The sequence below is a fragment of the Olea europaea genome, chromosome 7 (assembly GCF_002742605.1).
Source record: "Olea europaea var. sylvestris chromosome 7, O_europaea_v1, whole genome shotgun sequence".
Lineage (NCBI taxonomy): Eukaryota > Viridiplantae > Streptophyta > Magnoliopsida > Lamiales > Oleaceae > Olea > Olea europaea.
The window spans coordinates 7627630-7699718 of record NC_036243.1 but is presented as its reverse complement, the minus strand read 5'-3'; the positions used below and the strand labels follow the sequence as shown (position 1 = coordinate 7699718).

The 72089-nt window shown below is 35.2% G+C and overlaps 4 protein-coding genes across 6 annotated transcripts in view; 3 read left to right on the top strand and 1 right to left on the bottom strand.

The window, feature by feature from the left end:
- The window catches only part of LOC111397845 (zinc finger MYM-type protein 1-like), a 2696-nt gene extending 1166 nt beyond the window's left edge, over window positions 1-1530 (bottom strand). Inside the window, exons 1-2 of the mRNA XM_023024817.1 lie at window positions 1177-1530; window positions 1-1020 (exon numbers count right to left, since the gene is read on the bottom strand). The exon at window positions 1-1020 is cut by the window's left edge and continues 765 nt beyond it. Coding sequence (XP_022880585.1) covers window positions 1-1020; window positions 1177-1530 — 1374 coding nt within the window. The remainder of the gene's footprint in view (window positions 1021-1176) is intronic.
- Window positions 1531-19168: 17638 nt separating this feature from the next.
- On the top strand, window positions 19169-30225 carry LOC111396866 (ultraviolet-B receptor UVR8-like). 3 transcript variants are annotated; one of them, XM_023023445.1, is made up of 11 exons: window positions 19180-19594; window positions 20391-20464; window positions 20553-20637; window positions 20791-20919; window positions 21011-21244; window positions 21347-21583; window positions 21839-21882; window positions 27754-27936; window positions 28228-28318; window positions 29545-29585; window positions 29778-30225. In XM_023023445.1, the coding sequence occupies exons 1-11, from the start codon at window positions 19393-19395 to the stop codon at window positions 29898-29900; spliced, it is 1443 nt and encodes a 480-aa protein (XP_022879213.1). In that variant the 5' UTR covers window positions 19180-19392; the 3' UTR covers window positions 29901-30225. The 3 variants fall into 3 exon arrangements, 2 of the variants coding, with proteins under 2 accessions (XP_022879212.1, XP_022879213.1); XR_002703084.1 differs by having other exon boundaries at window positions 19169-19594; window positions 21011-21583; window positions 27754-27998; window positions 29778-29899; XM_023023444.1 differs by having other exon boundaries at window positions 19177-19594; window positions 21011-21583.
- Window positions 30226-33937: 3712 nt separating this feature from the next.
- On the top strand, window positions 33938-60967 carry LOC111396864 (wall-associated receptor kinase-like 20). The gene is given in 3 exon segments (XM_023023443.1): window positions 33938-34697; window positions 34975-35025; window positions 59807-60967. Coding segments are annotated over 3 exon segments (1392 nt in total). The 5' UTR covers window positions 33938-34408; the 3' UTR covers window positions 60859-60967.
- Window positions 60968-68103: 7136 nt separating this feature from the next.
- Window positions 68104-71414, top strand: LOC111396863 (wall-associated receptor kinase-like 20). The gene is made up of 3 exons (XM_023023442.1): window positions 68104-69040; window positions 69506-69556; window positions 70158-71414. The coding sequence occupies exons 1-3, from the start codon at window positions 68266-68268 to the stop codon at window positions 71204-71206; spliced, it is 1875 nt and encodes a 624-aa protein (XP_022879210.1). The 5' UTR covers window positions 68104-68265; the 3' UTR covers window positions 71207-71414.
- Window positions 71415-72089: the final 675 nt, after the last annotated feature.

Here is a 72089-nt window from a genome sequence, read left to right as displayed (position 1 = left end):
TCTTATTGCTCTAATACTTTCAACGTGACTTTTCCGACGTGTTTGAGACAAAGGCTTAAGAGTAAGGCCATTTACATTATCTTTAAAAATTTTCCATCTTTTAGTAGATGATGAAAATAGAGTGTATATACGTTGTACCACTCCAAAGAAAGATTTAGCTCTTGTACAACAAGTAGCCATATCACAAAGTGCAAGATTGAGACTATGACACCCACAAGGAGTGTAAAATGCTCTAGGATTTACTTGTAGTAGTCTATTCTGTACCCCTTTATATTTTCCTCTCATGTTAGCACTATTATCATATACTTGACCCCTTATGTCATCGATATCAAGCTCTAGATTATTCAACGCATTCACTAATTCATTAAAAAGTCCCTTTCCAGATGTATCATCCACCAATAAAAATCCTAAAAAAAATTCTTCTACCTTCACTGGACTTGCTGAAATATCAACACACCTCAATACTATAGACATTTGTTCTTCATGACTCAAATCTAGAGTGCAATCAAGTGTCACAGAAAAGTACTTGGATTCTTTGAGTTTCTCGATGATTATTTTCTTGATCTCATCCACTAGCATAAGTATCAACTCATTCTGAATTTTGTGTCCAAGATAATGATAATGAATTTCTTTATTTTGAATTCGACGAATATGCTCTTGCATTACAGGATCAAACTCAGCAATCATTTGAATTAAGTTTAAGAAGATACCATTATTTTCTCGGTATATCTTCTCATTATCTCCACGAAACGCCAAATTATTTTCTGCAAGAGTTCTAACCATAGATATTATTCTCAACAATACTTGTCTCCAATGTTCTCTATCCTTATTGATTTGTTCCTGCACACTTTTATCAATTGTTTGTTCCTTTTGAAATCTTATTTCCATTTCGATCCATCTACTCAAGTTAGTGATATGGTCATAACTCACTTCATGTGTTCTTAGTTTTTCACCAATATTTTTCCAATCATTTGCACCATCATGTGCCAATTGAGTTTGAACCCCATCATTCCTGAATAGCTTACAACAAAAACAAAATATTTTATCCAGACTTTTTGATTATAACAACCATTTTCTATCATGATTCTCTCCATTGGGTAACCGTCGAGTGTAATGAACAGAGGAAAAGTGTCGATTAGCTACATCTTTTGAAAAAATTACATCATTATCTCTTACCGGACCTTTCATTACGATTAAATCTCTTAAATTCTGATTCATATTTTCCCAATTCACTAGATCACTAATATTAAAGGAGAATGGTTCACTAATCTTTTCATTGATGTTTCTTTCATCCATAACATCATCCTCGATAGATATCTCTTCATTTACCAGACAATGATGTTTTTCAATTGTATTATTGTCGATATCATTCTTATTAAACACTTCTTCAAGAACTACATCGTCATTATGTTTTTGTTTACTACCACTAGAAAATTTATCAAGGGCTCCCTCTTGAGGTTTAATCAATCGTTCAACCTTCTTATGCCGTTTTCTTTTAGAATATCCAGATTCAAATTTTCTAGTGGACATAATTAAAGTACATAACGGTAGAACCTGATTCTGAGTTCTACTTAAAAGTATCCCAGATTCTCAAATATTCCAAGTGTAGAAATTCAACAATCAACCTGCAAGAAATAATAAATAAACGAAGTTATATGAGAATAACAGGTTGAAGTAAATTAACATCACAAAAACTGAACTATGCCAGCTACTGAATTCCTATTCTGAAACACACATAAAACAGAGTGATCAATTTATGATCATCAGCCAAAATTTCGCAAACCATTTCTTATGGACTCATAACATTTCACGGACTTATATAATCAACTAGCAAAGACATCAATAGACAATAGTTTAAATCCTAATCAGAAATTCAACTTTTTTATGTACAAATTCGAAAGAAAAAATAAATAACCCTAAAAATCGAAACTAATGAATATAGGATACCAGAACCCATTATCTTTAATGCCTCAAACATATATGATTAAATTTTTTTTCATATTAAAATTAAAAAATCAAATTGAATTGCAATTCATACAATCAAAATTGAGCCAAAATAAATTCCTAGTCAGACAAAAATAAAAAAATTAAAAATTAAATCTACAGGATAAACGGGAAATTTCCAATCATAAATCATTGATCCATAAATAAAAATTTCGAAATTTTACTTTCTTGGCACGATCTATAATTCTTTATCCACCAAAAATATCACAAAACATCTGAGAAAACAAAGCGAGCCCAGATAATAAATCATGAAGAATTTCAAGGAGAACCAACCAATTAAATCCCACAAAAAAAATAATTCAAACATATAGATACTTACATATAAGAACAACAAAAAGAAATAAACAAATTCTGTCAACAAAAATACTGGGTTTTACCTCAACGAAAGGATAGAGAATTCGAGATTTGAATGGAGAAATAGAGAAACAAATTATTGAAGATGGGGCATTTTGGACAACAACAAAGGATTCTGGATTCACTAGGATTGAGATTTCAGATTTGAGAGGAACCAGAGACTAGAGGAAGTCGAATTGAAAACATAACGGGCTGGGCGGTTTGTGGTGTATGTATGTATTGTATACGGACTCGGGACTCCAAGTGGACCAAGTCTGCAAAATAATTTAATTCATGTGGTCCAAGCCCAAAGGCCCCAAAGCATTTTTCTTATTTTGGGAATTGAAAATACTATGGATTTTGAGGCCCTGGGCCCAAGCCAAAATTTGAAGGCCCTAGGCGGTGGCCTAGGTGGCTGGGCCCAAGGGCCGGCCCTGGTTGGAAGCAAAGCACATCTACTTGATCTATAAATGGATTCATGCCATTTAATGTTGTGATACCTACTTCAATTTATTGATAGATGACCTTAATGAAAATCAAAATTTTCCTTGTATTTATGCTCATATAATATGACAGTCATTAGACATGAACCTGGTAAGAAATATGTCTTGCTTTAAAATTCAGTTATAAAATGTGTGTTGGAGTAATTATATGAAAATAGTATTTTTAATATTATTTTATATAATATCTAGCATATTAGGTATGTATAACAATTTGTAATATTTTAAAAAAATAATATTTTCTTACAGGGTATATACATTTTTTTCCCTATTAATTTCCCACATATTTCAGCAAATATTACGAGTAAAATTTTGTGGAGACTGGCAAAAGAAGACTGCTTAGCAAGTTTAACATGGGCCGATTTATGAGTGAACCCAAAAGAGACGATGGCCCACCAAAACAATGGTACTCCAAATCAGATAGCAACAATTAGAAAAGTACGACGAAATCCAGTACTGGAGGGTCCAAAGTCTAATAGTGTTCCCCACTTCCAGGGCATTATAAACCACTCGATCTTCCAATCAATCATACATAATAATTGTAGTTTTAATTATCATTCGATAAATTCTGACCCCATCAAATGATGAGAGATGATTGGTGTACAGGAACCTCTATCGACACCTTACATTGGGGCCAGGGGCGAGTAAATTTTTTGGCATTATTTATTCATATCGAACCACACTTTTGTGAGATTTATGTGAACATTCTGTAAATTAATTTTTGCACACCAACCATTTTTCTCAAATGATAGTGAAGGAAGCCAGACACTATTTGAGGAAGTTCTGACTAATTCATATTGTATGGGTCCTACAAAACTATTATCTATTGTTTCGTATTATAATATTATTCGCGTGGAGAATTTTATTTATTTACTTACTTATTTTCAAATGAAAAAAAGCTGAATTTTAGTTTAGTGGTCTTGTAATTTATTTCAATGTAAATGTCAATGTAACCACTAATTTTATTATTACAAATATATTTTCTGCCTATCAAAAAATTGCATATTAACAATTGTCTCTACAATTGTCATAATAAGTATCGGTGTGTATGATATTTTCTCTCAATAATTCATATTAATTCAAAAAAATAAATAATTTCATCTTAATTTTTGGGCGCTTGAGAGAAAAATAGTTGCCAAAACCCCCAAGAGAAAATTACATCATTTCAGGTCTTTAAAGATCACTATTCAAAAATCAGGGTTGATGTTTCATTATTCACAAATCAGGTCCCCATCTATCAAAACTCTAATTTATCTCCACAACTCTCTCTTTCCCCCACCATCTCTCTCCAGTGAAACGCCCCTCACTTATCTCCTGTATGAATTCGGTGCAATCACGTACTCCTCATCTTCCAATCATCGTCACCCAGCCCATCACCTATCTTCAATCCATATCACCCTAGAATGAGCGCGAATCGTCAGTCAAAAGGAGTTGCTGCATTATTTTACCCATATCGTGTGATTGCAGATCCATCCATGGCCGTCGTCGCTCCTTGTGAGCAGCGCTTACTGCAGCACAAATCGATGGTGGTGTTCCTTTTTTTGTTATCGTTTTGATGTTAGCAGTAGGTGGTTTTACTTGTTTTCGGTTTTGCAAGTAGTTGTTTTAGTGGTGGTTGTGGTGTTGGTGGTTGTTAAGTAGTGGTGCTGCGGCTTGTGCAGTGTCGCCATGGGGACTGTCTTGGTTGCTGAGAGCATGGCGAGTTCGTGTTGGCATGGTGGTGATTGTGCCTACTGTGGTGGTGGCGTGGGTTCAAATCTGGGTGGTGTTGTCATGATAGTGGTGAGATAGAGACGTTGGTGGCAGCAGTGTTGTGTTATTGTTATTGTAGCTGGTTGTTGTGACGATGGTGGTGGAGGTGGCAACGTAGCGAAGTGATTGGACGAAGAGTGTCTGTGACCAACTATTTGGTCGATGTGTAACCAAGTATTGGTGGTGGATCGGGATTGGGATCGGGTGTTTGAGTGTATGCGACCAATTATTTGGTTCATTTTGATTAACTATTAAAATCTGACCTTAAAATTTGATCATTTCTTATTAAAAATATAATCTTTGACCAACAAATTTGAAAATATGGGACCAATAGATAAACTATGACCTATAATTTTTTTTAACTGTGACTAATTAGATAAACTGTGACCAATTAGATAAACTGTGACCCATAAAATTATTGATTTGTGACTTCTAAATAATCCGTGACCAATAATTTGACAATATGTGACTAATAAATAAGCCGTGACTTGTAATTATGTACCGGTGACCAATAATTATATAACTATGATCTTATTACATTTAAGTAATAAATATTTTTAATTAATTATCTTATCCTGAGTTTTTCATTTTCAAACCATACACCTGATTTATGATTAGGTGTAAACTAAATCACTGAGTTATGATTTTTCCCTACTACCAGTCTACCAAGCTACCACCCGTTCGTAGTGGACCACTGGCCCATCTAATCGTTGATGGCCCAAATGATTCCGTGGACCCAATTTGTCCATGCAATATGAGAAGAGGCAAGTCAATCAATCGTCATTATTAATGTTGTTTAATAACCATTCGATTATCTAACCATATGATATTTTTCTTCATCAAATGGTCGTGAATTCGTTATCAGATAACCATTTGATCTTTATATTCATCGAATGGTCGTAAATTTGATCACTGCAAACATCATTGAACATATAAATTAGTCGTCAGATAACTTCTTTCTTATATATCTTGTTAATTGAACTTTTTTCACTATTTCAGGATTTTTATTTTGTCTAATTTTCTAATACTTATCTAGCCCTGTTGATGATTATTAAGAAAAAATGATGATTTTTTGAAGAATGCACGGTTAAAAAATAAGGAAAATTTTTAGATCTACGTGAAAAATATTTTGTTATTTGAATATATGTGGTTGAAAATTAAAGAGTTTTATTTTAAAAGGAGACAAACATAGCTACTAAGGTTAATTCTTTTGTAGATATATAATTTCATCATAGGCCTATTTACACAAGGCAGTATTTAGATTTTATCTTGATAGGTTTTGATAAATTGACAATTCAACAAAGAATACGTTTCTCAAATTGTGCAAGACAAAAAACAATTAAAGAGCTCGGCCTTTGGAAAAAAGGGGGTTGGGAGGGGGGATAATGCAGCTCGTTCAAGGCCACATGGGCCCTGGATAAAACAGGGTGGGGGGCTTGTGAATGTGGCTCTGGATGAATAGCAAGGTCCAAAAAGAAGTTGGTGTAACAATTTGACGCCTAACAATACTGTATTGTAACAATAACAAATCTCACTTAACTAAAGCAAACGATTTGAATATGCTATCACAAGAATCATGTACACCATGTCACATTTGACTCGAGGCAAGTCTTTATCTCACGAATATTTTAATTATTTGTAGGTTACACAATAATTTAATTTTATGAGAATTACATGTATTTTGTTTATTATTGGAATTTTGCTATTGGTACATTGAAAACGTACATCTTTGTTGACATTCAATGAGGTGTAACAATCTATGTTATTGATCATTTTAAACGTTGTTAAAATCAATGACAAAAATGTTAGCCATCTCAGACACTGAAAAAATTTGCCAACCAAATTATACCTAGCAAAACTGTTATTACTAGGCTGGCCGTTGTTTTGAATGCAAACAATGTTCACATCAGTTTCACCTTTTCGGTTAAATCACTTCTCTGAAAATTCTTTTTTCTTTTTTAATTAATCATAACACCTTTTTTTTTTTCTCTCTTATTTCACATGGTTAGGAGGAACGTCCAATTCAGTGTGAAATGACGGGCATGGTCCAAATGCTACGGTATATGCAAAACGCAAACGAAATGCGTAGTTTTACATATTTTTATATGGAAAGTCACTTGAAAATAAGTTGTTTGGAGATGGTTTTATTATGTATATGGGAAAAGAGTAATGCTACTTATATATAAGCATTTACAGATTGATGTACAGAAAAAATCAATTAAATTTAAATATAATCTCATGTCATCAATATGTAAAAGATTATGTATATGTAGGGCATTACTTGAAAAGTAAAGTTAAGTGAATAAATCAATTGTTTCAACCTCATCCCTTAAGATTAAGCTTGCCGACGCTCTTTTCCGGGTAGGCGCAATCAAGAGACGAGTGTCCACAACACTACACTGGTACAAAATTAGTGCTTTACCTAAAGGGCCGAGCTGCACTTACATGGATGATTCTTACAGATCAGTCACAATGGGTGGTGTCGGTGTTATTTTTGGCCATTTTTTAATGGATCAGGTCCCATGTGGGCTCGACCTCCATGAGAGTGACATGTACAAGGTCTATAACTTCATCATATGTACATCCAGTTTAATCCTTACCTAAATGATGTTTCCTCATTTGTATATGGATAGTGGATGTTTACTATATGGCCCTTGTCTGATATCTGATAAATCCAAACTCTTTTTTATATGTAAAACATAAAAAAAAATTCCGATCTTTAAATTACATTTTCTCAAAAAAAAAATTACTATTTTAAAACTCATTTTTCCCCCAAAAAAAACTCTTTTTAATATATGTCAAACAGGGACATAATATTATATTGTGTTGAATAAGACCGTACAGTTGGCACGTTTAATATTTTTGAATTAATTACGTCAATGATTATTGAAATTTCGAGTAATTCCGCCTATGGTCACTGTATTTATTTTCTTATGGTATTAGGTACTCAAGTTATTAGGTCAGAATTTTTTCAACCAAATTAAAAAAAAAAAAAACGTTTTCATTCTCTTTTGACACTTCATCTATATGTAAATCATTACATAATTTCATTATGTACAAGTAGCATTTTTTCTAAATTTTACATGATGTCATTGAGGGCAAATGTGTCATTAAATGACGCTACTTATTATGGCAAGCACAAAAAAAGTAGTTGTTAAAAATAAAAGCATAGATTTACTACATGATTTAAGTCCAAAAATTATACCAAAACTAAAGAAACATTACATTTTCTTATCTGAATATTTTTTTAACCCCAATTCCTATCTCCCACGTTTTATTACTTAGCGCAATAAATAATGTTCTTTGATCACGTTTGCACTTTACGGTGACACTAGTAATTACTGTTAATTTTTTACCAAGCGAACATTAATGTAACAATTAAGAAACTCAAGTGGCTTTTCCATTAAATAACTTCAGTGAACATTGGCCGATTAACCCAATATTTTTCATTGATATTATTCAATACTGACTTCTAAATTACTTATTTGTCAAACAAGGTTACATCAATCGTCATTGAAGTTTTGAGTAATTTTAATACTCCTCAAGTTATTCTCTTACGATAATAAATTTCTCAAATTTTTAACTATTAGACTAATGGTCATTCTATTAAAAATTAATATTAATCTTATATGACACCACTAAGTATCAATGTGTCACCAAATGACTTTATTTATTTCATTAAGTCAACAACACTGGCAAGTCAGGAATTGAGGATTAATCATATTCAGATGAGAAAATAGAATGTGACTTTAATTTTGGATAGTTTTTTCCTTAAATCATATAGTAAACTCCATTTTTTTAAACAATTTTACATAACAGATTAAATAATGTTATTTGATGACACGGTGACTTAATGAGAAACCTGATACTTAATAGTGTCACGTAGTTATAAATTTTCTAATCGAATGACAATTAATGTAACTGTTAGAAATTTGACTGACTACTACCATAAAAAGATAGTTTCAATGACAATTTACATACCTACTCGAAACTTCATGATATCTAACGTGTTAACCTTGTCAAAAACAATCTCAAAACTCATCTCTTATATTAACAAGACCGTTGGAATTTGGTTTAAAGATTGAAAAAATGGTTTAGTATAAAATATAGAAAGTAACTGTGTCAACTTCGGCCAAATATTCGAACTTGATCCAATAGTCATATTACATAGATAAATAGACCAACTTATTTTACTCATCGAGTAAATCATCGCGATATATTTGGAATCACAAAATTAATTCTAAATGAATGAGAAATTATAGTTCAAAATTGAAAAGAAAAGAGGAAAAACTGGCCGAAAAATTTGCCTAATTCCATCGATCGCCTAGCGCTCAAGCAATAAGATTGTCTCTCAAGCAACGGGAGGGTGAAAAGTTATTGTTGAAAATATGACACTGTCGCTTGAGCGAGAGGTCAACGACAGCAAAGAATGCTTCCCTTTGTAAGGTTGCAGAATTTATGGCGTGTCACTTCACTCACAACCTCTTCTATTCTATATATATGACCCATTGGACATTCATTATGCATCCCATATCATTCGTATTGAGCATTATATCAAAAACTCTTTCAAAAACTTTTGACAAATCATTCCAAAAACCATTTTCTTGTTGAGGAAAGAATTTCGTTCAAGTTCACTGCAGTTTATGGTTTTAAGTGCTTCTTACAAGTTGTATCCATCGTTTCTTGGAAGACAAGTGCCATAATTCGTTAGCACCATTACGACACAATTTTATCTTAAGGAAAAAGTGTCAATCACTTGCCTCGAATTAATTTTCCTACTTTCTTTGTTCTTCCTCTTTCTTTTTGTTTCAATTTTTTTTAATAGAATTTAATTACGCTCTTGTAAATTAAACTTAACCGTTGTTCTAAATATTGACAAACAACCATTTCCCTACAAATATTACGAACCAAGATTGTACCTCTAGAAAGGAATACTTAACTCTAGAAAAATAACTTTTAAGTATAATCATAGACTTTCCCGTTTTTGCCAAGTAGAAATACAAATTAGTTGATGAAATGAGGGGACCAAAGACTTTTAATTGTTTTTGTTTGTTTCTTTTTTAAATTTCTTTTAGCATTTGTTTGGTTTAAATAAAAATAAGATTTTTAGTAATTTTTGATAAAAGTTGATCGAATGTATGATTGAAAAATTGTGGGTTGTATAAAATATATAGTTAATACTAAATATTGAATTTGACTTAAATTTTAATCAAATATTTTAGTTAAATCAAATAATGTCTCGTTAAGATAATTATCATCGTTAACATTTTTCACTCTTATAAATATTATTAAAACTGCTTCAAAAAAGAACTATTTGTACATTATTGATTGACACACCTCTTCTTCTAGTTGACACAGACATTTTGAGTTAGGAAGACGTAATCAAACTTGCAAAAAAATTGCGAACAATGCTTAAATACTAATCTCGTAAACTTAGTTAATACAAGGGTTAAGCCTTAATCACGTGAGTTTCAGCAAATTGTATTGCCACTCGAAAAGGATACATATTAGCATTAATATTAATACTATAATTGTTTTTATTTAAAATCTTGAATTTGGGGATTTATATTTGTTGGTTATGCTTTAGAGTGACACAAGCTACATGGTATGCAAGGTTTCTATAATTCTATTCTATAATAACAAATACTGGTGATCTAAGTGTTACGTGTTGACACACTTGGTCGACTCAATGGGCCCACTTCTGCAGAACTACGCGGCATCCCATCCAAAGCCCCCATCCCAACAAGAACACACCAGCATATTATAACAGCACCAGGCGTGGTTCAAGTAATGCCACCGAAGCTAATATGCTGAGGAGATCTCGTAGTCGAGACCCTTGTGTATCCGAGGCTCTTCTTACCCGAAGCCATTCTATCCGAAGTCCTGAGGCTGTCGCAGCACTGCTCCTCAGAGATCCGATCTTACATAAGGATCCCCAAGTGATTGATGGGACACCCATCATAGAGCACAAGTGCATTATCTTGTCAACATAGTGGCAGAGCCGCCAATTAATTAATGTGTAGCAGGCTAGGAAGTCAAATGTGACACCTATAATTTAACAAGTAAATTAACAAGATGAGGCCACGTGTTCTCCCAATCAAGGGTCACGATCTAAGTTGTAATACAATAAATACTCTTCATGTATCTCTCACAAGGGTAATGCAAGAATCAATACAAGAAACAACACTTTACTCAATTCTCTCTTATTATCTTGCAATACAATATGAGTTTACACATTTTCACATACACATTTACGAACATCAATTGGTAATTATTGTACAATCGATCTACGAACATCTCACCGGATTCCGAACGTTCTCATCCCGCGCCGTTGAGCTACACACGCCCTTGATCTGTCCGTTTTAGACCGTCCACGTGTCTTTACGTGTTGAACTTTTGCTTACGTATTTGCAAGTAGGTCCGGCATCTGTTGGCAACATTTTTTGGGGTCAACAGATTGACGCCATCTATGGGAAGCCGTACTATAACCACAAGAAACCATGTGGAAGAATACTATAACCACGAGAAACCATGTGGAAGAAGCTTATCGAAAATAATATTTGGGCAACCCCATTGAAAAAGGATTTGTTCTTGCAAAAGAACAAGTAGAAGCCCCACAACTTAACAATGATCTGAGATCGGAACAGAGGAGAATGAGTTCAGACGAGGATGTAACCCCTATGAGGGTAAGAGAAAATGTGGAAATGTCCCCACCGACAGCTGCCCCTACAGCTCGGCATCGGCCTCACTACCACCACAACAAAAGAGGTGGGATGCAGATGGCCGCTCAATTGTCAAGGGAAATGGCCACCATAGCCGCAAACATGAGGGACATTACTAGTCAAAATATGGCCATGAGTTCTGCAGAGTCAGGGAATCTTTCCCATTCCTCCATATGCCTCTCATGGCCCAAATGTAGAGCCAGGGAATCTTTCTCATTCTTCCATATGCCTTCCAAGAACATTACAACCAAGAATGTGAGCCTCGGAGTAGATCACAGCCCCCACCTCCAATGTCTCGCCAGCCGGAGGAAAGGCATGAGAATGCCCACCGTGCTGCTCCGCCTAGAAAGAGGCGCCAAAGGAGGGAAAAGGAGGTTAGAACCCAGGCTGGACCCTCTCATCAAATACCTAGGTATGAAGCCGAGTAAAATAATGACTCAGATGAGCAGCAGAGGTCCTGTGACTTGGACGATGACGATGAAAATCTGCCATTCTCAAGGGAACTAAGAAATGCCCAGGTCCCGGGCCACTATGTGATGCCCAAGATACCGAAGTACGACGGGAGAGGTGACCTGGAGAAACACCTAAGCGCTTATAAAACCTATATGAGCCTTAGAGGCACCACCCCAGCCGTGAAGTTTAGAGCTTTTCATTTAACACTTAGCAGAGCGGCTGAAATCTGGTATAGTCGACTGCCGTCTGAGAGCATGAGGAGTTGGCCGGAATTCAAGACCACTTTCCTAAAAAGGTTTGCAGTGAGAAAGAAAGGAGAGGCTCCCATCCAGTATCTTCAAGACATGAGGTAGGCACATGGGAAATCCTTAAAAAGTTTTTTATCATGCTTTACCGATGAAATGACGTATTGCGTGCAAGTTATCGATTGTGAAGCTTTGTTAGCCTTAAGAGAAGGTCTGAATATGAACACTCTGTTTTAAGGGACGTGTAAAATCAAGATCCCACCACCTACGACGCCCTGTTGGAAATGATGAGACGGAAGATTATTAATGAAGAATTAATTGAGCACCGAAATCGGGCCAGCAGAGACCTCCCACCTCAACAAAGACAGCGCGCCAGAGGATCGACCTCCCACCTGATGGACTACTAGATGAACCCACTTGGTGGTGGAAATTTAGGGTAAGCACTTGCTACTACCACTTTGAACGCAGTACCAACGTTGGCTTATGAAGATGTCAATCCAACAACAACTGACCCGCAAGCAGGGACTTCACAATAGGCCCCCCGTAGAGGAAGAGGCCGGGACGCGTTTCAGGACCTAGGAATAGGCCTAATTAGAACCCCCCCGATTATTGTACGTACCACCGCTCCTATGGTCATGACATGTCTGAGTGTCGGGAGTACGCATACCGCAATCGACGGGAAAATCCCCAAGATAGGAGGAATGATTCGCCGCACGTGAACAGGCCCCGCCTGGAAACGACCAGCGACCTAGGTGTGAGGAGGCTGCCCCCCGTCAGTAAGATGTGTCCCCCCGCCGAAGGAAAAATGTCGTGGATAGGACTAGGGAGGGACATAGGCATCAGGGGAGCCGCCATGTACGAGAGGAGGCCCTACATGGGAGGGGAAACTCAAAATGCAAAATGAAATTACGCTCGAGAGACCAAACCCTCTCACCGACCAGTTATATCGTAGACAGAAGCTCCCGAAGAAACCATCGTCTTTACCCATGAAGACTTTGAAGGAGTTCACTACCCTCATTGTGATGCACTAGTGATAAGGGCCGTTGTGGCCCAAAATGGTCTCAAGCGAATGCTATTAGACAATTGTAGCTCCGTTAACATCTTGTTTGGGTCCACCTTAGACAAGATGATCCTGGACCACGAGTTGACGCCCACCACCACTCATCTATATGGATTTATCGGAGATAGCATCACTCCGAGAGGAAAGATAACACTGACAGTAGAGATGGGAGAGTCCCCCCAAACCATCATGAACTTCATGGAGTTCCTTATCATAGACAGTCGGTCAGCCTACCACGGAGTCTTGAGTAGACCAGCCTTGAAGGAGTTGGGAGTCGTCACTTCCATCCACCACTTGTGCATGAAACTTTCAACTGAGAACGAGGTGATAACAGTGAGAGGCAACCAAAGGGGATCCAAAGAATGCTACTTGAGCTCTATCAGAAAGGTTGAGCCCCCAGACATACATGCCATCCTGACTGATGTGGACATGGCAGATGTCCCAAATGAGGCCCCTCTCGAACGAGAAGATGTTGACATGATTGACGCGCCTCCCAAGTAGGAAGAACTCTCCATGATCGATGAGATCGATTCCCGCGTGATTGAGCACGAACCCGAACCACTCCGATTGAGGAGCTAGAAAGCTTCTCAGTCGACCCTCGCGATCCCGCGAAGGTGTTGAAAGTAGGCATAGGCCTGAGCAATGACATGAAAGAAAGATTGAAAAGCTTTCTTTGCAAGAACCTTGATTCTTTGCCTGGAGACATGAGGACATGGTGAGCATAAACCCCAAGGTCAGCTGCCACCACCTAAAGATAGTTCCTAAGGTTGCCTCGCATCGACAGAAGAGAAGAGCCATCAACCCCGAAAGATATGAAGCTCTGAAGGAAGAAGTGCAGAAGCTAATCAAGAATGGCTTCATCAGAGAGGTCATCTACCCGAAGTGGGTCTCCAACCCGATGCTAGTCAAGAAGCACAACGATAAGTGGAGAGTATGCATTGACTTCATCAATCTCAACAAAGCATACCCTAAAGACAGCTTCCCACTTCTGAAAATTGATTAATTGGTAGACTCCACCACCGGGCATGAGCTCTTGAGTTTCATGGATGCCTACTCTGGCTACAACCAAATACCCATGTACCCGCTCGATGAGGAGAACACCTCCTTTATCACTGACAGAGGTCTTTACTGCTATAAGATAATGCCCTTCGAGTTGAAAAATGCCGGGGCCACCTACTAAAGACTTGTTAATAGAATGTTTGTAGACCTCATCGGTTAGACAATGGAAGTCTACGTTGATGATATGCTTGTGAAAAGCCTGAAGGTAGATGACCATGTGATGTACTTGGATAACACCTTTTGAATCCTCAAGAGGTATAGGATGAAGCTCGACCCCCTGAAGTGTGCCTTTGGTGTTGCCTCTGGCAAGTTCCTGGGGTACATGGTCAACCAAAGAGGAATCGAAGCCAACCCTGAAAAGATCAATGCCTTACTAAAAATGAGATCACTCTAGAAATTGAAAGAAGTCCAAAGCCTAACGGGACAGGTGGTGACCCTCAACCGCTTTGTCTCCATGGCCACCGATAAATGCCTCCCGGTCTTTAAGGTATTAAAAGTCGGGAAGAAGTTCGAATAGAATGAGGAGTATGAAGAGGCCTTCTAGGGCCTGAAAAGGCACCTAGGGCAGGCCCCCACCTCTCCAAGCCTAAGCCCGATGACATTCTCCGACTATATCTAGCCATCTCCAATGAGGCCATCAAAGCGGTCCTAACCTGATAGGAAGAAACCACCCAACTCCCCGTTTATTATACCAGCAAGATACTCCTATCTTCGGAAACTCGCTATCCCAATGTGGAGAAGCTAGCCTTAGCCTTAATCACAGCCTCTAGGAAGCTGAGGCCCTACTTTCAAGCACACACCATTCATGTGCTGACCAACTTCCCTTTGAGGCAAGTACTATAGAAACCAGATGCTTCAGGAAGACTACTAAAATGGGCAGTGGAGCTAAGTGAATTCAACATTATCTTTAAAACAAGGGCAACCATCAAGGATCAAGCTTTAGCTGATTTTGTAGCAGAGTTTGCCAATGTACCCGAGGTGGAAGAGGTTATGGAACATGTTGAGCCCACCACGTGGGACCTGTTCGTGGACGGTTCGGCTGGAGACACAGGTTCGGGAGTTGGAGTAGTCCTTGTCAGCCCGGAAGGTCACAAACTGAACTCAGCTTTGAGGTTCAAATTTAAGGCTACCAACAACGCTGCTAAATATGAGGTGCTTCTCGCCAGCCTCAGATTAGCCAAAGAAATGCAAGTAAGGAGACTACGTATCAACAGTGACTCCCAGCTGGTGGTAAGCCAAGTGAACGATAGTTTTTCAGCTAGGGATAAAACCATAACCTCCTACTTGAAGATGATGATGAACCTCCTCCATTTTTTGAAAAATTCGAAATAATACAGATCCCTCGCCTCGAGAACTTCACAAGCCTCGGCTACTTCAATCAACTTACCGCCTCGGCTTCTTCTTTTGCTTCCTCATAGTGCAGTCACCTTTTTCGACCACAGCAACACCACCACTTTCAACTCCAACCAAGATATAAATATCTATACTTGGATTTGGGGGACTATTAGCTAAGGTACAAAAAATTTCTCAATTTTTACCCCACACCCTTCGCCATAATAAAAGTCCACGCATTACATAAAATGACCATACTTGGACTTGCGGGACTATTGTTACGTGTTAACACACTTGGCCGACCCACTGGGGCCCATGGTCCACTTCTGTTGAACTACGTGACATCCCATCCAAGGCCCCATCCCAACAAGAACACACTAGCTATTATAACAGCACCAGGCGTGGTTCAAGTGCTACCACCAAAGCTAATACACCGAGGAGATCTCCTAGCCGAGGCCCTTCTTACCTGAGGCCATTCTATCCGAAGTCCTGAGGCTGTCAGCAGCACTGCTCCCCAGGGATCCGATCTTACACAAGGATTGCTGAGTGATTGTTGGGACACCCATCATAGAGCACAAGTGCCTTGTCTTGTCAATATAGTGGCAGAGCCGCCAATTAATTAATGTGTAACAGGCTAGGAAGTCAAATGTGACATCTATAATTTGATAGATAAACTTACAAGATGAGACCATGCGTTCTCCCAATCAAATGTCACGATCTAAGTTGTAATACTATAAATACTATCCATGTATCTCTCACAAGGATAATACAAGAATCAATACAAGAAACAACACTTTACTCAATTCTCTCTTATTATCTTGCAACACAATACAAGTTTACACATTTTCACATATACATTTGCAAATATCGATTGGTAATTATTGTACAATCGGTCTACGAACATCTCGCCGGATTCCGAACATTCTCGTCCCGCACCGTTGAGCTGCTCCCACGCTCTTGATCTGTCCGTTTTAAACCGTCCACGTGTCTTTGCGTGTTGAATTTTCGCTTACGTGTGTGCAAGTGGGTCCGGCATCTCTTGACAACATTTTCTGGGGTCAACACTAAGCATCAATACAAACTCTTCCTATTTTCATAATTATTTCAAATGCTATTAGTTAACTATCAATGAAAGCACTACAAAACTATTAACAATCAACTACTCAGAAGCAGTAATGGGAATATATATTTCCAAATCAGTAAAAACAAAGGCCAAAGCAACGAATATATTTCCAAATCAGTAAAGGTGCTACAAATCACAAATATATTTCCAAATTCAATGTAATGAGAATCTGAAATACATTTACAATCAACAGAAGCATAGGCCAAAGCAAAATTAACTGATTAGACAGGAACTAGAAGCATGCAAAACTGTTACTAACCTTTGGAGGCAGTAGCGGTGGTTGACTAGCGAACCTATATGAAGCACTGGGAGAGTCAGCAGCAAAAAGGTCACTCAGTTTTGCTATTTTGCAAGTTCTTCAGTTAGTCAACAGCGATCAGTGGCTGAATCGAAATCGCAGGACTGTTGGAGGTTGAATCCAGAGCGGGTTCTAATTTTCTATAATCAAAATCGCAAGATGTTTAATTCTCAAGGGCAATGGGCGATGAGTTCTTCTACTCAGTACAATGGATTTCGCAAACTTAATATTTGATTTATAAAAAACAAAAAAAATGTTGAAAGTTGGTGGATCAGGTAACCCACAGAATTCCCTATGGGTCCGCCACTGCTTCTACACGTTTTCTAGTGCAAGCAAAGGAGTTTCTATTTTGTTGAGGCACGAAAACTTTAGCATCGCTCAAAATATATGCTTATACAAATTTGTTTTGACCATGCTTATATGTATTTGACCTCTTAAAAATAATGAAGTGATTAATTAATTAATTTTTTATTTTTTCATTTTACAATAGCTTTCTTCCAAGTATTATTATAATAATTTGACTTTTTATCGTAATAATATATTGCTACAAAAAACCTACATAAATAGCACTTTATTTATTATTCTAGATTGAATAAATTGGACATTTTCATTGTATCGGGAAAATTACTTGGTGCATGTTTGATATAATTATATAAGGTGGATGAATCTTAGCCTCTCGTTTGACTCACATTAAAACTCATTAATTCCCATTATTTGCCAAGTTTTCAAACAAAAGCGGGCCCTATGTGTCAAATTGTTCAAAACGTATGTATACCATGAAAGGAAAATGTTTTCATTAATAATGGAGGGTACACTTCACTTTATATGCCTAAATGATGGTCATACTCTACAAACCACTAACCAATGGAAATGTGGATATGGGTGACTAAATAAGGGGTAACTTTATCTTCTGACATTTATGTTCGAGGGTGTGTTTGTCCAACTATTTCAACGGTCCAATTGACTGAAATAAACTATTATCAATGGATGAGAAAAGTGAAAGACATGAGCCCCCACTTGTGTCAAAAAAGGTGGGTTAAAAAGTGGCAATAAAAATAATTTAATGAGTTTTAAAGGGGGACAAACATGTGCCAAACAAGGGATAAGATGCTTAGTTTACTTAACTAGAAAGAATAACAAATCCAATCATTTTTTGCTGTTTTAAAAATAAAAAAAATTTGTTAGAAAAAACTTGCCAACAAAATCTATAGTATTTATCCTCAAATAAAATTGTTCAACAAACATTTTTGTCCAATATTAGATGTCCGTAAAAATTATCTTCGATAACCAACAAAGTGAAGACTACTCAATAACCACTCTATGTAGAGTACCCCATGCTAGGCGTCGACCACTTCGAGGCCCTTTACGTCCATATTAGGCCGTCTAGCATTATGAGGCCGTTTACCACTATGAGGCATTCTACGTTTATACTAGATTGTCGATCACTATGAGGTTCTCTAAGTCTATGTCAGGTTGTCTATCATTATGAGACACTCTACCACTATGAGGCCTTCAACGACACATCAGACCGTCGATCGCTATGAGGCTCTTTATGTTTATATTAGGTTGTCTACCACTATGAGGCCCTCTATGTTCATACTAAGTTGTCTATCATTATGATGCCATCTACTACTATGAGGCTCTCTACGTTTATTGGTCGTCTACGTTTATGAGGCCCACTACCACTACGAACAACACTTAATCATAAAAACATTATGGAGTTGGATAGAAATTGTTCAACGATTATCCTAGACACAACCAACCGTTGGATAAGTGGAGGTCATCCACTCAACACGTGGGGTAATAGGATGTGCTACATGGGACACGTGGCACAATAACAGTCCAATAGTTACATGGCTTCATACACCTATAAAATACTCTCAAGGAAGGATAGGTATGTGCCTTGAAGTTTTGGCTATCTGAATATACATTCTATCTTTTCTTCTTAAGTCCAAATTTCTAAATCTTCTGCTAATTCTCACGTCGGAAGTATAACATCTCATTTTATAGGTAACTTTGTTAATGAAAGTAGCCAAAACAACTGGATATGTCAGAGAGCACGGAGATTTGTTTCATAACTATTTCATCGACCCTTTTTTATAAAAACATAAAAAGCAGTTCACAACAAGCATAGCGACACGTGGAATTGTAATGGTTGGAACGAGGAATAAAGGACACGCTTTCGTTTTAAGCAGTACGCATGGGTGGAGGAGTTGGAAGATGGAAATTCTATAAATTCCAGAAACTTCGGGGGAATTCCTGGCTAAGAATTGCCCTAAGCAGCTACCGGCTTAAAATTTGCCACGTCACGTGAGCATCCGACGTGGCACCGTCATTCCACTGAAATTCATACGCCCTTCTTTTAGGCACTTTCCGCTTAAACTCTCATAAAAACTCGCTCTTGAGCGATCGCAAGTCCTTGAAGAATAGAAATTTTGCAGAAAAACCTGAAAACAAATTTATTGAAGGAATTAATTTTAATAGTTTTTTTTTAGCTTTTTTTAGGGGGAAATGAATGGGGATAGGAAAGGATTTGAAGAAGATGTGAAAATGGAGAAATTGGTGTTCATGTGGGGGTATTTGCCGGGGGCATTGCCTCAGAGGTTGCCACTACTGTCCCCAGTGGTGGTGCGGCTACCGCCGTCGAGTAGCGTCGGAACTTCCTGGAAGGATGTCTGTGGTGGTGGTTGTGGTTTTGCCATGGCCATTTCAGGTAATTTCTTCGTCTTTTTTCTTTTTCTGGTTCCCTTTCCCCCATACCGTATTTTAGTTGGTTTGACTTGGAGTGCTTCTTTTTCCTCTTCCTTGAACCCGAAAGTGTAAATTTTGAGTTAATTTTTTGCATTTTTTACTTGTTGCATTGGAGTGAAGTTTTGCTTCAAACAATTGATGTTTTTGCTTTCTGGTTATTGAAATTCTTTCTTCAAAGTGTCCTGGAACAGTCAATTGCTCCACGGAGCTTGTCAAGATTTTGTTTTGTTTTCAATTTCTGTTACTTAAAATCTTCCCTGTTTCTATACTCTTGCTTGGACTATTTGCCTCCGCTTGCTTATCAGTTGGAACATTATTGGCACTTCCAAATCTTTGCTTTAGAGATTTATCTTTTTCTTCTCCGCTTTTTCATATTCAAGTTGACGTATTGTAGTTTTCTTTAGAGCAATTGAATTTTCTTTAAGTTATGGCAACCTTTGCAATAAAAATTGGAATATAGCTTTCAAGGATTAATTTTTCAGCAAAAGAAGTTCTGTTATCAACATGTACTGTTCTTCAATTTTGAAATGACATTCGTAAAGTATTGCTTTTGCTTCTTGAAATGAAATGTTACCGGACTTGGACCTATGGAATGCTTATTTTTTGGATGAAAAATGAAAAAATAAAAAATAAAATTGAGTGATTTATTTACTATCTAGACTAAAATTCTTATGATGGCTGATTTAGTATGAAATATTTGAATTTCACTGCGTTTGAAGTTATATAGCTCTCGTAATTTTCTAAATTGCTATTGGCAGACTCTGGAAAGCTGATTACTTGGGGCTCAACAGATGATTTAGGTCAAAGCTTTGTGACATCTGGGAAACATGGGGTAGTGCTACTTGACATGATAATCTGATTTATCTAGTTGCATGTTCAATTTCTTTTTTATGACCTACTTTTTCCGCTGATTTTGTAAGGAAAAACCAGAGCCTTTTCCACTTCCTACTGAGACCCCAATAGTGAAAGCTGCTGCCTGTTGGGCGCACTGTGTTGCCATAACGGGTATTGCTGATCTGATTTTCACTGTTTCAATCAAAATTAAATCCACACCTCTTCCTCTGATTTTGTTAACAAAAGATTATTGCTTTACTGCATCTTCTTGTGCATATGTTTCTGGCATTCTTGAACTAAATCAAGTTCAATTGTCAAATGCAGAGAGTGGGGAAGTTTACACTTGGGGATGGAAAGAGTGTGTTCCCTCTGGAAAGGTATTTGGGAGCCCATCAATTGGGTTAAGCATAGAGAAGGATGTATTTGAGAAACAGAGTTTATTGACTGAGCAAGGTATATGCTGTCTGGCCTATGTGTAAGTGATTTACAAAGTCTTGTATGGAAATTTTATGCAGACTAATATGTTGAAGAGTGACTGTTTCAGTGAGTCCTCGTTCCCAGGGATCAAGAACCAGTGGTGGAACCCTCTTTGGTAGTGACAGTAGAGGCGGGGACAAGACTACAAAGCGGAGAAGGGGATCACCAGCTAAGCACTCAGCTGAAAGCTCATCATCAGGTGATGAAACTCTTTCAGCATTGCCATGTTTAGTAACATTTAACCCAGGAGTAAGGATTACCACTGTTGCTGCTGGTGGACGGCATACACTTGCGTTGTCAGGTAAGTCATTTTGTGACCTTGTTCTATTGCAACATACCACTTCAAGCTCTCAAAAGTTCAAAAGCAGGATATATATATCTTATCATTTCTTGGAAGTTTCAGATATAGGACAGGTGTGGGGTTGGGGATACGGAGGTGAAGGGCAGCTGGGATTGGGTTCTCGAATCCGAATGGTGTCCTTTCCACATCCTGTACCCTGCATTGATTCCTCTTTCACCAGGGATCACTCTATGAAACTTTCTCGTGGGAGCAGGGGTTCAGACGGTCAAGGTTTTAGAGTTCCTGGAAATTATATTAAAGGAATTGCATGTGGTGGAAGACACAGTGCGGTAATTACGGGTAGGGGTTTCACCTTTCTGTCAGATGTCTGATGCTCTGAGTTGTACAATAGTTTGATGAGCTAATACAATTAGTGAATACTGATCATCTTTAGGTCGCAGTCAGCAAGACTGATTATGCTTCAAAATCTCTTTCTGCTTTATTTGACTGCTATCTGTTTAATTATGTTGTGTACTTCCGAGAAATCTCTTATTATATTGCTAAATGTTCAATCTATCAACTTGGATCTTTGGATGTAATTTTTGTTGAGAACAGATGCTGGAGCACTTTTAACCTTCGGCTGGGGATCATATGGACAGGTGATTGTCCCCATAATACTCTATGAGTTTCACTTCATCTGGTTTGTATTACACTTTCTATTATCATAGCTTCAATTGATGAGATAACATGTGAAGGTCCCAAGTTCTGATTCACCTGCATGTTAAGGTAGTCCTTGAAGTTAATCTTAATGTGGCGTTGAATGATAAATCGAAAGAGTGATATGAACAAAATCTATTATTTAATTGAGCATAATTTTTGTTAATTTTGTTCAATATTTCATTGCGGCTCTTTTATCCCTTACTATATATATATTGTTGCCCGTTACTTCAGAAATCAAAATTCACTCTGCTTCCAGTCAAATGAGTGCTATACTTATGTTAATTGACATTCGTAGTTAAAATAAAGGAAAAGGAGAACCTTCCCAAGAGTTCACAGAAACTGTCTTAGTCAGGCACTTTACTTGTAGCTCTTGATGTATTAACCTATATAATGCTGTATACTTCTGATGGAGTACCAAAAGGACGATTAATAGAAATAGAAGAAAGATTAAGAAAGAATGGAGAATTAAGGGAGGGGATAGAAGAAGAATTCAATAGAAGAAGGGGAGGGATGCGCCATAAGCCACCAAAATAATTATTCCTTCCTCATCAACTGAAAATTAGAATGCAAAATAGGTTTAAATAGTAAAGCAACCCTAACGAGCTTGAGCCCGAGCCCATACAAGTCCAAATTTAAATAATAGTCCAAGAAAATAAATAAAGCTTAAATAAAATAAGTAAACGTCGTCTGATGTCCTCATCAACTCTCCCGGGGTGGGAGAAAAACTCGACTCTGTCGAGTTGATAGATAGTATAGGCTGCAGTCAATTTGATACTCCAAATGCTTCAAGTCAAGCCACGGGGGACGATCTTTCTGACGAACCAAGTAACGAGATTCCATAATTGATAGTACTGAAAATTATAGCTTATTTCCAAAAATATGATCTGACCAAGGGGACCGATCTTTCCTTCTAATCAAGTACTGATACTGGACGTCAAATAACCAATACTCATGCACCTCATCTTCAACATTTTCACATAATTGTACATAATGAGGAGCATAAGAAGTACTTCGATTTACCCAACAAACAAGGAAATACTGAATTTTGCCATCAGTGGTCAATACAACACGTTCATCTAAAATAACATCAATTTTATTTTTGTGTGCTGTGATAGATGGTATTAAAGTAGAAATATCAATATAGTCAAATTGGGGGTCCACAAAGTTAGGTAGAAATGGATCATCAAAAGAAGTAATACAGTATTTGTAAGTAATGAAGTCCTCAATATTTAAAGTAGAGTGGTGGCTAAAATGTGATGAAATGGCAATGACATGTGCATTTGAACCAACATGCTTTAAAATTTTAAAAGGACCAGCACTACAAGCTTGCAATATGACATAATCCCCAATATTAAATTCAAAATATTGTTTATGCGAATCAGCTTGAAGTTTATATAATGCATTGCTTGCGTCATGTTGTTTATCGATCTCAATATGCAAGTCATGAAGATGATATACAAATGCTTCAGCTGACAACAACACACTAGCATGCGGGGATATGGGAATAAGTTCTAACGGTCGCCTAGACTTATAACTATGAACAACTTCAAATGGATTTAGACCTAGAGACCGATTCATAGAATTGTTATATGCGATGTGAACAGTTGGGGGGATTGAGTCCCAATTCTCAAGATTTTTCTGTACTAGAGACTGTAATAAATTGTCAAGACTTCGGTTAGCAATTTCGATTTGACCATCAGTTTGACATTGGTCGGTAGTGGAGAATTTCGATTTAGTGCTAACAACAAGCGACTGGATTCTCCAAGGGTGACTAGTGAAATCATCAAACTCTTTGAGTTGGGTAAGGATGTGACATATAACATGTGATCGAGAGTTGTCGGAAACAAGGGGTATAGTTTCTAAAGTCTCGGGAAGGGTCGGGATTCCACTTAAGGAAGTGTCCTCATTATAATCATCAAAATCTTCAAGTTTAGGGCCATATGCTAGATCTTCTAAAGACTTTTCTATTGCATTCTTTCGTTCTTCTATGACTAAGGCTCGGTTAGGACATTTGGAAGAGATGTGGCCAAAATCCTTACAGCTGATGCATAGCAAGTGAGAAGTCTTTGGAGTTTCACAAATTATACCCTTATTTTCCAAAATTGGAGCAACATTAGACGGAGAAGGTTTTATGATAGACTTATGATGAGGCGACGCTAATGAGTTGGGTGAACGACGATGACCACGCTTTTCATATGGAATACTAATAATCAACTCATAATCTCGAGCTAAAGAATAAGCGTGATCAAGAGTAGTGACACCTCGAAGGAAAAGTTCGCGCTTAAGATCATCTCTCAGACCTTGGCTAAACCTACTCAAAGTCATGCTTTCATCCTCAATTAAATGACATTTGGTTCGAAATTCCTCAAATTGCGCGATATACTCAGTCACTAATTGATTTCCTTGTTTAAGGGCATTCGATTGAGTAAGAATTTCAAAATTATCTCGTTCTTGTTTACAAATCTGATCCCTATTCCTACGATCGCGTTGAAAATATTTTTGATCACTTTGTCCACGATGATATTGTCTATTATGAGACGCTTCAGAATTAGTGTCAGTTAAACGAGGGGTTCGCTTAAAATTGCTCAACTTAGCAGCTAGGTTCTTTCTCTCATCACAAGTAGCAGTTATATCTGATTGGACAGTCGATAGGCTAGTGACAAGTTGCGCTAATTGTCTAGTGAGTGCATCAAATTGGGATGGATCCATGGTCAATGTATTGGAAATAGAGATTATAAGACGACCACTATGCAACTACATGCAATGTAATACCAGCTAAATGACGTGTTATGATGAGATCAGTGAACAATACGTGCAAACAATGGAAAATAACTTGTACCATTTTTTTTAATTTAATTTTAAATATTGGGATTAATTAAATCCAAAATAAGCTAATACTGCTAGTACATGTAAAATGGCAAAGCAAGGGTCAACACTAGTCAAATTCTCCAATCAATTTAAGTGAGGAACAATGGAACTCAATTCGGTCACTGGTGTCGATTCGATTAATGGTTTTGACCAAGTGAGGTTTAAGACTAAAATTATCACAAAAACAGCAGCACAAAATTTTAATTGATGCAATTTTAAAAATGAAACAGTAGTATAAACCAATACTAAATAGAAATCAAGGACTCCCTGTTGTTTCGGTTTGATTATTTGTATGCCACTTGATCTGAATTGTCGACTTATAAGCCCCAACTATACTTCTGTTCTTCCCTTCGTGTCCAATGGTTTTAACCTCTGTTGACTGTAACTTGTGCTGGCTCTGGTGTGGACGTAAAACTGAGTGTGGTGACTGTGTCTTTTAGATTGTTGAGATGGACGAGGAAATATATGAGTGTGGTAACTGTGGTGGAAGTGTATGATCTTGGGTTGGTGGTGATGGCCTATGGCGATGAAGCGGTAGTGCTCTGGATGCCTGGGTACAATAGATAATGAAGTGGTAGCGTGATGGTGATTAGAGGCAATGGTAGCAAGAGAGTGGTTGTGAGAGAGGAATCGGGTGAAACTGTGAGATATTTGATGTTAATGGATTGGTTATAATCGGGTTTGATCGGATATTTGGGACTGGGTCAGATGCGAAGGGGTTTGGATCCTGTTATAGAGATGGGCCAGCTCGGGTTAGTGTTTGGAGAGTGGGCTTGAGTCGTAAAGAGTAGGCTGGGTTAGTTGGCTAAATGGGCTTGAATGCTAGGGTTTGGGATTTGTGAAACTACACTACAATTTTTTTTTTATGAGCAGCAGAAAAAAAAAACGAGAAATTTTTTTTTTAGGCGTGAACAGTAATTTTTTTTTATAAGAAACTGACCAAAATACTAAACTAAAATTCTGTGTGAACAGTACCCGCGATGAACAGGAACTCTATTTTTTTTTCAACTAAGACTGACTGTGTGAATAGTACCGCGATGAACAGTAAATTTTTTTTTTTTTCAACTAAGACTGAAAATTGAAGAAGAAAAAAACTGCTGCCTTTACCAAAAGTTCTTTTAGTTCGTGCTGTTCCAATAGATTTTGGAAAGGAAATATGAATAAGTTTTGGATTAAAGTAAAGAAATTACCCATGGTTCGGCTCTGATACCAAATTTGATGCAGTACCAAAAGGATGATGAATAGAAATAGAAGAAAGATTAAGAAAGAATGGGGAATTAAGGGAGGGGATAGAAGAAGAATTCAATAGAAGAAGGGGAGGGATGCGCCATAAGCCACCAAAATAATTATTCCTTCCTCATCAACTGAAAATTAGAATGCAAAATAGGTTTAAATAGTAAAGAAACCTTAACGAGCTTGGGCCCGAGCCCATACAAGTCCAAATTTAAATAATAGTCCAATAAAATAAATAAAACTTAAATAAAATAAGTAAACGTCGTTCGATGTCCTCATCAACTTCACTTTGTTGTATGAGTAGTCTTCGATGTTGAACACGTTCCCTTATGTTAAGTCGGTATATTGTAGTCCTCTCCAATAATAAAATTCCAATTAAGTGCCTGTTTGACAACAATTAAATTATTTTATGGTTTGCTAGAAGATTATTTTCAACCACGCATTCACATAATAAAATATTTTACACTTATACCAAAACTTTTCCTTACTTTAACCATGCATTCTCCCAAAAATCACTATTCAAAACTCTTTTTTTCTACAATAATGGTTGTCAAACAGGCTTTAAGTGTTATCTCCAATGCCCCTCAACCATCACTTTGATATAAATTAAATCTGATTTTTGGCTATTTTGTTTTGATTATGCATCTGTCATGTTGATAATTTTTAACTATATATAGTCCAAGGACTGAAAACAAAAGAGTCAGTTAACCGTCATCAGTCATTCAGATTTCTTGTTATGTATTTGAGGTACCTGTCAAAGAAGTAGGAAGCAAAGTTGGAAGAGATACCATAGTGAACAAAGAAAAATTTCTCCCCTTACTTCGAGATGCTCCCTCCCTTCTTGGTTGGATCAAAGTGGTACCATAAATTTGAACCTATCAATCCTAATATTCTGGAAAAAAACTGATATTTCAAGGTGCAGAGAGCAATCTTCAATGATGTATAATTACCTTAGCCTTAATAAAATAATGGCGAGAGAAATAAAGTGTCCACATCTTAATCCTTCCGTATGATATCTCACTGATGCTAGAAGATGGGAAACATTGGTCAAAGACATAGCAAAGAAGAAACAATGCTGTGTATGTCCAATTAAAAATTTGAAAAACCATGGAGGTGTTCCTACATGGCAGTTCTGCATGGTAATTCCTCAGGATGCACATGGAATGAGAGTCTCCGTGAATGATAGAGCCCGTTTTTAAATCACTTCATCACTTTTCTAAATGAAACAAAATTGTCTATTGTCTTCACCTCCATCATAGTAAATTCTTTCCTCCTAAGTTTTTGGAGATGGTAGTTTCCATGCTGTCATTTGAAATATGACAATCATCAGAAATTTATCATCCCCTCTCCCACCACCCATGTTGGCAATTATTAGAATCCACTTTGCATCCCAAACCAAGGAAAAAAGGCCAATGATGGAGCCTCTTCCCGCAAGACAAACAAGGGTGTATGGGATTATGACAAGGGTGCAAAAAAAATGTGATGGATATGCATTTTCTTTATTCACTTAAATTATAGAAGATGAGTGCATATGCCAGCCAATAGTTGTGTACTTCTAGTTCTAGCTATGACATGAAAAATATTGGTAGTTCAAAGATTAATGTCTTCCATCTTTTTATTTTGCAGTTATCCTTCTTATACTGTAGTTTATTTCACTGTTTCATGTAAGCATGAATTGTAAGTATAAATGGTTTGTTTATGTGATGTAGTGTGGACAAGGAAGTATAGATGATGAGCTAAGTCCTACTTGCGTATCTGCCTTGCTTGGAATTAGGATAGAAGGTGTTGCTGCAGGGCTTTGGCATACTGTCTGCATTTCTGCTGATGGCGACGTATATGCATTTGGCGGGAATCAGTTTGGTCAGTTAGGAACTGGTGCTGATCAAGCCGAGGTACATCCCCAACATTCTTCTTTGGACGCAGAAGATTGTGTAGATGTACTTTGTTAATAAAGGTGACTGTAGTACTTGGAGCATCACACACCAATGGAAGCTTTTCTGAGCATTACCTTGAAAAATGATAATCTTCATGCCTGAACTAGAATTGTTTTTATTGAATTTATGAATTAAAAAAAATTATGGTTTCACATGATTTTGAAGCCGTTCGAACCATATTTTAGACGTGAATAGCCTGTAAGTTCGATTCATTTACTTAATTTGATCCTTTCATCGAATCTCCATCAGACATTTCCGCGACTCGTGGATGCTCCGAGTTTGGAGAATGTGAATGCAAAGTTTGTATCGTGTGGAGCCCGTCACAGTGCTGTAGTCACAGGTATGTCAATCACAGTGCTATAGTCGAAGTTACGCCATTCACTGTGATAATCAAATTTGGATCCTGCAACATCTTAAATACAGTACATTACAACCGTTCCGTGATGCATTAAGTATACTGCTCTCTTTATTAGTAGAGAATAAGCACAAATTATAGGGTAAATCAGTGCAGCAGAGTTATAAGGAGTTAGAAGAAGAGAATTTCGATTGTTGAATATAAAATATAAATAGGAAAATTTATTTTTGCTCTAACAGCTTGAGCTTTAAATGAGGTAGTTCAACATTGCACTAACGTAGATAGAAGTCACTATAATCGTTGTTCAAAATCTCCTAGGTAAGTCTCCATGGAGCTAATAAATGAGGCTTATTGTCAAACTTGACCAATTCTATATGTACCTAATACTCACCACTATGGTGCAGTATTTTGAGCTACTGAAGAGTTTTAGCCAATTCATGAATCCCCTCCTACCCCATCATTGAACACATTGCGACGGTTTGTGATTTGTGAGAAAACATACCGCCTTGAGAAATGGCTAGCATTGTAGATGGTTTCAGCCAACTAATGAGCCTTTGTCCCTCCTACCCCATAATTGATAGCATTGAGATTGTTGTGAAAAACTGATATCACATTGAGAAATAATAACTATCTAGCACTTTACATGGTTAGCCAAACTAATGAACCCTTCCTCTCCTACCCTATTATTTTGTCATATGTTGTTGTGAAAAACCAACAACAAAGCCACTCAAATGCCATATTCATTAGAACGAAGAAGGGTCCAAAGAGGCAAAAAGGGCTGCATAATTCATTTTAGCTCATAATTAAGTCACCACTATAGAGGTTTTTATTTATTTGAAAATAGGATGATCCTGTTTGGGCTGCATTTTAATGTGATTTTGGGAGAAAATGTATTTTGGAATAGTTATTTTTTGGAGAATGTGTGGTTAAAAGATAAGAAAAAGTTTTCGGTATATGTGTAATGTTATTTTATGGAAAAATGTGTTGTTGAAAATGAGTTTTGGAAAAATGTATTGTGGAAATAATGAGCCCAAACAGGGGCTGTGTTTCTTAATCCGAAATTGTTTTTCTTTTTTTTTGCACTGGCAGTCCTTCAAAATAACCAAATATATTTTTTTTTCCATTCATAACACCTGCTTTCTTCTAAATTTGGTCCTGCCTTTCTTGATGGTTCCTTTTCCCTAACTGTTTGCTTTCGTTTTTTTATGAAGATGACAAAATATTTTGCTGGGGATGGAACAAGTATGGTCAGGTATGTGTTTAAACTTCAGAACCTGTTTACATGAATTAAACCTCGAAATAGCCACAACATTTTTCTTATTATTTATCTTTCAATTCAGTTCTTTTCATGGACTAGAATAACCTAAACCATGATTATGTATGCCATAGCCTCCTTCTCTACCTGAAAATGTTTTTTAACCACGAGCAATTTTTCATGAACCAGCTTGGTTTGGGAGATGTGATTGATCGCAATATTCCTACTCAAGTTCCAATTGATGGATTCATTCCAAGAAAAGTTGCATGTGGCTGGTGGCACACTCTTCTGCTTGCTGAATCACCCACTTGAAAGTCTTTTTTCCGATGGCTTGGTCACAATTTTGTTAGGTAGAAGTTTCCTATCAATGGTGTTAACAGGGTTCTAAGTTATATGTATATGTACATACAGTAGCTTAGTATCCACATGTAATCATTCTTTAATCTTAGAGGTCTTTGACGGATCATCTCTATAATCATTGTGATAGATAGAAAATGGTGTGCGGTGGTGAAGATGATGAATCTCCATTGTGTATATTGTATATTCTTATTGTTGCATGTTGTTAAGCTTTCTCATGTATGTAACTGATACTCATTATGCAGTTGTTTATATATGTGATTTACTTGATCATGTTCAATGCATGGTACTAGTCCTGTATAATTATCTTATTGGACATGCCAAGTATTTCATCTGCTACTTGCTCTGTGGGATATTAGTCTTACATTTTTCTATATTTGATGCTTATCTTAATTTGAATCACGTTTAGAAAATCTAGTAGGAGAAAGTGATGTCAAGAGATATAGATTAGAAAATTAGAAAGATGGTACAGGCTTATTTGTGCCGTACATTGAGGGTTCTAGTTTTGTGTAGGGAAAAGATCGAGAGCGAGGAAAGTCTTCTTATCTGTGATTTTAGACGGTTTACTAGTAATTTTTTTTTTTTTTCTCCTTCGTAGTCTATTTTAGTGTTTTTATTTCCTCTGCATCCGGTTGGATTTTCCCCCGATAAGAGGTACTAGAGGTCACGGTTCGATTGCAGCAAAGATCATGATAAGTTGCAAGTTTGATGTGTTGAGTGTTTTGATAGAAAGAATATTTTTAATATCTGGCTTGGTACCGTGCAAAATCACGTTCTCGTGTAACAAGGGCTTTACAAGGCATTATCAGAGAGTAAGAGGCTGAATGAATGGAAGATGCATATCGGAAATTGGAAGTGAAGATGGATAATGCCATTAGATTGACTTTAGGAACGTATAGTGTTTTGAATGAGCGATCTCTTTCTAAGTAATGAAAATGCTTATTTCGTAACATGCATTCTCCATCAAAATACTATTCTAAAATGCATTTTGTGCAAAAAATAGGGTTCAAACATGTTCCAAGTATCTAATAAATAGGTTATATCTAAAAAATAATATTATGAATCGAGAGTGGATAAATGAGGTATCTACTACTTTGTTAGAGATGGCCAATATTAAGACATCAAATGATATTGTGAATGGAGATCAAGTTCTTTTAAAGTCTGAAATGTAGCATGGTAGAAGTATATTGCGAGAAAGGAATTATTGTTAGAGAGAGAATGATCGTTCTCAATCTTGTTTCACAATATACATGATGTTACTATTGTGACATGAAGGGGCATATCAAGAGAAACTGTTAGGAACTTAGGAGTTGAAGAAATATTTTAAAGAAAGGAGGAGTCAAGATCAAGAGATTCAAGAAGCCTCAAATGATATGAACATGTTGATGATGATCATTGTTCCGAAGACAATGTTAAGTTTGTTGTTAATTATAAAAGCCCATAATCTCCTGGATTTAAATTCGATATGTTTGTACCATATGTGCTTGTAAAAGGTATGGGGGTCATGTAACACGTGCAATGTTATGATGACTAATCATGAGAAATTCAAATTAAGGGTATTGATACTGTTTTAGCATACATATATATGCTTTAGTTGCTTTGTACTGTTTCATTGCATGACATTTTAACCTACATTTTTTTACATTGGGTCGTTATCTCATATTGAGTCCAATGAACTTATCTAAAGATCTAATGGTATCAATGACCTTCACTGTTTCGATCTTTTGAAATTGGAGAATTGACCAATCTTTATCTTTAGTTCAACTTCGAGATTTTCATTTTGGAAAAATCTCAATTTTGCTACTCACTCAAGTTTTATCGCTAAAATATTAAAAGAAGCATAATTTATAATGTAATTGGAACAAATGCTTAGTAACTAAGTTGAGATTACTAAAGATGAGCGATCAACCATGTTTTTGAACAAAATACAATCTTAAATTTATTTTTTTTATTCATCCCTTCTTCCTTAGGCATGACCATTTTTCCAAGTAAAAATTTGATTATTTAACGACAATGAACAAATATATCAACTAGAGACTAATGACACTACAAAACTGAAAAACAAATTTGATATGATGTGTCTAAGAAAAATAGGTTTGGACTAGGTTGCTCTGAGAATCATAAATGAGGGACCAATGCAACAGATTTCCTTATTGTGTTCAGTTTTTACTAATGTTGTGGGTTAACAAATTCCTCTCTCGTTTCACTAGTTACAAGTGACTATCGATACAAGCACGATGAACAACACGATAGTTTCTTACGAACAATTTATGTATGCTTACATAATCCACGTGTATATATGGTATTTGTATTTAATAAATTTTTCCAATTTAAATTGGTTGAGATGAGATTAGGATATACTTTTCAAGGAACAACTGGGATTTGCCAAGCGGCTTTATTGAAGTCACAAATTTTGAAAAGTCCTTCCATTTCCGTGTTCATTTTAATTTTTCTTCGTGGACCAGATTGATCTTAATAATTTTCTTTGTAACATACTTGTTGATTGAAGTAAGATTAAGCAATAAACAAGAGACTTTCACTTCACCTTGAGAAAAACACACATGTCGGGCCAAAATTAGTTTGACAACTATATACGTTCTTTCTTTTTCCATTAGATATTTTCTATTTCAAGATAGCTAAGTGTTGTTTATAATTTGTCACACACGAATCTTAAGGAATGTGTGAATAGTAAATAGGTAATAAGTTGTAGATATTATGCAGTTTAAAATTTTCGTTAAACGTGCTCTTATAGTAAGGTATTATAATGGGAGTGATTTTCGTGAAACCTTTTTTCATTACAAATATTGCTAACCTCAAAATCGAAATTAACAAATTTCTTTCACCAAGCCAAAAAAAATCTCATCCTAAACTCGATGAAATTTGCTAAAAAAAAAAAAAAAAAAGAATTGAGAGGGAAATTGACCGTTTGAAAAAGAGTGCAACTTCAATTTTTTTCATTTTATCTCCCTTTTTGCTTAAATTCACGACTATTTAGTATATATAGATATCTGATGAAGTCTAGGGTCATTTAGTCACTTTCTTTAGAGAAACATTGTGATCATTAATTAGTGAGTTTCTAATCGAATTTGTTTCATTTTCACATTTTATTCACCATATCACGTGTTCTGCACTTATTGGTCGTAATGCCATTTTCAAAGATTTATCGTGACTTCAATAACGATTTTGCTTTTGTGAAATAGTTTGCTGAAACAAATATTTGTATTTTTTATCATTCAACAATTTGTGTTCGCATGCATCATGCACTCATCGTTCATAGTCTAGATCAAACATGAGATTTCGTATTACAAGTGTTCGCTGACAGTGACATTGGTTCAGGGTGACCCTCGCTCGATATTGAGTTTAACGAATTTTTTTGACATCCTTAGATAATTAATTCAAATTTTGTTTTCATATTGGAGAAAAATTAAATTATGCTCCAATTTGATTTTGCTAAAAATTAGATTTTTAGTAGATTTTGTTAAAATTTGATAAAATATGTGATTGAAAATTTATTAAAAATAATTGTGAATTTCATAAAATATATGATTAAAAAACTTTTAACTTAAATTTTTATCAATAAAGACATTTCCTTTTTATTGGAGAGACCTTTTGATCATTCACTCTTTCCCTTGTTTGACTAAAGATATTTTTTTGGCGAAGACTAGTATATACATGGAGAGAAGATATCTATGTTGTAATTTGTATAGTTGCTGACTTGCCTATGAAAATAAGGGGGCGTTTGTTTTCCATTTTAATGATGACAAAAATCCATCCCATCCCGAATGAGGTCAAAAAAACTTGTCCCGACGGGTTGGCATCCCCGCCCTCTGAAGAGAAAAAAAATTAAAATTAATTTTATTTTTAGATAATTCATCTGTTAAAAATCTATTTTAAATTTGTATTTTATTCTTTCATAATGGCATAACTCGAAATTTTAAAAAAGTAAAAAAAAATAATAATAATAATAAATAAATAAATATATATATACCTCCAAACGCCTCCACTTAGCAGCGGCGGTCATACTAACGTACGCCGTATGTGTACTCTCCCTAAAGGGTTGCCCCAATTGCGGCTCCACCCCAGTTCCCTACCCTCTTAGCACCACTCCAGACTGCGGTGACCAGTCGTACAAAATCCGGTGCAATGCCACCTCCCTTTTCTTTGACTCCCTCAATAACACTTACCCAATCACTTCCATTTCCCCATCCAATCAACGACTCACCATTGAACCCTCACCTTTCCTCGCCAACACCTGCATCACTACCGATCGGCTCACCTCCAATGGCCTCCAACTCAACTCCTCCGCCCCCTTCAACATCACCAGCAGCAACACCGTCTTCTTCCTCAACTGCCCCATTGGCATCTTAAACTCCCCCTTAAACTGCACCTCCAACAGCCTCTGTCACGTGTACATCAACGGCACGACAAGGAGTGGCTGCGTAAATACGCAGGTGTGTTGTGCGATGCAGGTGGGGGCCTCGGTGACTAGGTACAAGATCGGGTTCAATGACGCTGGTTGCTGGGCGTATAGGAGCTTTGTGAATTTGGATTACAGTTTACCAGTGAGCAGATGGCCAGCGCCTGGAGTGGAGTTGCAGTGGCTTTTGCCCAGAGAGCCCACTTGTGGGGAACTAGGCGGTTGCGATTCGGGATCCACTTGTAGACCCGATCCGAACTCGAATAGTGCGATCAATAGGTGCTTTTGCAACTCCGGGTTGCAATGGGACCCGGTTGTTGGACTGTGTACTAAAGGCGAGTTCTCTCAACTTTGCTTTGCTTCTCTAGTTTCTGGATTATACATATTTTACGGTATTAAAATAAATTGAAGTAACCTCCTGTAAAATATACTCAAGACGAAATAGATTTCATGCATGCTTTTCCGGATTTTTCCATTGTTTACAGTAACAAACTAAGCTTCATTTGTACTAAATTTGGAGTTGGCTGCACAAATCGTTTATTTTTCTTGCGATTTTTTTCACTCTAGTTTTGCAAATGTCTTCTGATTAGCTCGGTTAAATCTAATATGCAGTGAATCAAGATTCCGATGGCCGTGATAAAGATCGAACCGCCCTTATAACAGGTACCTCGTCAATCATATTCTTAGGTGGCTATGACTTTTTATTGGCTTGAAGATCGGCCTACGAATGTGGTTTCGATCCTTCCAGTAAACAAAAGCGTCGTTGCCAAAAACTCCCTTCCTCAACCGTTGAGGAAGAAAGGAACAGGCTAAACAGGAGCCATATAAATGATCTTTTAATCTCTCTCTTGTTTGGGGATTTTTCTAAATGGCTTATGACTATTTATTCTTGGCAAAATGTCTATAATACCTTTAATGAAATGACTTGCCATATTTTGCACAAAATGTTCCAATTTATTGGAATAGTTCCACAATTCTTCTATTTCTCTCATTTCGAATTTTAATATATAGTTCCATCATTTGATATAATAAATTAGCATAATCTGTAATATAATTATCATATAATTCTTTAAGATTATCATATTCCTTAGATGATATATCCATAGTCTCTAGTTGAGAAAAAATATTTTTTTTATTTTTTCTAATAATCTTTCTAACAGATTATCTAATCCTTTAACTGTATAGCCTGACATCATTTAGATAATTTTTTACAAGCTTTATGAATAATAATAACATGGTAGATAAATTTTTTGCAAACATGAAAAGTAATAATCCCTACGATTCTTTCAAGATATTAGAAGAATTCTTTCTAAATTTAACAAAGATAATAATTTTACCTTACTTATGATCTTAAATCTATATTCTTGGAATCGAGTGACCTTCAGGCTCTGAATCTGCAAACTCCTCCCTCAAACGGCTTTTGCCTTAATGGGAATTCTGCTACTTCAGCTTCTTGCCCTCACTGTATCTTTTCTTAGAATTAAGAATAAGAATTTTAAGTAAAGAAAATTCTCTCTTTATTAAAGTAAGAAAGAGATTATCTTCTTCAATCTGTCAAGAATTTATGGGATATGAAGTTTAGAAACTCATATTTTTCTGATATCAAAAGATTGAGATTTTATTTCTATAATGATTTATACAAGATTTCTATTGTATACAAGGGGTTTCCAGAAAAACTGATTTTAAAGAAAGTTTAAGAAAAGAGGATGGTTTCTAACTCGAGATGATTCATTCTTTCCCAAAGACCTTTATTTATACATGACTCAAACTTACTATTATTGATCTATTATATCATTGCATACATCAGAATTTGAAAAAGGCTCACATGCTTCTCTATTCTTTTCCTCATGTGGTCTACATTTTCACATGCGTTTTTTATTTTTTCATCAAAGAGAAATCTTTTCCTCTATTATTGCCTCTTCATCTTTGGCTCCATATGCAGCTGGCTAGATACTTTGGTAGTGGTAGGTCCCTTTTTACTTATCTCCATTCATCTTTTATGTTGAAGAATCAATCTTTTTAATCTTGTCTGCATGTGGGGCACTCCCTCAGTCTGCATGATTCTTAGATTGTTGTAGGACTTCCATTAATTTGATGAGTATCAAATTTCTAGATATATTCTTTCAAAATAGTAGATTTTTTTTTCCATTATTCGTAAGGAGTGTTCATCCTTCATATTGACACAAGCATCTGAGTTTTTTATCATATAAGTTCTTTGCAATGTTGTAAAGAACTTTCATCCCCAAAACTCTCCGAAATTTTATCCATGATTTATTGATTTTTGGCAATGGTTTATTATTTCAACCAACTTCAATCTGAAAATTTCGGCCAACATATCCAATTGTAATAATATGTTCAGCAGGATAGTATATGCTTCCATTCATTTTCTTCCAATTCATAAATGATTTTGGTAAATGATCTATATTCTTCTTCTTTTGATGATAAAGGGGTATCATCATCCTCATCAGTTTTGATCCTGATAACTTTTGTATGTTCATCACCATTTTTTATAGTCACCTTTCGGGGACTTGTTATGTCTCATTTGATATTGTTGGGTCCACTATTGCTTCCTAGCTGTGTACCTGTTTGTATTTTTGAAATTGTACCAATTGGTATTTCCTGTTTGGTATTTAATGACTCGAATTGTGAAATAATATCAACAATTCTATCATTCAATTCTTTGGTATATTTGAAATGAGAATTAGAGATTTCCACCAACAATTTGATATTTTGTTGGATAGATTCTGCCATTTGCTCTAATTGCTCAATTCCAATTTTCATATCTTCTGATTCTTCCAAGAAGAATTTCATTCGTCTGTTGACGTCTATTAATGAATTTTTGATATTATCCATTTCCAAATTTGATATTCCTGCTCAAAAAATCTGCAAGATAGTTATTTATTCCTTTAATATGAATAATATTAAAATTGTAGAATGATAAATATGATTGCCATCTGTGTAACCTTCTATATTGAGGTTCCATAGGTAATTTATTTCTAATAAGTCCTGCAACTTAAGAATTATCAGTTTCAACAATAAATTTTTTAGATAAAAGGAATAATGAAATTTTTTTTATTCCTCTAATAATTGCTAACAATTCTTTTTCATGAGTAGTATAATTTATTTCTGCTTGGTTAAAAGTTCCACTTGATTATCTGCATATTTCATTTAAATCTGTTTTTAATATAACTGCCCAATATTTATCCGAGGCATCAGTATTAACAATTAGATTATCTTTTTCATCTGGTAACCTTAATTTTGGTAAATTTTTACATTCTTCTTTTAATGATTTAACAATTTCAGTATGTTCTTTGTTCCAACCTTTAGTATTTATTTTCCTTAGTAGAATTTGTATCTTATGTCTCTTTTTTTAGAGATTTTCAATAAATCCTTCAACATAGTTTAAACATCCTAAAAATTTTTGTATTTGTTCTTTGGATTTTAATTCATTTGGAAAGCTTTCTATCTTTTTAGATATATGAGAGTCTGTAATTTTATTCCCTTTCTATTTATTGATAATCCCAGAAAATCTATTTCTTGTTTCTCGATTATAGATTTCTTTTTAGAAAGTACAATTCCTTCCTTTTTGCATTCATTTATGAATTGTAATAAATGATTCCTATGTTCTTTTTTATTATTAGAGCATATTAGTATATCATCTATATAAACAATAAGAAAATCACTAAACGTTTTGAATATATTATCAATTTTCCTTTGAAATATTTGTGGTGCATTTTGTAAACCAAATGGCATAACTAATGATTCATATTTTCCTTGAGGTATACTAAAAGCTATATATTGTATACTATCTTCTTCCATTTTCATTTGCCAAAATCCAGATTTACAATCAAATTTGGAATAATATTGTTTTCTTTTTGCAAGGTTTATTAGGACTTCTTTATTTGGTAAAAAGTAACCATAAAATTTAGTATATTTATTTAATTTCTTATAGTTTATTACCATTCTAGCTTTTCCTCTAATCTGCTCAAAATATTTCATAACCATAAAAGCTGGACTGCTATGAGGTCCATTGCTGGGTCTAATTAAATTTTGTTCTAATAGTTCTTTTATTTGAATTTTAAATTCTTGCATATCCTGTAAGGTATACATCATTGGTCTAACTTTTATTTTAACATTTTCCGTTAATTCTATTTTAGCTCTAGGGTGATATGGTTTCCAAAATAATAATGGATTTTCTCCATAAATTTTTTCTAATTGTTCTATGATTTTTTCCATACTTATTTCTATTTTTGTTTTTAGGATCTTTTTATATGATAGTTTTTTATTTTTTAGTTCATCTTGTACTATTGGTCGTTTTTCCCATTTATCACCACGTTAGGCTGGCTGAACTCTGTAGGATCTAAATTCTCTTGATATTTTTAATAGATGTGCACAAAGTGTTTGTAATATTATCATGTAATTATTTTGTTTATAGTATTGAAATTGTTGGATAAAGTCATTTCCTAATAATATATCATATTCTAATTTATTATAATTATATACTTTATTTATTATAACTTGTTTACTACGAAATATTATATTAACTTTTTCAGCACTATCAATTACTTGAATGCTTTCTCCAGTCATTCCTGTTATTTTTATTTTACCATTTTTATTCCATGATTTTATTAAGAAATGTTTAAAAATTATTATATCACTTCCTGTATCAATTAAGGCACAAGTTGTTATATTTGTTTCTACTATAGTAACTTGTATATATACTGCTAATGAAAAACTTATTTGATTATTCATCAACTTCCATTTTTACATAACGTAGTTTGTCCTTTATGAGTTATATATAACCCTTCTCTTTTTATACTATAATCTTCTAATCCATTTAAGAAACTCATTCCTAATAATATATGAGGTTCAATATCCATACTTTCATCCAAATAACATGGTACTAAAAAATCAATCCCGCCTATTTTTATTGGTACATTTACCTTTAATTATGTAATATATAGTTGTCCATCAAAATTCCTGTATTCATATGGTTCTGTTTTGTAAGTCATTAATCCTTCATTTTTAGTTGCAGTCATATGACATTCATCAGCACCTGTATCTATCAATATATTTGGTCCTTTTATATACCTCCTACAGTTGAAATATTTTCCTTCTATTTTTATATTTCCAATATTTTCATGAGATTTTATTTCTTTTATACCACTAGTTTCTCCTAAATACTCTTTATTATTAGGTAGTCTAAGACTTTTTGATTTCTTTATCAACCTTCCATTATGAAATGTTATTTTATAATCTTCTTCTTCTCTTAACTCTATTATTTCAGGCTTATTTTTAGTTATATTAAATTCATACTCTTCTGAAATAAAATTTATTTGTTTGTTTGGTTCCACTATTTTACTAATATCCTTACATTCCTTATGAATTTTTATGTATGGTTTATTAGAATAAATATTCTCATAATTAGAATTAGTAAATGTATATAATGCCCTATATTCCATAATCATAATTTGGTTTCCTGGTTCCATTATATCATTTCTATGTAATTTGAAATGTAATCCTAAAACTTCATTAAAGTTTTTATCTTTCAATGAAACACAATATTTTGGGTAACAAGTAAATATTAACTTTTGATATGCTAAATTTCCTTCTATGGTTCCTAAATGACCATCTTCAAGATTTATAATTCTTCCATCATGTAAACTTACAGTTAATGGTGAATCTATTCCTTCCCTAAATAAAGATTTAAACATTATTTGTACTCCTGCTAAATAAACATATTGGATCTTTTCACTATATTTTTTACTTATTTTTTATAATAATTCTGATACTGTACTTTTTGTTAAAAGGTTTATTTTATGTGCTCCTTGAGTTGTCTTCACATCTATAGTTTTTTAAATCTTATGGTATTCATTTATTGTTATTCTTTCTCTTCTCCATATTCTACCTAGAATTTCCCATTTTCCTATTTTCAAATCTAAGGATCACTTTCGTATTTTCTTAAATTTATTATTATCAAAAGTTACTTTTAATCCATAACCTTCTATTCCCTCATATTCTTGGATTTCTATGTTATTATTTTTTATTTCTTCAATTTCTCTATTCAGATTCTGATCCATTATCTTCTGAATCTGCTTCACTTATAAATATTTCCTGATTATTATAATGTTCAATATCAGATATTTCACTTAATTCACTTTCTATTTCAAAATAATCCTTTTTAATATTCTCACTTGTTTCTTTGTGCAATCAGGACTTATATGACATATTTCTCCACAATTCCAACACTTACATTATTTTTTATCTTTCTTATAAGGTTTATTTTTCTATATATTATTTTTTCTTTTATAATATTTCCTTCCAGGTTTTATGTATTTCTCCTTAAAGTTTCTATATTTTTTAAACTTTCTGTTTTTATACTTCCTTTTATTTCTTTTTTAGAATTACATCCCCACCTTGTAGGTTTTTCCATATCTTCACAACATATTCTAGTTAATTCTTCTGATTTTTTCAATAATTGTCTTTATTGACATATATATGCAAGTCTTTCAAACAAGAATTTTATTCTTGATACTAGTGTTCTATGTATTCCTATATTTTCTTTAATATATTTTTCAAATTCTATTTTAAAATATATTCCCCATGATCCTGGTAATTTATTGTAATACATATCTTGATATACTTCTTTATTCTCATTACTATAAAATTGAGTATAATAGTAATCTTTGAATTCACAAGTATATTATTTAATTTTACACATATCACAAATTGTTAAATTAATTAGCTTAACTCTTGCATTATCTTTTTCTCGTATTGCTTCTTCTTCATAATTTCTTAACCAATTTTCTCCTAAGAATTCATCTGCAATATATTTTACTAATCTTTCTATTCCTAGTTTATCTGAATTTATTATTTCTGTTTCTATATTTTTTTATTAATGATTTTATATCACTACTAATTCCTTCTCACCAATTTCTAACATTTTCTTCAAAAGATGCAATTAAAAAATATATTCTTCTTTCAGTATTTTCCCATGTATCATCTTTATTATATAAAAAGAATAATATCATTGAGTCTGCCAATGTTATTAAAGCTTTCTTAGTGTCTATTTTGCAATCTAAGTTTAATTTTGTTCCTCCATGGTTAACAGGTTTATCATAATTATTATTTAATTCAAATCTATTACTATATTTATTTCCTTTAGACGGTTATTTATCTCTTATTTTATCATAAAATTGTCTATATGACTTATTATACATCGGAGCATAACTTTCATCTGCATCTATTGATTCTTGTTTAGAGGTTCCTACGGGATTAGGTCATCCTCCAGTATTCATCAAGATATCCATCATCTATACTTTCTAAGCTTAAATGATCAAAATTATCTATAAGTAGATCTAATTCTTCATTCATTTTCTTTGTCTTGATTTTCCTTAATTTTTTGTTTACTTAACATTTTTTCTCTAGATTCCTATTCTTCTAATATTTTAGATAATATATTTTTCCTAAACTCATCATCCATGCTTTCTGTTTCATTATTATATTTTCTCTTTCAATATGTTTTTCTCTATTCTGGTTATTTCTTTTTCTATAAATCTTTTATCTATTCTATTATTCTTTTCTTCATTTTTTTTTAATTTTCTGACTTCAAGTTTCAATTTATTTATATCATTTCTTACTTCTTTTATTTCATTCTTTATTTCTTGTACATCATTTATTAATGTTCTTATTAAATGTTTTAATTCTTCCATATGTTCACTGATTGACATTTTCTTTTATCGATTTTTTGATTGACAATAATAAAATGTTATATACTCAGCATTTTTACAATCTCTTATCATTTTATCATACTTTTGTTTTATAACTTTAATATTTGTTAGTTCTTTTAATTTTTCATAGTACCTTGCTTTTTCTTTATACCTTTCTTGTTTTAATTTTAATATTTGTTTTTCTTGAGTTTTAGTCATATCTTCAGGTATTAATAATTCATCTAAAATTTTATTATTTATTATTCTTATTCTTCTTAACTTTCTTTCTAAAATATTTTTAGTTTCTTCCATTATATTTTTATGATGATTCAAATATTTCTCTATGGTATAATTCATTTTCAAATACTTTGATAATTATTTCATATGTACGTCTATCTTTGATAAATGTAATATTTGTTCCTTTGTTTCTCTAGGTAAATTCTTAGTTACATATAATGTTATTATTTTTAATTTATTAGGGATAGGGTTGTAAAATATATAACATCATTTTTCTTCAATACATTGATAATAATTATTTATTTTTATGATTTTCATAATAAAATATATTTTTTTAGATTACTATGAAATCTATTTCACTCTGGATTTCTTCTATATTAGAACTATATTTCACCTGATACCTTAATCTATTTTTATAAGTTTCAATAATTTCTAAAATCATAAACTTTTGAATCTTTCTTTATCTTTTCAATAATTTTATTTATTTTCAATATCTTTTAGGTAATTTATTTTTATATTTTTTCTCATGATCTCTCTGCCTCTGATACCAACGGAATAGATGCTACTATGAGCGAACAAAAATCTAATAATCAAAAATCTAATAATCTAATATTCTAAAAATTCTTTTATTTTTGTTTTAGTTAATCTATTTGTTATTAAGCGTATATAAAATCTTAAGGTAAGGTTAAAAACTAATTTTTGGTATGCTCGTGGTAATCTATTTTTTATTGGTCTTCTCAAAAAATTTTAAGTAATTCTTCAAAGTTTAGTAATGTCTGAGAATTTATAATATCAACATCTGTTATCATATCAATGTCTGTTCTAAAAGGTATATCCTATTTTAAGATATTTTTCTTTCTTTTTTCTAATTTATCTATGATACTTTATATATCTTTTATGATTATTGATCTTACAATTCCTTTAACAAAATTTTCTAATAAGTTTTCTTTGAAACACTTTAATATTTCTTGTGATGTATATAATTGTTCTTGATATCCTATCTTATCAATTTCTTTTTCAAACTTAATTTCTTTTTTATTTTTAACAACCTTTTTTATATTATATGGTCCTCTCTTCTATTTAGGTTTTTTCATTTTATAATTATTCATTAATAATTCTTTCAAATTTTTAGAAAAATTACTTGTTAATTTTTTAAGGACTTAGATAGAAGATTTTTATCATAAAATAGGTTGTTTTTAATATTTGTTTAAGGGTATTTTAGGTAGTTCCAAATGTTTGGAAAAGTTAAGGGCCATTTTGGAAAATGACCTCTCTTATTTGGGTCAATTTCATGTATTTCCCCTATAAATGAGATTGATTATAAGACTGAAGTCCTAAATTGTTGATCCTATAATGGTATTCTGAACTTGCCATGACTTTTTTTTCCCCTTTTAAGTAGAGATGGTGACTCCACAATAAAAAAAAAAAAGGTGCCGTGTAATCAATCCAATATTAAAGTAATAACTAAATTGTTCGACGCTCACTTCATCATGTAACTGCAAATCCGGCGATGAAGTGAATTGAGTCAAATATTCAATCTTCTATGATACTACATATTAAACACATCTTAAGTAAAGATCATTCAATCAACCAACGTGAACGATATAATAACTATAAACCATTTTTTATAGGGTCGAAATAAAATTAACATTGACAATTAAGATTAAACCAAATTTAATATTACCAAAATCATTTGACAAATGTAGGGAAAATCCCAAGTTTCACTAGTTCGGTCGTTTATGAAAAATGAGGAATCCGGTATTCTCGATTTTAATACCGTATATGCCTTTTGTTCGGTAAGATGATATATAACAGCAAGTTACAGTCGTACAACTAATTGGATAATAACAGAATGAACAACAAATCAACTATTGAATTTACTACAATAAATAACAGAACGAATAATTGAAATTGCAGGAAATGGAATTTCAAACCGAGGCCTATGTTACACATAGTTTCCTTAAAACAGATTCGCCCCCTCACCGTTCGTGCTTGAGGTTTCAAACGAGAATCCGTCTCCCAGGATACAACTGTAAAACTAGTAGAATCCGAGCACCGCAGAAACCACTCCGACGAATTGAACTAGTGTCTGAACTACACCACCACCAAGACAGAAATGCAGAAAAGACAGAACTTTATGCAAATGAATTTCTTGTGTATTCTAAACTTGAAAGCTTTTGTTTTGGTGTATTGAAATGAGGAAAATGAGCCACTATTTATAGGTAGGCTACCATTAATGGCAATGACTTTTGGAGTTTCTCATCTTTTTCCTATGTGAGACAAATTCATTTTTCCCACATAAACTCTCTTTTGAGTAGCACACTTTGAGCCTCAATTTTTCATTCACCCGAGTCTCATCTTTGGCAAGTAAGTATATGATTTCGATGTACTCACGGAGGAAAACACAAATCAACTTTCATCTTCCAAATTGAACAACAGGGTCCCACTCAAAACTCATGCCAAAGTCGGCCCATAACTCAAATATTTTTTTTCCAACAATCCCCCACATGAATGAAAATTGGGAGCAACTCATGCATGTGACATATGACGACTTGTGAATGTGACACATGACGACTTGGTGATATAGTTCAACAGTTGAAACCTGCATAGGATAAGTAGGTGTTACCCTTTGAAGTTTCCCTTGTGAAAGCATATTTACTTCACTGGCTGACCAGTAGACGCGATGTCCTTGAACTGTTCTGCTGTTTATGTAAACGATGATACACTTCACACATGATTCTTCCTAACACATTTCAGTTTTCATTATTATATTCATTTTGGCCATGAATATACGCCTGGTTCTGTGAGAGTTCACAAGAATTGCGCCCCACACAATTTCCTTAGAAGCGGCCCCACTTCTCTCTCACATAGGTGATTTCTTATTACAAGTAACCCGCATTACTTGGCTCGATTTTCGACGCATAAGAATCATTAAAAGCCTATTTCTTATCCTCCATCTTTACGGGCATCACTGTCGCATCACAGGAATGGACAGGAGGTAATATCCCCCACAGTGATTCTATCAAGTCTTTACAATTAGGTTGTCCCTTTGAACCTAGATCTTGAGATCTCCAGTCAACTAGGTTGGGTTTTCCTTTGTATTAACTCATCCATTCAAGGGCTTAAGTCTCATTCCTTTCGATGATTTCTCAACTAACTCTCTATTTAACCCTTTAGTTAGCGGATCCGCAATGTTATCCTTTGACTTTACATAATCAATAGTGATAACTCCAGTTGATAGTAGTTGCCTGATGGTGTTATGTCTACGACGTATATGTCTAGACTTACCATTATACATGTTGCTCTGTACCCTTCCAATTGCCGATTGACTATCACAATATATGCAAATTGTTGGCACATGCTTTGACCATCTTGAAATATCCTCTAAGAAGTTGCGTAGCCACTCAGACTCTTCACCACTTTTATCCAGAGCTATAAACTCAGATTCCATAGTGGATCTGGCTATCACTGTTTGTTTAGAAGATTTCCATGATATAGCTGCACCTGCCAATGTGAACACAAATTCACTCGTGGACTTTGAGTCTTTTATGTCGGATATCCAATTAGCATCACTATATCCTTCAATGACCGCTGGATATCTGCTATAGTCAGTCCAAAATTACGATTATATCTCAAGTACCTTAGTACTCTTACTATTCCTTTCCAGTGATCAGCTCCTGGATTACTCGTGTATCTACTCAGTTTGCTCACTGTGTAGGCTATGTTTAGTCTTGTACAACTCATCAAGTACTTCAGATTTCCAATAATTTTCGAGTATTCTACTTGAGACACACTTTCACCTTTGTTTTTAGATAGATGTTGACTCGTATCTATCGAAGTTCTAGCCATTTCAGTATCATCCTTACTGAACTTTCCTAGGATTTTGTCCACATAATGTGATTGGCTTAGAACAAGACCATATGATATTCTTGAAATTTTGATTCCAACTATAACATCAGCTAGACCCATGTCTTTCATGTTAAATCTCGAATTTAACATGGTTTTAGTGGATTTGATCACCTTATCGTTGCTGCCAACAATAAGCATGTCATCAACGTAAAGACATAAAATAACATAGCCATTTTCAGTGTCTTTAACGTAAACACATTTATCACACTCGTTGATCTTAAATCCACTCTCCATCATGACATTGTCAAATTTCTCATGCCATTATTTTGGTGCTTGTTTCAAGCCATACAATGACTTCACCAATTTACACACCTTCTTTTCCTGCCCTGGAGACGAAAACCCTTCGAGTTGTTCCATATAAATTTCTTCATATAAGTCTCCGTTCAAGAAGGTAGTCTTAACATCCATTTGATGTGCTTCAAGATTTCGCAAAGCAGCAATCGCAAGTATCATTCTAATGGATATTATTCTCGTTACTGGAGAATATGTATCAAAGTAATCAAGGCCTTCCCGTTGTCGGTAACCTTTTATTACCAACCCGGCCTTATAGTTCCATCTGCTTTCATTTTTGTTTGAAAATCCACTTGTAGCCTAGTGGTTTACTTCCTGGTGGAAGATCCACTTGCTCCTATGTATGATTTTGCAGGATAGAATCTATTTCACTTTTAATGGCCTCTTTCCATTGAGGTCCTTTCGGGAGTTCACAGTGTGACGCCCCGAACTTAAGCTTCGAGGTTCACATACTAAACATAATAGCTTCTGCCTTTGGTACATGTAAATACTCTTAAATAGAAGTATTACATGTTAAAAACTTATTTTTAATTTGGTAAAATATCTCTCATAAAATTTAAAGGCCGGTAGAAGTGCATGTCGACAAGAAATTATACTTTACATATACTGACTCGGCACTGTCACGGTTAGTTGGGTCAGCAAGTTCGACTATTTTTATAAAATTCATCCCAACTCCGTTTTCTATGAAATTTATGACATTAGAAAGATATTTTCAAATAGTTTTCTAGGTTAAAATATGAAAAATTTCCAAGATCATAAGATATGGGCGTTTTACTGAAAACAGTGAGGTATTGCACAGAAATTTCAGATTGACCCTTCAACGTTTGAAGATTCATATCTCAGGCTATAGATATCCAAATTGAGTAATTCTAGTGCCCATATTAAGACAACTCAATGAGGAACACAGCAATATTTTCAGAGTCTCAAATGGACGTTTATGGAGTTAGAAATAATGTTTTGAAGTTGACCCAAAAACTGTCCCGTTTCTGCCTTTTTATCACTTGCAAGGGAAAGTAAAAAACAAAAAACAAAAAGGTCTCTTAACATAACATGATAGATATAATTACATAATTTACTTCCTGTACCATATTACATCATGTCTTATATATGTTTTTATATAATAACAAAAGCAAAACATATGAAAAGCGGTCAAACAAAACATACAAAGCAGAAACTTCGACGTAAAATAATTTTGTCCTTGACCCATCATCGATTTTGCCGACTGACTTCCACCAACTTCACATTTATGAATCTGAAATTTAACATGGAATACTATGAGTATAAAGAATACTCAGTAAGATACCATGCTTGGATTTAACATGTTAATACTACACAAAAGAAAGCATTCAAACACATACTTGCATATTCCGGCTTACCGGTGCCCTTCAGACTCGTCCTAAGGCATATATATCTAACTTTGTGGACTTGTCCACGTCTTTCATATTATGGTTTTCATGCATAACTTAAGCATAAATATTACCATGAAATCCTACCACTTAAGCATAGAAAATATCTTACAATAAAACTTGAAGAAATCTTGGTTGAAAGATGAATTGAGAATGCTAGACTTTATCATTTCTTTCTCACGTCAACTGCCCTTTAAAACAAGTGATATTTTGATTTTTCTTGCAAAGGAAATAAATGGAAGCAACATTACTATTTATAGGTAAGAAAAAAATGATTAATTAAGGTGATTCTTCAACCAATTCTACACGTGGGCAGAATGAAAGAAAATCTTAACTTCAATTAAACACCTATGCATGCCTTTAGCCATACCTTAGCCACTTCATGCTTAAATTTAAACAATTCATGCATTGCCTTAGCCACCCCACTCACGGCCAAGAGGAGGAAAAAAATGTTTACCTTGGTAATTAGGTGTAAAATGGACATTTATCCCAAACCCCTAATTAACAAATTATTTGGAAAACTTTTAATAAATCAACCAATGCAAAATTTGGCAACCATAAATAATTTTGGCCATAATAAATTTTGAAAAGTTAAATCGCTATCCTAAAAATTAAATGAGCACAAAATTCGGAGTATTACATCCTTCCTCCCCCAAAAATTTCGTCCTCGAAATTACCTTGAACTTAGTTGAAAAGTTCTGGATACTTGATCTTGATTTCCTCTTCTCTTTCCCAAGTTGACTCTTCGATATTATGGTTTCTCCATTGAACTCTCACTAACGGAATTTCCTTTGTCCTCAGTTGTTGGATCTGCGATCCAATTTTGCTACTGGTTTTTCCTCATAAGTCATGTTTTGTTTGATATCCAATGGTTGATAATTAACTATATGACTTTGATCTGGCACATATTGTCGAAGCATTGACACGTGGAACACATCATGAATTGCTGACATAACTGGTGGTAGAGCAATTCGATAGGCTGCATTTCCAATTTTCTGTAAAATTTCAAAAGGACCTACGAATCTTGGTCGAAGTTTTCCCTTCATTCCAAAGCGAAAAACTCCCTTCATCGGTGCCACTTTTAAGAAAACCCTATCATCCACATTAAACGCCAAATCTTTTCTCCTTTTATCAGCATAACTTTTTTGTCGGTCCTGGGCTGCCTTGATTCTAGCTCTTATTTTATCAACCGCTCGACTAGTTTCCTCAATTATTTCGGGTCCTAAAACTCTTCATTCACCTACTTCATCCTAATAAAGAGGAGCTCTACATCTCCTGTCATAGAGAGTTTCGTAAGGTGCCATCTTTATTGTAGCTTGATAACTATTATTATAGGCAAACTCTACCAATGGTACATAACTTTTCCAACTGCCTCCTAAATCAAGGACGCAGGCACGCAGCATATCCTCCAGAGTCTGTGTAGTCCTCTCCGATTGTCCATCGGTTTAAGGATGAAAAGCTGTGCTGAAGTTTAACTTGGTTCCCATGGCTCCTTGCAAACTTTTCCAAAATTTTGAGGTAAATCTTGGATCTCTATCTGATACAATTGATGCTGGGATTCTATGCAAACGGATGACCTCTTTGATGTAAAATCGCACATATTGATCCATAGTAAAATTCATTCTTACCGGTAGGAAATGAGCTGACTTTGTTAACCGATCCACTATAACCCATATAGCATCATTTCCCTTAGCTAATTTTGAAAAACCCATAACAAAATTCATAGTTATATGCTCCCATTTCCATTGTGGAATTGTTAATGGTTCCAACAATCCAGATGGCCTTTGATGTTCAGCTTTCACTTGTTGACAAGTCATGCACCTCCTGACAAAAAAAGACCTATGCACCGTTTCATATTTCTCCACCAAAACATACTCCTTAGATCACGATACATTTTTGTACCTCTTGGATGGGCAGTATATGGAGTTAAGTGTGCTTCTTCAAGAATTTCTTTCCTCAATCCCTCATCTTTCGGCACACACAACCTTCCCTTAAAAAGTAAAGCTTTATCACTGCCTAATTCAAAATCCTTTCGCTTGCTAGTACCAACTTCGAATTTGATTTTTTGCAGGAAAGAGTCACCATCTTGTGCTACTCTTATTCGATCTCTAAACATTGGTCGAATCGTTAGAGCCGCTATCCTGGTAATAGTTTGGGTTGGTGGAACAATTACTTCTAGATGTAAGTTTTCGAAATCCTTTAACAACTGGTCCAGCATAGTGATTAGTACTGCTAATTGTCCAACCGCCTTTCTGCTAAGAGCATCTGCTACTACATTAGCTTTACCAGGATGGTAAATGATAATGCAATCATAATCCTTTACTAGCTCTAGCCATCTCCTCTGCCTCATATTTAATTCCTTTTGGTGAAAAAGTACTTCAAACTCTTATGATCAGTATAAATGTCACACTTATTTTCATATAAGTAATGACGCCATATCTTGAGAGCATGAACTACCGCAGCCAATTCTAGATCATGGGTTGGATAGTTTTGTTCATATTGTTTCAATTGTCTGGAAGCGTAGGCTATCACCTTTCCTTTCTGCATCAGAACACATCCTATGCCTTGTTTTGAAGTATCACTGTATATAATGAATCCTTCTGGTCCGTTAGGTATTGTTAACACTGGAGCTGTGACTAATCTTCGTTTCAGCTCTTGGACTCTCTGTTCACATTTCTCTGTCCATTGAAATTTTATCCCTTTTCGAGTCAACTGGGTCAATGGTCCTGCTATTTTAGAAAATCCCTCGATAAATCTTCTATAGTAACCAGCCAATCCCAAGAAGCTGCGTATATCTTTAACATTGATTGGTCTTACCCAATTATTTACTGCTTCCACTTTGGTTGGGTCTACGTCAATTCATTGTGCTGTGATTACGTGCCCCAGAAAACTTATTTTATCCAACCAAAATTCACATTTCTTGAATTTGGCATAAAGCTTCTCTTTTCTTAGAGTTTCCAAGATAATAGTGAGATGTTTCTCGTGTTCCTCATTACTCTTCGAATAGATTAAGATGTCATCAATGAAAACTATAACAAATTGATCTAAGTATTCATGGAATGCTCTGTTCATTAGATCCATAAATACTGCCGCGGCATTAGTTAATCCAAAAGGCATCACCAAAAATTCATAATGACCATAACGCTTCCTAAAAGTCGTCTTAGGGATATCATCTGACTTCATTTTCAATTGGTGATATCCTGATCTTAGATCGATCTTTGAAAATATTGTAGCCCCCCTGAGCTGGTCAAACAAATCTTCTATTCTTGGAAGTGGATATTTGTTTTTAACAGTGAGGCGATTCAATTCTCGATAGTCAATGCACAGCCTCATTGTTCCATCCTTCTTTTTTACAAATAACACAGGTGCACCCTAAGGTGATACACTTGGTCTAATGAAACCCTTATCAAGAAGCTCCTTCAACTGTACCTTCAACTCTTGCAGTTTCAACGGTGCCATACGATATGGAGCCTTTGAAATAGGTGTTGCTCCTGGTACGAAATCGATGGTAAACTCTACTTGCCTGTCTGGTGGTACACCTAGAAGGTCTTCTGGAAAAATATCTTTATAGTGCCGAACTATTTGAACATCCTCAACTGACAACTTATCTTGTTTAATATTGGTCATCGATACTAGAAATCTTTGACCTAATTCCTTTCTCGGCGTCCTTTCAACTTGAGTTGTTGACACTTTACGAGACGAGATATTTACCTTAGTTCTCACAAAACGAAACTCTTCCTCGCCCGGTCTTCGAAAAACCACCATTCTCTCGGTACAATAAATAGTTGTATAGTTTTTAGACAACCAGTGCATACTAAGGATAACATTAAAGTCTTTAATCGTTAATGGAATTAGATCTAGCGCTATACCTCTACCATCAATTTTCATCCTGAGATCTCTAGCTATTTGGTTAGCGACAAGTATCTTTTCAGATGGAAGAGATATTTCTAAGGTATACGGAAGGAATTCACATTCCACTTTATACTTTGCAACAAACGAAGAAGAAATGAACGAATGTGTAGCTCCAACATCTATAAGTACAAATGCGGGCCTATTGGAAACAGAGATGATACCTGCGAGGACATTAGGGTCTCATTCTGCTTCTTGCTTGGATAAGGAGAAAACTCGTGCTTTTCCTTTCTTGTCATCTCCAGCCTTCTGTGTCTGATTCTGGGGACATTCTTTAGCGAAATGTCATGATTTCCCACACTTGAAACAAACATTTTTCCCAATAGACATTCTCCCTTGTGAGGTCTATCGCACTTAGGACAACGCTTATCACCACCAACTCCTACTATCTCCGTCTTTCCTTTCTCTGGTGCATTATTCCCTTTTTACCGTTATTCTGTCTATTAAAGTTCCACTTCCTCTTACCTGAGAAATTTTGAACTTGGTAAGAATTTTCAACGTTTTCAGTTCTTTGATAAGAAATAGTCTGCGCTCGCTTCAGGACTTCTCGATAAGTGTTTAGCTTGAGAACTGACACTATATCACGAATATAAGGTTGAAGCCCACGCTCGAACCTTCTAGCCCGCTTTTCCTCCGTATTCACTAGATGTGGAGCAAACCTTGATAATTTCTCAAATTTGCGTTCATTTTCCATGAGGGTCATGGTTCTCTGTTGGAGTCTGAGGAACTACATCTCTTTTTGATCTTTTACAGCTGCCGGGAAAAATTTTTCTTCTACGAGTTCCTTGAACCTCTCCCAAGTTATAGCCTATTCTTCAGCAGGTGTTAATGACCTGGTAGTCATGTCCCACCAATGGCTAGCCCCCTTCTTTAACATAAACACTGAAAATGTTACATTTTCAGCATCTTCGCATCTTATAAATTTAAAGATACGTTCTAGTTCTCGTAACCAGTCTTCAACTGCCAAGGGATCCATACTCCCCTCGAATGATGGAGGGTTCATTTTACGAAACTGCTCTATCATTGCAGTTCGATCCCTCGGGTTAGGTACTATTTGAGGTTGAATAGCTGGTTGGTTGGGCTCTTGATGATCAATTGGTACTTGTTGATCTAGTGTTCGTTGTCCAGTCAAAGGTGGTGCCTGTTGTTGTCCCAATTCCCGACTTACAGCCGACAGTTCTCGTGCAAAGTTTGCTACATTAATTTCGCCACCACTGGAACTGACATTAGTATTGCCGCCGCCTAAGTTCATATTGGACTTCGGTGCACTGCCGTGGTTGCGCTTTGGAGGCATTTCCTTTGAATGAAAGATATTCCTCCAGTTAGAAGTATTTCAAAACATAATACTAACTTTAGAAAAAAAAATCCAAAGGCCAAGGCAACTTTCCTTCATATATATACATTATTATTTTTTCACAAGCAAAAGTCATATTGAGGTACGGTACATACATTCAAAAGTAGATGTACGTATTACATCCTATTCTATTCCACAAACAAAGATAGCTAGATAAGATGGTGTCTAATCTTCTATTTCTTCTGGATCCTCATCGGGGTTTTCATCTGGGTCTTCCTCTAACATGCTTTGCTTCGAATTATCTGGTAATGGCACAGGAAAACTTTCATCTAGAACTCTCGAAAAGCACTTAGCCAACGGTCCCTTATCTAGCCTAGAATTGGTAGCTCGTAAGCTAGCATTCATGGATAAGGTTATAGTCTTCTTAAAGTTTTGCTGTAAATCGCGGCTAGTTTCATAAATTTCTCGAATTAAATATGTAAGGTCCTCATATGAAAGGTCATCATCAGACCATAGTACGATCTCATTTATGACTGAGGCCCAAGGTTCTAGAACAGTTTCATATGACCTCTGTATCTTCACCTTATCACTTAAGCTATGGTGTATCTCCCATAACATCTCAATAATACAGTTTAGCAGATCAAGATGCTGTTCGAGGATATGGAGCGGATACATACAATAATTATAGTAAAATGCCAATAATATGTCCCGCTTCTTCGCAAAACCACAGGCTTCTGTCCTTGTGGGAGTTCTTACCGTTCGTGCCATAACTAGGACAAAAATTGATTATATTATTCTACAAGGCTCTAATAAATATTTAAATATAAGTGGTTATGACTTCATAATCTCAACCATGACTTGATTCAAATTATTCCTATATCCAGCCATAGATATAGCAATTCATTGTATAAGAAAACTCATAAATTTTAAAAAAAGTTTTTACCTTGATCGTCGGTTGAAAGTCAGTTGCTAGCTTACTCGATGATAAAGGACAATAAACTTTTTTTTTTTTTAAATATAGTCTACAGAAAAGCATAACTGCTCTGATACCACACTATGATGCCCCGAACTTAAGCTTCGAGGGTCACATAATAAACATAATAGCTTCTGCCTTTGGTACATGTAAATACTCTTAAATAGAAGTATTACATGTTAGAAATTTATTTTCAATTTGGTAAAATATCTCTCATAAAATTTAAAGGCCGGTAGAAATGCATGTCGACATGAAATTATATTTTACATATACGGACTCGGCACTGCCACGGTTAGTTGGGGCAACAAGTTCGACTATTTTTATAAAATTCATCCCAACTCTGTTTTCTATGAAATTTATGACATTAGAAAGATATTTTCAAATAGTTTTCTAGGTTAAAATATGAAAAATTTCCAAGATCATAAGATTGGGTGTTTTACTGAAAACGGTGAGGTATTGCACAGAAATTTCAGATTGACCCTTCAACGTTTGAAAATTCATATCTCAGGTTATAGATATCCAAATTGAGTGATTCTAGTGTCCATATTAATAGAACTCAATGAAGAATACAGCAATATTTTCAGAGTCTCAAATGGACGTTTATGGAGTCAAAAATAACATTTTGAAATTGACCCAAAAATTGTCCCGTTTCTGCCTTTTTATCACTTGCAAGGGAAAGTAAAAAACAAAAATAAAAAACGTATCTTAACATAACATGATAGATATAATTACATAATTTACTTCCTATACCATATTACATCATGTCTTATATATGTTTTTATATAATAACAAAAGCAAAACATATGGAAAGCAGTCAAACAAAACATACAAAGCAGAAACTTCGACGTAAAAATAATTTTGTCCTTGACCCATCATCGATTTTGCCGACTGACTTCCACCAACTTTACATTTATGAATCTGAAATTTAACATGGAATACTATGAGTATAAAGAATACTCAGTAAGATACCATGCTTGGATTTAACATGTTAATACTACACAAAAGAAAGCATTCAAACACATACTTGCATATTCCGGCTTGCCGGTGCCCTTCAGACTCGTCCTAAGGCATAGATATCTAACTTTATGGACTTGCCCACGTCTCTCATATTATGGTTTTCATGCATAACTTAAGCATAAATATTACCATGAAATCCTACCACTTAAGCATAGAAAATATCTTACAATAAAACTTGAAGAAATCTTGGTTGAAAGATGAATTGAGAATGCTAGACTTTATCCTTTCTTTCTCACGTCAACTGCCCTTTAAAACAAATGATATTTTGATTTTTCTTGCAAAGGAAATAAATGGAAGCAACATTACTATTTATAGGTAAGAAAAAAATGATTAATTAAGGTGATTCTTCAACCAATTCTACACGTGGGCAGCATGAAAGAATATCTTAACTTCAATTAAACACCTATGCATGCCTTAGCCACTTCATGCTTAAATTTAAACAATTCATGCATTGCCTTAGCCACCCCACTCACGGCCAAGAGGAGGAAAAAATGTTTACCTTGGTAATTAGGTGTAAAATGGACATTTATCCCAAACCCCTAATTAACAAATTATTTGGAAAACTTTTAATAAATCAACCAATGCAAAATTTGGCAACCATAAATAATTTTGGCCATAATAAATTTTGAAAAGTTAAATTGCTATCCTAAAAATTAAATGAGCACAAAATTCGGAGTATTACACATAGCCTCTTGATAGTTTTGAGGTTTACTTTCTAGCATATAGGTCAGAAAATTCGGACCATAAGATTTTTCTGTCCTTTCCCTTTTGCTACGTCTAGGTTCAACCTCAATCTCCTCTTCTGGTTCTTGGTCCTGACTATGTCCAGTCATAGTCTCATACGTCCGTTTAGAAGAACTTGCCTCTTCTTCGGACCTGCATGGAAACACATGTTCAAAGAACGAAGCGTTTCTCGACTCCATTATCGTGTTTCTGTGTATATCTTGAATTTTAGATTCATACATGAGAAACCGATAAGCATTACTGTTATATCCAGTGAATATGCAGTCTACAGTTTTCGGGCCTATCTTCACCTTCTTTGGTGTTGGGACAGTCACTTTAGCAAGACACCCCCACACTCGTAAGTATTTACAGGAAGACGTTCTTCCTTTCCATAACTCATAATGGGTCTTCTCCATTTTCTTTCGGTGCACCTTATTCAAAAGGTAATTTGCTGATAACACAGCATCCTCCCACATGTTCTGAGGTAATCCAGAACTTACTAGCATCGCATTCATCATCTTCTTTAAGGTGCGATTTTTCCTTTCAGCAACACCATTTTGTTGCGGTGAATACGGTGCGGTGGTTTCATGTATGATTCCGTGTTGTGCACAGAATTCAGCAAACGGTGCTTCATACTCACCACGTTGATAACTTCTTAGCACCTTAATTTTCTTGTTAAGTTGATTTTCAACTTCATTCTTATAGAGAACAAATTTCTCTATCGCTTCATCATTGCTTTTACACATAGCAGTATTTCGTGCTATCGTCGACAAAAGTAATGAAATACTTGTTGCCACTTCTTGTTTATACAAATTTTAAATCACATATATCACTGTGAATTAAATCAAGTGATTCTATATTTCGTTCAATTGACTTAAAGGATGACCTAGTCAATTTTTGCTTCAACACAAGTATCACACTTATGTTTGGAATCAACATGGAATGCTGGTATGCATTTCAAGTTAACTAGCCTACATAAAGTATCATAGTTAACGTGTCCTAATCTACCATGCCACACATTGGAAGACTTAAGCAAGTAAACAAAAGCATTCACTTTATTATTCATTTTTTGTTTACCAACCATTACATTGAGTTTAAACATTCCATCGAAAACATAACATTTTTCCGACAAACATTCCACTTTTCGACAAGATGACCTTGTCTGACTCAAACACAATGCGGAAATCATGCTTATTCAAAAGCGACCCGGACACAAGGTTCTTGCGGATTTTCGGCACATACAACACGTTGTTGAGAGTCAGCTCTTTTCCCGAAGTTATCTTCAAAGCCACTTTTCCTTGGTCCTTGATTCAGAAGTTGTTGAATTTCTCATGAACAAATTCTCTCCATTCTCAACTGCTTCAAAAGCAGTAAATAACTCTTTATTAGAGCACACATGTCTCGTAGCTCCGGTGTCAATCCACAATTCTTTTGGGTTAGAACCCATCATGTTCACTTCAGAAATGATTGCTCCGAGACTCATCTCCAACACATCATGTGCCATGTAGTCAACCACATTTGCTTCGTTCTTCTTCTTTAGCAATCTATACTCCGAAGATTTGTGGCCTACTTTGTCACAGTTGAAGCACTTCCCTTAAAATTTCTTCTTAAGAATGCCCCCTTTTGGTCTCAGCTTGATCCCTTTTCCACCGAATGGCCCAGCTTTGGTTTTGTAGTTCTTACTACCTTGACCATGTTCAACAATATTGGCCTTAGCCGCACCAGGATTGAGCCACTTCTTTTCGGAACTCTTGTTGTCTTCTTCAATTCGAAGTCTAACAATCAGATTTTCAACGTTCATTTCCTTTTGCTTGTGTTTCAGATAATTCTTGAAATCTTTCCACGTGGGAGGCAATTTTTCAATGATTGCAACCACTTGGAAAGTTTCACTCAGAATCATCCCTTCGGCATGAATTTCGTGAAGAATTACTTGAAGTTTTTGCACTTGACTGATTACAGTTTTGGAGTCCACCATCTTATAGTCCAAGAATCGACCGACGATAAATTTCTTAGCCCCGGCATCCTCAGTCTTATATTTTCGGTCCAAAGAATTCCACAACTCCTTAGCAGTTTTCATGGTGCTATACACGTATAGCGAATCTGCCAAACTGTTCATGACGTAATTCCGGCATAAGAAGTCCGAGTGGTTCCAAGCATCAACAGCACTGATTGCTTGAACATCCACCTCACCCTCTAGGAGTTTTGGAGCACTTTCAGTCAAGAATCTTGCAAGATTCAAGGTGGTCAGATAGAACGGCATTTTCTGCTGCCACCTATTGAAATTCAAGCCGTTGAATTTCTCCGGCTTTTCCCCATGGTTAACCGGCACATTAACCGGAACATTAGTCACATGTTGGCTCACAACACGACTTGGCACTTCAGCCACAGTCTGAGCCATAACAGAGCTAAGCCCTGCAGCCATAACTGCACCCATAGTAGAACCCACAGCCTGAGTTTGGATATCTACAGCTTGGGACACATCCATGTTGGTGGAACCGGTTGCCATTTCGTCTTTTGAAAGAACCAAACAACAAATTAGTTTCCACAATATAACAAATATAAGAAACTAATCAGTTCAGAAATAATCAATATAGGAAACCAATTTTTCCTTTCTGAGAATCTGTTTTAAGCTTGTAGGGAAAATCCCAAGTTTCACCAGTTCGGTCGTTTATGAAAAATATGGAATCCAGTATTCTCGATTTCAATACCGTATATGCCTTTTGTCTAGTAAGATGATATATAACAGCAAGTTACAGTCGTACAACTAATTGGATAATAACAGAATGAACAACAAATCAACTATTGAATTTACTGCAATAAATAACAGAACGAATAATTGAAATTGCAGGAAATTAAATTTTAAACCGAGGCCTGTATCACACACAGTTTCCTTAAAACAGATTCGCCCCCTCACCGTCCGTGCTTGAGGTTTAAAATGAGCGTCCATTTCCGAGGATACAACTGTAAAATCAGTAGCTTCTGAGCACCGCAGAAACCACTCCGACGAACTGAACTAGTGCCTGAACTACACCACCACCAAGACAGAAATGCAGAAAAGACAGAACTCTATACAAATGAATTTCTCGTGTTTTCTAAACTTGAAAACTTTTGCTTTGGTGAAATAAAAGTGAAAGGAAAAATTAAAGAAACATATATAAACAAAAATCAATAAAGCTCTTATACAAAGTTGAGTTACAAAGTGTATTGGCAAAATTCAGGGCATTGATTTCAAATAATTTAAAAATCTGCTTTTATAATGATCGGTGTGGATATGATTTTGTCATCCAACTTTATCAACCTCCTTTGTAACTGTAGCATAACTCAATAAAAATAAAAGAAACTCATCCTACCAATCAATCTCTCATGCTACTTGAAATTTGTGTCATATAAGCAAAATAAAGGCACTTAAAAACATACATCTCTAATGCAAACTAACACAACTTTAATATCTATTGAGAGGCATTCGAGTTCAAAATTGATTTCCAAATACATTTTATAAATTTCTACCTACGTGACTTTTATATTCTTAAACTAATAACTAAATCACATTTAAATTTGTATATGAAATTATTAATTTTTTCAAGTTAGCATATACAACTGAGGTTTAAGAATTTAGATGGAGTCCCTTTCAACTTACATTCAAGAGAATTTTTTTAAAACTACATTCTATTTTGCATATATGGCATGATTTTTTTATGCAATCAATGATTATTCTTATGTGGGATTGGTCGGTAAAATAAGTTGATTTTTCTTTTGTTTCTCATACTTCTTAATTTTCAATTTTTATTGTTTTATTTTATTTTTTTTAACTAAAATAGTCATTTTAGTCGAAGCTTTTTAATAAGTTAAACATGTTTGCTTCAAGATTTGAAGGTTAGGGACCATTTGCGCTTCCCCCATAACCGTAGGAGGACAACAATTTAACAAGATTGCTAGTCAACTTTCAATCACTAATTGATTGCTGTCACTGATGCAGGTTTAACTACAGGCCTCGGTGTAGCAGTCTTAGCAGTACTGACTGTATTTTTTTACTACAAGCGGCACCAGCGCATCAAGAAAGAGCAAGAACGACTTACCCGAGAACGGGAAGAAATCCTTAATGCTAGTGGTGGCAAATCAGCGAAACTTTTCACTGGCAAAGAAATTAAGAAGGCAACAAATCAATTCTCCAAAGATCATCTTCTTGGCGTTGGTGGTTTTGGTGAAGTCTACAAAGGAATTCTTGAAGATGGAACAGTTGTGGCAGTCAAATGTGCAAAACTGGGTAACGCGAAAGGTACTGAACAAGTTCTAAACGAGGTCCGAATACTTTGTCAAGTTAACCACAAGTGCCTTGTCGGCCTCCTTGGCTGCTGCGTTGAGCTTGAACAACCATTGCTGGTTTATGAGTATTTTCAGAATGGAGCTCTGTTAGATCATTTAATAGGTGAAAAGAAGGGATTTCTCTCTTGGATTCGCCGACTTAGCATTGCCCATGAAACTGCTGAGGGACTAGCTTATCTTCACTTCGATGCAGTTCCCCGAATCTATCATCGGGACGTGAAATCCAGCAACATTTTGCTCGACTCAAAGCTGAATGCTAAGGTTTCGGATTTTGGATAATCTCGATTGGTCCACACGGACCTGAGTCACATATCAACTTGTGCTCAGGGTACAATCGGGTACCTTGATCCCGAGTACTTCAGAAAGTTCGAGTTGACAGATAAGAGCGATGTCTATAGCTTCGGGATAGTTCTATTGGAGCTATTGACATCTCAAAAAGTTATTGATTTCAACAGAGAGGAGGATGACGTGAGCTTGGCCGCTTACGTGCAGAGATTGGTGGAGGAGGAGAGGATAATGGACGTGGTTGATCCAATGTTGACTGGGGAAAGAGTACGCAAGATGGAGTTTCAGAGCATGAAGGCTATGGTGTTTCTGGCTGTACGGTGCTTGAACGAACACAGACAAAACAGGCCTTCTATGAAGGAGGCTGCTGAGGAGATTGAATACATTATCAATATTGCAACAGCTGAGATCACTGAGTAATTATCTATTATGGATCTCAACCTATAGTTTAGTTCGGATTGTAAATTTTATTGAAATAACAATTAACATTCAACGGCAGTACTTAAATTATTCACAATCTTTTGATATATATCGTTAATCTATTTTTTTAATTATAGCATATGTAGATATTCAATTATTACTTTCGGTAGATATCGAATCAACCATTTTAATCACCTTAACTTTTCTTTGACAATGATACTTAAAATCTTAAGACACAAATTACGTAATATGTCAGTTGATAAGGGTGATGAATTCACCGATTCCTCTCTTCAAGATAGGCCTAACGGCATCTCCAATGATTGCATCATTTTTTGGTGCAAAGTTGCTTCAATGCAAAATCAAACTTTGCACCATTTTGGTGCAAAGCGTAAAATGTCTCTTTTGCCCTTATTTAACATTTTTCAAATAAATTTGTTAAGGGTATTTATGTCATTTGTGCTATATATTTTTCAATACAATAAATTATTATTATTTTATTAATAATAATAATAATAATATTATTATTATTATTATTATTATTTGCATTTAAAATAAATTTTAAATGAAAGACATAATAATTAATAAATTAATTAAAAGATGAAAACAATTTAAAATACAATAAACACGATTATTTATTAAAGTTAACACGAAATATATTAAACATCGACATACATACGATAATCTAATTTGATTTCATATGTTCGTTGTTGTAGTGTTTTTATTAATTGTTCCGTGTTTTTTTATATTTATTAATGAATTTAATCTTTTCCGTAATTTAACGTAATTATTTATTTAGTAATTTATGTATTTATAAAATAATTAAATAAATAATATTTCAAATAAATAAATTATAAAGAGTAAAAAAAGGGAAGAAAATGTTTAAACACTGCTTATTTGGTGTAATTGTTGGAGATGAATTTTAGTTTGATACAAGATTTAATGTAAAATTTGATGCAAAATGATGTAAAATTTGAAGCAAGGTTGCAGATGGCCTAAGAGTTTTGATAGCTAGTAGAATGTGTATTTGGCTGTGCCAAAAATATGTTACACTGATAACATATTAAACAATATTCTCCCAAGTCAGTTAAGACTAAAGCATGCGTTTATGAGCCTCGTCTAGTAATGTCCATCGCACGAGCTACACGTGCAGCTCATTAAATTGTATTGAAAATTGAATTTTTTCACCTCGGGAGCCGATTATGAGAGCCGCACGAGCGGCTTGCAGGTGAAAATGCTAGCTTGGCTTGGTCCATTTTGATATCCCTACTTGTTCGAAATGGTTAATTAATTAGTAAATTGGGTCAACTTTGAACTCGAATTTAATGGTTCGAAAGAGAAACTTATAGTCTAGAAACAACACTACCATCATCTATAAAATAAGTCAAGTATATCTCATTGTCATTGCCTTAGATCCACAACTTTTCACCACTACCACTTCCACTTCGAACGCACAACCACCTCTTGCAATGCTCCACCACCGTCGGCACCACCATAAAACGTCGTCGTCACCTCAAGTTCACAACACACCAGTCAGCAGCACCACCATCACATTCACCTCATAAGCAATTTTTTTACTTATAAGTAATATTTTACATATAAGTTAATATTTAACTTCAAAATTTAAATAAAGTTGAATATTTACTTAAAATTTTAAGTTAATATTTTTTACTTATAAGTAATTTTACAATTATAAGTTAATTTTATACTTTTAAATAACTTTAAGTGAATTTTTAAACTTATAAGTAAGTTTTTATATTTTATAAGTAAATTTTTGTCTTATTAATAGTATTTTTATTTTACAATTTTTTTTACTTATAGGCGATTTTTAATTATAATGTTATTTTTTTATATTATAAGTAATCTTTTACTTAGTATTTTTTTTAATTATAATGTTATTTTTTTTAATTATAATGTTATTTTTTTTGTTGCAATTAATTTTTTAGTTAATAAGTTTTCATTTTGCAAGTTAGTTTTAAAAAATATATATGTTTTTGGAAAACAATTATTTTATAGAAGATAGAATTAGAAGAGAATATAAGAATCTACCAAAATTCATTGATTTGGTGAGTTAAGAGAACCCATCAAAATTATAATACATCGATTTTGGGTGATTTTTAAATCATCCAAAATCGGTACCCAAAAAACTAGCAAGCACCAATTTTTCAATCTAAAATCGGTCAAAATCAATGAAAAAACTCTCAAACAAGCTCTAAATCAACAAATTTTCAGACAACTAAATATTATTAAATAATCAGAATAAATTATTACTCCGAGCCAACAGGGACCACCTTCAGCATAGTCAAGCTTTAAATCACTCCAATTAGAGTTATTCATTTTGGACATGGCTGTTAAGATTTTGGATCCATCTTAACAAGGTCAACCTTTTTAAATGAAGAAATTCAAGATATTTATAAATTGGTATTTATTTCGGTATTAAACCGATGTGGGATAACACATCCCTTAACAGGGGTCAGCAAGATGATGGCCTTTTTTTAGCAGACCAATCTTGAAATTCGTGTGCTCAATTTTTCGACTTAAACGGATCGAATAGCTCGTTGGAGCTTACTAGGCTCTAATACCATGTTAAGATTTGAGGTCCATCTTAAAAAGGTCAACCTTTTTAAGAGGAGTGACCCAAGATCTATTTAAATTAGTCAATATTTCGGTATTTAACCGATATGGGATCTATTCCCTTAACAAGGGCCACATGGACCCTATCCATCAGGTGACGATGCGGTACCTCCTTATTGGTCGAGGAATAAAGCTACATGTACATATTGGGTTTCACAGGGATTTTACAGGATTTTGAATTTGGTGACGTGGCAATTCATTAAATCAACCAAAAAAAAGATCAAAAAATTATTAGGAAAGTGAGGGAAAAGAGGGAGGGAAAAAGAACCATTTGTTCAACCCGTGTATGACTCCCCCAAATTGGAGAACCCATTTTGCACGAGAACAACTCCGGCGTCTTCCGATGGAAATCGCAATAACAATGTGTTTTGTCTCATTTATCACACGTTGGTCGACCATATACCTTCAACTTCCAGTGTTGGAGAGGTATGAAAATTCTCGTCCCTCGAGTTCTTGAGCCCTGAAAACTCCATCCCAACAATTTATTCCAGGCCATAACTTACACCTTCGGTGTTTCCTCATCTGAGACACATTGTGCATTTTTGCTAGCGAAGATCATATGGATTCCCGGCCATATTCTCCACCTCGGTGTTTGCTCACGTGAGCCACACTCCTCATTTTTTTAGTGTTGTGCAATTTTAAATTCCAACACCTGCTTCTTCGAAAGATTTGTGTTTTTAAGGATTAGTTTTGTGCATTTTTTATTTCCAGTATCTGCTGCTTTGGAAGATCTGTATTTGCAAGGATTAGTGTTGTGCATTTTTCAACTATGCAATTCAACTGTGGCCATTAGTTAATCCACTAATGTGTAAGATTTTTTTTTTCCAGAATAAACCTTAGAAAATTCTCATACTGTCTCATATTATATGTACTTTTTTGTTTTGCAGCATCAAGCAAGAATATTGCTATAGAAGAGATATCACTTGGTTTTTATGAATGCTGATTTTGGAAGATTTTCGAAGCTGCACATTGTTCTGTCACTTGGTTTTGCTGGAATATGATTTGGAATCAGTTTTCCATTTGTTTATAACCTGTGAAAGTGCTGAATTTTGGAAATTTGTTTATATTTGTTTTTGATTGTGTAAGGTGCAAATAATGTGATATTACAAGGAGTTATAAACGTTTTGTAATTCTGTGTAATGGTTTCAATGAAATTGCTTTACTATAGGTCTCTTTCAATTTTATCTTGTAACGTCTAAGACATCAACTTGGACAGATTATGTGGACGGTTAACGGGAAATGTTAAACATCACGGCAACTTAAATTATATTAACTTCATTTCATTAAACTCCTTTACTATTATTCAATATTTCAAGCATTCACCCTCAACATAAAATGCAGAGCTCAACTCCATGGCAAGAATGAGATATACTGATGCCAAACATAATAAAAGGAACAAAGTTTACACACACTTCCCAATATCAAATACAAATTACAATAATATTAGAATCCCCCTCCTCACTACTAATCAAGCCAGCCCCTTTCCTTTCGAATTCCCTTCGTCAATCCCTTTTTCCTTGTGGAATGTCACATTTAATAAAATCTCAACGTCTCCTTTCTCACTTATTCGAGCTAGCGTTTCAAACACGCTTGATAAATCTTCGACGTCCTCCTTGGCAGCAGGATTCACCACTTGATTCTCCTGGTACAACCACCTACAGCATTCCTTCCTCCCATTTCTAAGATGCAAAACAACCACATAAAACAAATGCCAATACTACGCGAACTAAGAAGATCCAGAATAATTCATGTTCAATGCTAAAGTTTTCAAAACTTAAAATCACAACACCTACAACAGGTATTAGGCATATCCTCCTAAAGAACCAAAACCATCCCCACAGCTCCTCCTAAACACTTTGCCGCAGTAGAGAACAGAGCAATAAGATGCATATCTCTTTCTATTAATCTCACCAACTCATCCCCCCCTTTTCAGGCTCATTGCTTGAATTCCCAAACAAGCAAATTCTTGACTAAAAGCTTGTTATTCATCGACTCCACCTCCTAAATAAATGACCATTCACACAAATTTCAATTGCAAATCAATAATTATGTTATATCATCTAGGTCTGAATTTTTATAACATAATTAATTCCCCCATTAACTTTATAAACTTGACGGAGATGTGTTCTTCAGTGGTGGTTTGGCGTTGGACGAAGAAGGAGAACTGTGGTGGTGTTTTCGCGACGGGGGGAGGTGAACAACAGGGCTCACTTCCTTTAAATCTCAACAGGTATGTTTGGGTAATGCTTATGCAGTACATTCTTCACTTGTTTCGAGCCGATTAGAGGTGGAGATGAGTCCGACGATTTTGTCTCACCATTATGAATGGAGGCGATGGCTTTGGAGAAGGTGTCCAAGGTTTTTAGGGCTCAAGAACTCAGGGAACGAGAATTTTCACGCCTCTCCAACACTGGAAGTTGAAGGTATATGGTCGGGCAACGTGTGATAAATGAGACAAAACACATTGTTTTTATGATTTCCACCGGAAGACGCCGGAGTTGTTCTCGTGCAAAATGGGTTCTCCAATTTGGGGGAGTTATACACGGGTTGAACAAATGGTTCTTTTCCCCTCCCTCTTTTCCCTCACTCTTCTATTTCATTTTTGATCTTTTTTTTGGTTGATTTAATGAACTGCCACGTCACCAAAGTCAAAATCCTGTAAAGTCCATTTGAAACCTAATCTATACATATAGCTTTATTTTTATTTTTTTTGATATCCAGATATCCCAACTTACACCAAACTAAATCCTGGACCTTCAAGACCCTTGCTCCTAGAACCTTGGAGGGGGTAAATCGCGGGTTATGCCTCAACTGGATCACAGGTTCCCCCCATTGCCTGTACACTTCTGCGCACAAGAGATCCTCCTCCACAGTGATTGCTCCATACCAAATTTTTGGGCGCAGGTTCCCACCAGGAATCGAACTCTCCACCGCTGGAAGCAAGACAATGTTAATTGATCCACCAGTTGAGCTATGTCCCGAGGGGCATACATGTAGCTTTATTCATTGGTCGAGTGTTTGCATTAGCATATAGCATAGCTCTTGCAATTATCCCTATTAATTAGGAAAAAAGCTTCTTTGACCAAAAAATGAATGACAAAGGCTTTGACAATCTCTCACAAGCCAAGGGCCCCACATGAATAAACAATCAACCATGCTACATGAACATCGGGTTTGACAATGAGATGACCGTATACACACACATGGGTGGTCGAACATTATTTTATTCACATAGGACCCACGCACCTATGTGAGTGGATGGTCATCGATGCGGTCATCCTCGCAGATCATTTGACTTTACTCATAAACAATTTCAAAAAAATGTGGTCCCACCCCTATTGTGAATGTTAGTTAGAGTTTCTGTCAATTTTTTTGGGTCATTGTAGGGCGGTTGAATAATTATTTACTTTAAATAAGACTTTTTAGAGGTCTTCAGTGTTCTAGATGGCCCTGCAAGTCAATAATAATTTGGTCATTTCTCATATTTCTTTATAAGAGAATATCTAGGATTTGGTGAGCCGTCTTTGTTTACTAGGATTTTAGAAAATAACATTTTTATTTTGAACGATTAAAATATTGATAAGTTTTCGTGGAATATAATGCAGAGTTTGGTCTATAATTGAGCATAGAATTAATCTATTTGTTCAATATTTTTGTACAATATTGATTGTGACAAAAAAGTGTTGAAAAAAAAATTGTCCAATAACAACATTTCACATGACATGTTATCAATAATATTGTCAAAATTATTGTATATAAAGCATTGCTCATTGAGCATAAACTAATGCTCTTCGAAACATAACATCTTGTCACTTTTTTATACAGCGCCAGTTTGAGCTCCATTTTTGGTAAAGAATGCATTTTAGAACAATAGATTGATACAGAGCGTGTGGTTAAAAGATAAAAAAAATTTTAGATTTACGTGTAATATTATTTTATAAAAAAATATGTAATTAAAATAAAAAAGAGAAAAAAATGTATTTTAAAAATAATGAAAAGCGTACTTAATGCCTAAATGTCAAGAGTATTTTTGAAGATGGTGAAAGAGAAAGCAAGCTCAAGACAAAAGACAACTGAAAAATTTTGCTCAAACATATTTGACTTTAACATTATTTTGGCGGAAAATTTTAGTAGAGGTCATCCAACTTGTATGTTTATTTCATATTAATTACTCAACTTCAATTATTTTTAATTTAATCACCTTAACTTATATTTTATTTCAATTTCATCATTCAACATATACATCATATCAATTTGATTGTTCCATTTTTAAATTTTACCCAAATTGATGGAACTCATGTCCCGTTAGATAAAAATCATGATCTTATTAGTATAATGTACGACCTATTTTAATAATTTAATAAAATTGAACAAGTATTTACGTGTACCCTGTTGTTGAAAATTCGTTCTTTCGAAACAAAAAACATAAAATTTGTACTTTCTAGTGCTTAAAATAATTATGATGTCAAAAATATAACTTGGGTTATGTGGTTGAGTTATATATTTCATCAGCTTTTCATTACATTGCAAATAATATATCAAATTGAAACAGCTTGAAGTTTGGTGGCCAATATGAGAGAAACCTCTAGCATTACTGAATAATCGATTATTTTCCACAATATCCTCAGAATTCTCGAATGTCATACCTTTGACCCAAATATCATTTTAGAAATAAAATTTTATGAGCTCCAACTTCCCACCAACATATATAACACGCAACCATCCGCTGTCAACCTTCATCCCGCCAACGCTACCGCCGCCGCCACTTCCCCTATTATGACGCTCACGGCCCCTAAACCACTTCTCTTAACAGCGGCGGTTGTACTAGCCTACGCCGTATGTGCACTGTCCCTCAAGGTCTGCCCCAACTGTGGCTCCACCCCAGTCCCCTACCCTCTCAGCACCGCTCCAGACTGCGGCGACCAGTTGTATAAAATCCGATGCAACGCCGGCTCCCTTTTCTTCGACTCCGTCAACAACACTTACCCAATCACCTCCATCTCCCCATCCATCCAACGACTCACCATTTCGCCCGCGCCTTTCCTTGGCAACACCTGCATCGCATCCGATCTCCCTTCCAACGGCCTCCAGCTCAACTCCTCTGCCCCCTTCAACATAACCGGCAGTAACACCATCTTCTACCTTAATTGCTCCGCCAACATAATGAACTCCCCTTTAAACTGCACCTCCAACAGCCTCTGCCACGTGTACATCAACGGCACGGCCGGGAGTGGCTGTGTCGACGCCCCGCTGTGTTGTGCGTTCAGGGCAGGAGGATCCACAACGGCGTACAGGATAAGAGTCAGGGATTCGGGTTGCAAGGCGTACAGGAGCTTCGTGAATCTGGATTACGGATTGCCGGTGAGCAGGTGGCCGCCGCCTGGAGTGGAATTGCTGTGGGTTTTGCCCATAGAGCCCACCTGTAGGACACAAGGGGATTGCGATTCGAAATCCACTTGTGGACCCGACCCGAACTCGGCTGGTGGGGTCAGCAGATGCTTTTGTAACTCCGGGTTGCAATGGGACCCGGTTGCCGGACTGTGTGCGACAGGTAAGGCTCTCAACGTTGCTTTTTCTATTTTCTAGAAGATGAAACTCTCCATTTCTTCTATTTTAGATTCAAAATATAAAATCTTAAGGGTAAAAAACATTAAGCATTATGTGTTACTGTTGAGTGCCTATTAACAGGTAATGCTATTTGTATATCATGGTTTACAAATTGAAGTACTGATATGGGAGGGAGAGAAAGAAAAAGCTGAAAAAAAAATAAATAAATAAAGAAGAAGAAGAATAAGAAGTCAGTCAGAAGTTGATTATTATAATCCACATCATCGTTCTGTATGTCAATCTATATACCATGATATGCAAATAGCATTATTCGCCTATAAACATAGTTTTTAAAGAAAATTTTTAATTAGCTTTTTCGGTTGGGCTAAAATTGTGCAGTTGGATTCATACAAAACGTGAACCGTATGCTATGCTTTTTAGTTGTCATCTGATTGCTTCTAATGTGCAGAGTGCAAGGATCCAGATGGTTGTGGTAAAGATCGAACTGGGCTTATAGCAGGTACGTATTGTTATATATCACACACTGATCATATTTGTATCCTTAAATGTTACCTTCAATTTTCAGACAACCTTTTGTGACCATGTAAACAATCTTCTAAATTTTGGTTGGTTGGTAGGTTTGACTATGTATGAGATTTATGTTCTTATTGTGGTATTCTCCGCTGGCCACGACCCTTCATTCTAATGGAAATTATCCATGTTTTTGTCTACTATCAGAGCAAAAATAAATTACCACCAATTCGATTATTTTTCATTGAATCAGAATTTTTGACTGCTGGTAATTGTCAAAAGGTGCACCCTAAATATCCCCAGTTCTGCTCTTGCATAATTGACGCAGACACATAGTTGTCAATTTGATATGTCATAGGTTCATTGATGTCATAATTCTGTTTTATTTTTCGCATCCAAGTAGCCAGTGGATGACTTGTCTTTCTTGACCATTTAATGAACCAACGTTTATTACTTTGGGATTACAGTTTTACTGATTAATTCAATTGGCAGAAACCATTCCCATAATAATAGCAGGACAACTAAAAGCGACCTTGTCATCTTTCAGTCACGAATTGGTTGCTCATCAATTATTGTTGCGACGGATGCAGGTCTAATTGTAGGCATTGGTGTAGCATTATTAGCGGTATTAATTGCATTTTTATTCTACAAGCGGCATCAGCTCATCAAGAGAGAGCAAGACCGACTTACTCGAGAACGTGAAGAGATCCTTAATTACGGTGGTGGAAAATCTGCTAAAGTTTTCACTGGCAAACAAATTAAGAAAGCAACAAATTACTTCTCCAAAGACAACCTCCTTGGAGCTGGTGGTTATGGTGAAGTCTATAAAGGCATTCTTGAAGATGGAACTGTTGTTGCAGTCAAATGTGCCAAATTGGGTAACACCAAAGGAACTGACCAAGTCCTAAACGAGGTTCGAATACTTTGTCAAGTTAACCACAAGTGCCTCGTCGGCCTTCTTGGCTGTTGCGTTGAGCTTGAACAGCCCTTACTGGTATACGAATACGTCTCAAATGGAACTCTCTTAGATAATTTACAAGGTGGAACTCGGGGACTTCTCTCTTGGAATCACCGACTCAGCATTGCCCATGCAACCGCTGAGGGGCTTGCTTACCTTCATTTCTCTGCAGTTCCTCCCATCTATCACCGGGATGTGAAGTCGAGCAACATTTTGCTTGACGAGAAGCTGAAAGCAAAGGTTTCAGATTTCGGGTTATCTCGATTAGCTCATACAGACCTCAGTCATGTATCCACTTGTGCTCAAGGTACGCTAGGATACCTCGATCCTGAGTATTACAGAAACTACCAGTTGACAGACAAGAGTGATGTATATAGCTTCGGGGTTGTGTTGTTGGAGCTATTGACATCCCAGAAAGCGATTGATTTCAATAGACCTCAGGATGATGTGAACTTGGCGGTTTATGTGCAGCGATTGGTTGAGGAGGAGAGGATAATGGACGCAGTTGATCCAATGTTGAAGGAGGGATCAAGCACGTTGGAGTTGGAGACTATGAAAGCGTTGGGATTTCTTGCTGTCGGATGCTTGGAGGAACGCAGACAAAATAGGCCTTCGATGAAAGAAGTTGCTGAGGAGATCGAGTATATTATCAGTATAGCTACTGCCAAGACTACAGATTAGTTCAAATGTAGAACAGTGGCTAGAATTAGAGCAGTAGCTTTGTATCTGACTAAATTTTGTGTGTTTGAGGGCTTTTGCGTTGTATGTGCTTTCATTTGTCTTTCCGCTTTATTTTCATTTTTTTCCTTGGACACGATGTATATACAGATCCTTTTGTATATGAACTCAAAAAGATTAAAAGGGAAAAAAAATCTTAATGTTTTCGATACTGTTTTCCTAAACATGTGCCTTTACATATTCATCAACTTTTATAGTCGTGCTGATTCCAGAATCCTGGTTCGATTTCTTTCGACTTAAGCCCAAAGTGGAAATTATGGAATGATTTAAAGTTTAATGGGTATAGATTTATGAAATTTCTAGTAGATTTCATTATTAAAATTAAAGTATGCATGCGAGATTTTAAGTACGATTTTTATTCATCTAAACATTTAAATTTGTCATAAATGGTCACAGAATGAAGCATGTGTGAAAGAGAAATGGGATGACTTGCTATATGTTCAAAGGAGGTATGGAGTAAAAAAGGAACTGAAATAAATGCTACTTTGCACTAAAATATAGAAAAATGATGACTTGCTAAACGTTCAAAGGAGTGTGAACGAGTAATGTAGTTTTTCTCATAGGAGTCCTTAAATCATGTTTGGATTAACTTATAAGTCACTCAACTTATTTATTTGTAGATTTTATTAGAGTACATTGTATTGAATCATATTTTCGTATTTTAACTTCAACAAAATTAAGATATGTATATTATTATTATTATTATTATTATTATTATTATTATTATTATTATTATTATTATTATTATTATTATTATTTTAACATACATGAGAGTTACTTCACCGTTATCATGAAAAGCTATCAACCTATGGATATAAGGAAAATA

What these genes read in the sequence shown, in the direction of transcription:
- LOC111396866 (XM_023023444.1), top strand. Translation starts at nt 19,393, where the DNA reads ATGAATGGGGATAGGAAAGGATTTGAAGAAGATGTGAAAATGGAGAAA. An exon ending in TGACATCTGGGAAACATGGG is followed by an intron (nt 20,465 to 20,552) that starts GTAGTGCTACTT and finishes TGATTTTGTAAG; the next exon opens with GAAAAACCAGAGCCTTTTCC. An exon ending in CTGGTGCTGATCAAGCCGAG is followed by an intron (nt 27,937 to 28,227) that starts GTACATCCCCAA and finishes AATCTCCATCAG; the next exon opens with ACATTTCCGCGACTCGTGGA.
- LOC111396863 (XM_023023442.1), top strand. Translation starts at nt 68,266, where the DNA reads ATGACGCTCACGGCCCCTAAACCACTTCTCTTAACAGCGGCGGTTGTA. An exon ending in TGCCGGACTGTGTGCGACAG is followed by an intron (nt 69,041 to 69,505) that starts GTAAGGCTCTCA and finishes TCTAATGTGCAG; the next exon opens with AGTGCAAGGATCCAGATGGT. An exon ending in TCGAACTGGGCTTATAGCAG is followed by an intron (nt 69,557 to 70,157) that starts GTACGTATTGTT and finishes CGACGGATGCAG; the next exon opens with GTCTAATTGTAGGCATTGGT.